The 72089-nt window shown below is 46.7% G+C and overlaps 1 protein-coding gene and 2 non-coding genes across 3 annotated transcripts; 2 read left to right on the top strand and 1 right to left on the bottom strand.

The window, feature by feature from the left end:
• Nucleotides 1-14053: 14053 nt before the first annotated feature.
• On the top strand, nt 14054-14164 carry LOC138460453 (U6 spliceosomal RNA). The gene has a single exon (XR_011263156.1). It is a non-coding gene; the product is annotated as a U6 spliceosomal RNA (small nuclear RNA).
• Nucleotides 14165-21005: 6841 nt separating this feature from the next.
• LOC138460448 (U6 spliceosomal RNA) lies at nt 21006-21112 on the top strand. Its single transcript, XR_011263153.1, has one exon. It is a non-coding gene; the product is annotated as a U6 spliceosomal RNA (small nuclear RNA).
• Nucleotides 21113-36772: 15660 nt separating this feature from the next.
• On the bottom strand, nt 36773-37527 carry SF3B5 (splicing factor 3b subunit 5). Its single transcript, XM_069606707.1, has one exon. The coding sequence runs from the start codon at nt 37430-37432 to the stop codon at nt 37172-37174; it is 261 nt and encodes an 86-aa protein (XP_069462808.1). The 5' UTR covers nt 37433-37527; the 3' UTR covers nt 36773-37171.
• Nucleotides 37528-72089: the final 34562 nt, after the last annotated feature.

The raw sequence follows: 72089 nt of genomic DNA on the forward strand, positions 1-72089 counted from the left end.
TGCACAACACACCCTCCCCAACCCCATTACACCAGCAGGAGCAGGGGGGAGACAGCAATGAGGGCCCAGGTGGAGGCAATGCAAATCTGAGGCCTACAAAGGACCCACCCATGCACAACACACCCTCCCCAACCCCATTACACCAGCAGGAGCAGGGAGGAGACAGCAATGAGGGCCCAGGTGGAGGCAATGCAAATCTGAGGCCTACAAAGGACCCACCCATGCACAACACACCCTCCCCAACACCATGCTGCCATTTTGAGCCGGGAGCCTTGATGTCGACTTCTACCTGCTGCACCTGGAGCTACAGAGGCCAGTCAACCAGGCCAGGGCCCTGGGAGTGCAAAGGGCAGTGGGGATGAGGAGACGGAGGAGGAGAGCAGCACCAGCAAGGCGGCCAGCCATCCCCAGGGTCAGGCCAACACCCTGGGCCCTAACTGATGGTCAGTTGGTGACAGAATATCGGCTGGACAGGGCAACCATCACCCAGTTGCTGGACGCAATCCAGGGTGACATATGCAGCCGCATAGCCACCAGCACGGCAGTACCTCCCCAAGTGAAGCTTGTGTCTGTGCTTCAATTTCTTGGTACTGGCAGCTACCAACATACCGTTGCCATGATGCATGGAATGGCCCAGTCCACATTCAGTGCCATGCTGGGACAGGTGCTTTATGCACTGTTGAATCATGTGAACGAACACATTGCATTGCCAGCCACACAGGCACAGGTGCACCAGCTTAAGGGTCAATTCTATGCCATTGCCCAAGTCCGAATGTAATAGCAGCCCTGGACTGCACACATGTGGCACTTGTACCACCCCAGGCACATGACGCTGCCTACAGGAACCAGAAACAGTACCATTCCCTCAACGTGCAGATGACATGTGGCCCTGACCTCACCTTCAGCCAATGCTGTGCCCGCTACCCAGGATCCACCCACGACTCCATGGTCCTACGCAACAGTACCCTGCCGGCGTACATGGAAAGGCACCGAGGCCAAAACACATGGCTACTGGGTGAGTACAAATGTAAACCACAAAGCATGTCAATCCACAACTGATGGTGCCTGTCACAGAATCAATCATTCCCAATAGTCAGCAGCATCACAGCAGCACACACATTCAAGCACCTTGCACGATGATCCTTGGACATGTCCAACACAGCAGAACACACCCATGCAGGATGTCAGACATGTGGTGGCACAGTGACATATGGAAGTCCCATCACAACAAAGCCTCCTGTGTGAGTAGCACCATGGCTCCCAACACTGACACAGTACAGATATCCCACCCAGGCCATCCGACAGTAGTGAAAGCCCAATCCATGAGCTGGCACATCCACGAATGCTCCACACATAAGTAGGCCGAGTAATGACAATGCACATCCCACAAACACTGTCCCCAAAATAGCCATGGAAATGCATGGATAACAGTACAGAATAGTGAAGAGCAGCAAATGCAACTGTAGCCAAATGGATTTGCAATGACACATGAGGCAGCCACTCCTGTCAAGCAGAAGTAGATGGAAGGGCCCCCTCTTCCTGCGACAAGTGAATGAGTACTGTTACATACAGAAACATAGGTGTACCAAGTGGAGAGTACCCCATTGATTCAATCGTGCCCGTAGGACAGCACACTCCACAATGTTATAGGCCAAATGACAAATATGGCAAAATCACACTGATGACAGGGCTCTGTACACCCACTCGACTTACCTTGCCCCCATACCGGATTTCTCTCCCCTGCAGGTGATTCGGGATATCCCCAGTACACGTGGCTCATGACCCCTGTGCGTCACCCACACACGGCGGCGGAGCGGGCATACAACCTTGGCCATGCCCGTACACGGATCTGCGTCGAGAGGGCATTTGGCCTGCTGAAGGCACGCTTCCGTTGCCTCGACCGCACGGGAGGTGCAATGATGTATGCACCAGAAAAAGTTGGGAAAATTGTACTGACATGTGCCATGCTGCACAACCTCTGTTGTCGCAGAAATGTGCCACTGCCCCCAGATGCTCATGTGCAGCCACCTGAGGATGGTGGTGAGGGCGATGAAGTGCCATAAGGTGTTGCACATGCACAAAGGGTTGGGCTGAGGGAAGGGAGGTTGGCCAGACAGGTATTGATTGATCGATTCTTTTAGACATTTAGACATGGGTAATAGGTAAATTGTACATATGTCACTTCAACATTAAATTGCATTTGTAACAATCACTACTGTCCATGCATTGTGATTTTTTTAACGTGATTTATTTTCCGTCCAACAATCCCCCCTCCCCCCAGTGAACACCCAACAATCCCCCCTGCCCCAGTGAACACCCAACAATCCCCCCAGCCCCCAGTAAACACCCAACAATCCCCCCTCCCCCAAGTGAACACCCAACAATCCCCCTTCCCCCAGTGAACGCCCGACAATCCCCCCTCCTCCCAGTGAACACCCAACAATCCCCCCTCCCCCCAGTGAACACCCAACAATCCCCCCTCCCCCGCAGTGAACACCGACAATCCCCCCTCCCCCCAGTGAACACCCAACAATCCCCCCTCCCCCCAGTGAACACCCAACAAACCCCCCTCCCCCCAGTGTACAACCCCAAACTGTACAGTTGCCTCATCAGGCCAACAACAATGATGCCATGCACCACTAGGATGGGCACGGGCGCACACCGGAGGGTCCCTCTCCCAGGACCCTCCGGTGTGCGTGCCCTCAGGTGGCGCAAGGACCGGCGCCTTGGAGATGGGTCTAGTGAACCCTCTGTGGGTGTGGTGGAAGTTGAGGGTATGGAAGCGCTGCCCATCATGTGCTGGCGCATGAGGTTATTGGCCTCGCGTTGCTGTTCTGCAAGTGCAGACACTGCCTCCGTGAATTCGCGGACTCGTTGCCCAAAGCCTGTCAGGGCAGCGGTGCATTGTTGCACAACTTGTCGTGTGCGGGCATTGTCCCGCGCAATGTTCCGGCACCCATGCCGGATGGAAGTGCTCACAGCCTTAATGTGCCGGCTCTGGACCTTTGCCATTGCTTCCACCTTGGCCTGTTTTGCCTCAATGACATCCAGCCGGCCCATGACTACTGCCCCTGTGACAAAGGCCTCTACTGGTGCGTCAGGTGGTGGACCGCGAATTGGGCGCTGTCAGGGGGGGGGCTGCATGGCGACATGCCACCATACTGGACTGGGCTGCCTGGCTCCGATCGATGACCCTCTGGGCTCCCATAGGACGGAGTGTCCACATCGGGCTGTGGTGTGCTGCAGCCACGCACAGGCACATGGGGCCTCCTTGCCTGCTGTCTGCCTAGGCTTCCATGGGGTATTGACACCCCTTCCCCATCACTACTGCTGTGGGAGTGTTGTGCGGTGGCATGATGCACACATGGAGGTGTTGCTCCCACGTTGGGCTCCCATTCCGGCCTCTCTCCCTCGGCATTGGGGCTCTGGATGTTGGGTTCTGGTGAGCTGACGGTCGCCTCCCTGTGGCCATGTGGCTGCCGCTGCTGTCTGGCGGGGCTGCGTCGGGGTGAGGTGGGTGTTCCCCCGTGTTGTCTCCCATGGGTGTGGCCTTTTTTGGGGGTGCTGGTGCTGGTGGAGGCACGGTGTTGTGGGTGCATTGTCTGTATGGCCTCATCGCCATCATCACCGGGCTGTTGGGATCGATGTGTGCCTGTGGAGTACATAGGGGGTCGTTTTAGTACAATGCTACTTACATTTGTGTGATGCAGGTCATGCCAACAAGTGTGAATGAAGACAGTAACAATGACGCATTCAACTTGCATTCTGTTCAGTCACCATGTGGTGCTTGTTGTGGATGTGCATGGAGGTACACTGCATGGGAACGCATGGTTGTGGTGGACTGCGCTCATGCTTTTGTGGTTGTGTTGATGCACAGTACCACTCTATGTAGCTGTCCTATGGCTATGGGAGTCTATCCCCTGCCCCGGTCATTCATGCACTGCACATACAGGGTCGTCTAGGCAGCACTACCGTTCTAGGGATGTGGCCCTCACTTACGGGTGTATGCAGAGCCTCAGACACATGTCTTCACTCTCATTCAGATGCATGTATTCGGGGATGGGACTCACCTGCCGTTGGATTGATGCCAGTCCCTGCCTCCACTTCACCAATGCCCTCAATGGTTCCAACGTTGATGACACCCGTCATTTTCTCCTCCCATGGTGTGAGGTCAGGGGGGGGTGGTGGCCCTCCTCCTGTACCCCTGCTTGCACTCCTGTGCTGGGACAGGATGCCTCGCACTCGCACGCGCTGGTCATTCAGCCGCTTGCGGCAGTCCTCCCCATCCCAGGGCACGCGCCCCACTGCACTGACCCTTTCTGCGACAGATCGCCATATTTGGCCTCGGCGCTGGGCGCTGGTTTTGCACTGCTGCAGCTCATGGTGGTGCGTCAGTGCCTCATCCACAAGCACCTCAAGCGCCTGGTCACTGAACTTGAGTTTTCGGACCCTGTCCAGTGCCGACTTGCCCCTAGTGCGCTCCTGACTCATTATTAGGCTTAAGATTGCGTGGATGGTTTCCAGTGGCTCTGATATCCGACGGATTGTGATTTCCAAGATGGCCGCCCTTTATTTCCCATTCCGGCGGTGACGCGTTTCCCGCGCGCTCATAGCGCGCGCTATGAGCGCGAAGTGGCGGTAGCGCACGGTGCGCCGACTTTAAGGGTTCGCGCTAATTGCGCTAACGCATTGGACCGGGGCGCGTGCACGATAACTCGTGATCTGGCGGATTATCCGCCGGGTGCCTTGGCATTAGCGCTAATTAGGTCCGGCGGATAATCCGCCACGTTTACCGCCCAAGTCGTGATGAGGCCCAATGTGTTGTAGTGCAGGAACACCTCAAATGTACGAAAGGCAGAGAGAAAGTGCGAGAGAGCTAAAAGGGGGCAGACAAAGAGACAGAGACAGATTTAAACAGAGAGAGAAAGAGAGAGAGAGTGAGAGGGGGCCCTTGGAAGAAATTATGGTATTTAGGGGCTATGTGTTTACATGAAACTACTTTTAGGCCTTTTCTCAAGTGCATAGAGGCTCTGTGCCTGGTGTCTCAGCCTGCACTGATGCTTTTGTTGAGGTGCTTGGAGCACGTGAGGCAGCATTCCTGAAGCACTCCCGACCAGGCTGCATGTCCCCAGGTTACTGAAATCCCACAGCCCTCCTCCCTGTGTCACAAACTTCTAGGGAACTGAGCTCTGCAGTTGTTCCCCTCAAGCAGAAAATTTTCCCTGATTTACTTTCTCAGAGTTGCTAGTTACTGCTTCTCACATCGACCACTATGTTTTCCCCAGACACTTACTATTGTGGACAAAGAGGGGCTAAGAGAGAAAGAAAAAGAGAGTAGAGGCGTGCCTATGCAAATAAGCTGCCAGGACCCTACCTGGGAGTTCATTTCTGTACACCAGCTCACCCCTGGCCAACGGCAGGTGATTTGGAGAACAGCCAGATCCGCCAAGGAAACACAGCAGAGGCTCAGCTATTGCTGGTTATCATTCTAGCCATGTCTCCCTATGTTACTGTCATGACTCCTGCCCCTCATGCCCCTAGCCCTCCGAGATGTCAGGCTCAAGCCAGTCCACGATCACCTACATGGCTCTCAAGGGCCTCTCCATCCCTCCAAAGACCCACTTGGAGTCAGACTTGGCGCTTGTGGCACCAGACTCACTCGCTCCCATAGGATAACATTGGGGATTGGACTTGTAGTGCATTGATGGGGACACGATGGATGCCCCCACATATTTCGGTTCCCAGAACTGCATGTGCAGTCTAGCCTTTTGGGTGTGGTTCAGCCCAGAGACACCTGGGATACCCAGAGACTATTTAAGCCACGCACAGGCTGAGAAACACACTTTGCATTTTCTGTACCTGCAGCATGACACTCACCGTGTTTGGATCGGTCTCCAGTAGGCATGCATCTTTCTTCTGCGCTCAGCTCCTGCAAGAACAAGAACACTGTTAGGAACAGCCTTACCTTGCGGAGCTTCTGCCCATCATCCATCGCTCCTTCTGTTCTGCTGGCATCTTCGGCGGTGTCATTCCCATCTCGACATGCCGCTTCCATCTGCAAAAGGGAAAAGAACAGAAAAGAGGCATTAGTAAGCATTCAGCAAATCTTCGCTTACTTTAAAGACTGTACGAGATTCAAACGCTTACCTGAATCCCAGCCGCTCCGGGGGAACTTTGTCTTCGGAACTTCTCATCCATCTGCAAGAGGGAAAAGACACACCAAGTTAGCATGGAAACATCTAGAGGCGCTGCATACCGCGTTTACTAAGTGCATTTTTTTCTTCATAACCGGCATCCACGGTGAAAGCGTCGCGGCACCTAAAAGACACAGAAAAGGAACTCAGTTCTACACAAATACGAAAGGTTCACTTCGAGCATCGCGCTCTCACTCACCTTCAGCATTACCCATCTCAGCAGCATGCCGCCATCCCCGGACGCCGGCCTTCATCTAAGGAAGGAAAGGAACGAAGGTTAGAGAACTGTTCAAAAGACTCATTATACTTACCGGTCGGACTCTTGCCAGTGAAGTAACTAGGCAGCAACAAGCCTGCATCAATCAACGAGCCCCTGCGCTGAAAGCAGGACGGAGAGCACACTACCCAAGAAAACAAGGTGAGCTGTGGACCAAAGGGAAGGGTTGGACCCCAGGAAAGAAAAGGGTTCAAGCATGCAGAGACAATAGGGAGTTAAACTCTACCAATCCTGTGTTTCAGGCCCAGTCTCCAGTTGAGTAGACTCCAGCTAAGGGTTCGAGGTCGTAAGAGGTCAGAACAGGCTGAGTGATGTCCCCGTGGATACCAGGTGAGCGTTACAGAACACAAAGCCTCACATCAAAATCCACCTGGGCGTTATGGAAACGTCAGAAACTGACCAGTTAGCCCACATGTTGGGGCAGCTACGTTCCGAGGTACATGCAGCCAGGCAGGCGACCAACACCCTGAGGAGAGAGCTGATAGTAGCCAAAGAATGCACTGATGATTTAAGCCGGCAACTTCTCCAGTCACAAGCAGGGCATGCACCATTGCCAGGAAGCGTGTCCCAAATGCCAGCACCATCAGCCAATCCCATTCAGATAACCCTTCCTGGGGCAGTTCCCTTGGCCCTGCTCGAACGATTTACGGGGGATCCCAAGAGGTTTGCAACGTTCATGAACCAGTGCCACCCGCAACTTTGTAGACCAGGGGCCTTTCCGAATGACTAATCACGGGTCGCTTTTGTGCTGTCCAACTTGAGCAGTAGTGCCGCGGACTGGTCTGTACCCTTTGTGGCGCAAGACAATCCTTTGCTGCATGACTTCAGGGGCTTTCAGCAGGAGATGGAAAAGCTATTCGCCTGTCGTACTCATGGGCAGGCATTAGACAACAAACTTCTGTCCCTACGCCAAGGGAATCAAGAACTATTAACATACATAGCCACGTTCAATAGACTTGTAGTTGAAGCAGAATGGCCAGTGGAGAAGAGAACCTCATTATTTCATCGAGGGTTGCGGGGGGGAGCTCAAGGATGTTCTCGCACAAGTAGTGAACCCCCCACAAAGACTGCTCAGAATTCATTGACCTTGTTGTTCAACTGGATCGTAGGTTGCAGGACCAAAGAGCAGATCGAACCAAACTGGACCTTGGCCCTATGTATGTGCGTTCAAAGGATAATGTTGCCCGAACAACGGAAGGCTCAGGATAACCAATGCAAATCGGGGGGGGGGGTCAGATCCCCCTTGACTAAAGTGGAAAGGGATAAAAGGAGACAGCAGCAGTTATGTCTGTACTGTGGAAGGTCAGGTCATTTCCTTAAAGAGTGCCCTGTGAAGCCACCGACGAGGACGGTAGGGGCCATGGACAAGGAAGATACCATCAAGGAATCGGAAAACTCCCCAGCCCGGCAAGTGTAGGGGTCCACTTGTTGAGCGAAGAAAGTGAACTACAGACCTCCCATTTTGCACTATCTGTGGTCTTGATCAACCACCAACAACCATCTTGGATGCACGCAGTAAGAGCGTACATAGACAGTGGAGCCGTTGGGAATTACATCGACCAGGATCTTGTGGCAAAAATGGGGCTTCCATTATGCCCTAAATCAACCACCGACATGTTACCACTGTTGATGGCACAGAAATAGCTTCTGGTCCAGTATCCCAATGCACTGCAGCTTTAACCCTTCTGTGCCCTGATGGACACCAAGAATCTATCGTTTTCGACCTCATTAAGGCGCCACAGTTCTGGTTGATTTTAGGAATGCCATGGTTTGTAGCTCACAATCCTCGAATCGATTGGCAACAAAAGAATTGACCTTTTCCGAGAATTGCACCCACACATGTTATCGCCAAGGGAAACCACTAATAGACACCAGAACCTCCACGCTTGCGACTTTGGCAATCGGCACCCTACCAAGTGAATACCAGGACTTTCCAGATGTCTTTCAGAAGGAACAGGCTAATACCCTGCCACCGCACAGACCATACGATTGCCAAATCGACCTGATACCCGGCGCACAAATCCCTTGTGGGTGAATCTATGCACTCACGGAACCAGAAAACAAGTACCTGGAGGCCTATCTTGACCAATACCTGGCCAACAGGTTCATCCATCCCTCGAAGTCTCCAGCAGCCAGTCCTCTATTCTTCATACCGAAGAAGGAGGGGGACTTGAGAACGTGCATCGACTATCGCGCACTGAACCAGATAACTGTAAAAAAACGCTACCCTCTGCCACTAATCCCTGAATTGCTTGATCAAGTCAAAGATGCCCAAATCTACACAAAACTAGACCTTAGGGGGACATATCACCTTGTTTGCGTAAAACAGGGTGACGAATGGAAAACTGCTTTACGCACCAAATATGGCTTGTACGAATATCAAGTGATGCCCTTTGGCCTTTGCAATGTGCCTGCTGCATTTCAATACTTCATGAACGATGTCCTACAGGAATTGATTGATGTCTGTGCTCTAGTGTACATTGACGATATCCTAGTATATTCTGCATCAAAGCAGGACCATGTTAAACACGTCCAATCCGTATTGGAGAAACTCTGTCAACATCAGCTCTACGCCAAGCTCGAAAAGTGCTCATTTCACGTCTCAGAGGTGGAATTCCTGGGCTTTATTCTCAGCCCAAATGGAATCCGAATGGATGTACACAAGGTAGATGCTATCCCGAACTGGCCATCCCCAAATTCATTCAAGGGGGTTCAAAGTATGTTGGGTTTTGCAAACTTCTACTGCTGGTTCATCCCAGGATTCTCGCAAATCGTGCATCCCATCACGTCATTGCTAAGGAAAAGCAACAAAAAATTCCAGTGTACAACAGAAGCCGAGGAGGCTTTCGCGGAACTCAAGGCAAGATTCACATCTGCCCCAATCTTACGCCACCCTCGCCCTGATCTCCCATACCTGGTGGAAACTGATGCATTGAGCATGGTTTAGGGAGCTGTCCTCTCACAAAAGGACCCCGAAACGGGCCAGTTACACCCAGTTGCCTTCTGGTCACGTAAATGTACACCCGCAAACTCAATTACGCTATCACAGACAAAGAACTCCTGGCTATTAAGTCAGCCTTTAAGGCATGGCGGCACTACCTTTTGGGTGCTAGACACACAATCACCATAATAACTGACCACTGGAAACCTCCAGTACCTAAAAACAGCAAAGGCTCAATCCTCACGACAACTACGTTAGGCTCTTTTTTTTGCTGAATATGACTACGCGATTGCATTTCGACCAGGGGTAAAAAACGGGAAGGCCGATGCCCTTTCCCGTATGGGGGTGGAAGAGCAAGGGTATCAGACCCCTGACACAATAGCAATCATCACGAGTGACAAGCTTCTAGGAATCACAGCAACCATAACTCAGAAAGAATTACATGAAGAAATCCAAAACCTGATGAGTCCGGAGCAATTACAAGCGTGGAGTGCAGAAGGAGAATATTACATGATAAAAGACCAGTTGCCCTACTTCAGGAATCATTTATTCTTACCAAACCAAGAACTACGAGAACAAATCATGTCCGGTTATCATGATTCCTTGATCATGGGCCACCCCGGAATCGCTAAAACCCTAGCCAAGGTAAAACAACATTATTGGTGGCCCACGTGGCGTAAAGACATTCTCCAATTCATCCTATCTTGTGGGGTGTGTGCTCAAAACAAGTCATCCAAGCAGAAACCGGCTGGGCTATTACAACCATTGGAAATCCCACCAGCACCCTGGCATACGTTGTCCCTCAATTTTATTACTGATTTACCACCCAGTCAAGGGTTTAACACTATTCTTGTGGTCATGGACCTATTTTCAAAAATGGCACATTTCATTCCTCTTAAGGGGCTCCCAAATGCTTCCACTCTGGCAAAGGTATTTCTTGAAGGCATCGTACGGCTCCATGGGTTTCCTTCAGTTTTGGTCTCAGACCGAGGTACTCAATTCGTATCTAGCTTCTGGAAAAAATGCTGATCTATGGCCCAGATCGACATCTGGCTATCCACCAGTCACCATCCCCAAACGGATGGTCAAACTGAGAGGACAAATCAAACGCTCAAGCAGTATCTGCGTTGCATGTTACACCAAACTGAAGGTAGCTGGTTCGACCTATTATGGATAGCTGAATATGCTTATAATAATTCCCTACACACCAGCACTGGGCAGACACCCTTTTATACCATGTATGGCAGGCATCCACATACTTCTGAGTTGGACGTTCCTACAACCTTGGAAATGCCAGCAATCAAATCCCTGCACACGACCATTTCTCAAACCTTTAAAAGGGCAGTTGAACACCTACTTCAAGCTAAGAATCGCCAAAAGAGGTTTGCTGATCAACACCGAGCAAAGGCCCCCAACTACCAAGTGGGAGACAAAGTCTGGCTGGCGTCTAAACACGTGTCCACTAAAGGAACCCGAACTTTCCGTCCAAGATACCTGGGTCCATTCACCTGCACCTCTGTGATAAATCCTGTGGCGGTCAAACTAGCTATTCCATCAAACATGCAGATTCATCCTGTGTTCCACGTGTCTCTCCTAAAACCTGTTCAACCTGGGACCTGGGTAACAATGCCACCGCAGCCAGTAGTAGTCACCGGGGAGCCAGAATTTGAAGTCAAGGACATCCTGGATTCAAAGTACGTCAGATCCAAATTATACTACTTAGTAGACTGGAAGGGGTATGGTCCACAAGACAGGACATGGGAGCCTTGTGAGTACATCCATGCACCTTGCTTGCTTAGACGATTTCATCAAAACCATCCAACCAAACCAGGACCAGACAGAAGAGCCACCTTGAGAGGGGCCTTGGGGGGGGAATGCTGTCATGATTCCTGCCCCTCAAGATGTCAGGCTGGAGCCAGGCCACGATCACCTACATGGCCCTCAAGGGCCTCTCCATCCCTCCAAAGACCCACTTGGAGTCAGACTTGGCACTTGTGGCACCAGACTCACTCACTCCCATAGGATAACATTGGGGATTGGACTTGTAGTGCATTGATGGGGACAAAATGGATGCCCCCACATATTTCGGTTCCCAGAACTGCATGTGCAGTCTAGCCTTTTGGGTGTGGTTCAGCCCAGAGACACCTGAGATACCCACAGACTATTTAAGCCACCCCCAGGCTGAGAAACACACTTTGCATTTTCTGCACCTGCAGCGTGACACTCACCGTGTTCGGATCGGTCTCCAGTAGGCCTGCATCTTTCTTCTGCGCTCAGCTCCTGCAAGAACAAGAACACTGTTAGGAACAGCCTTACCTTGCGGAGCTTCTGCCCATCATCCATCGCTCCTTCTGTTCTGTGGGCATCTTCGGCTGTGTCATTCCCATCCCGGCACGCCGCTTACATCTGCAAAAGGGAAAAGAACAGAAAAGAGGCATTAGTAAACATTCAGCAAATCTTCGCTTACTTTAAAGACTGTACGAGATTCAAACGCTTACCTGAATCCGAGCCGCTCCGGGTGAACTTTGTCTCCGAACTTCTCATCTATCTGCAAGAGGGAAAAGACACACCAATTTAGCGTGGAAACATCTAGAGGCGCCGCACACCGCGTTTACTAACTGCATTTTTTTCTTCATAACCGGCATCCACGCTGAAAATGTTGCGGCACCTAAAAGACACAGAAAAGGAACTCAGTTCTATACAAATACGAAAGGGTCGCATTGCGCATCGCACTCTCACTCACCTTCAGCGTGACCCATCTCAGCAGCACGCTGCCATCCCCGGACGCCGGCCTTCATCTAAGGAAGGAAAGGAACGAAGGTTAGAGAACTGTTCAAAAGACTCATTATACTTACCGGTCGGACTCTTGCCAGTGAAGTAACTAGGCAGCAATGAGCCTGCATCAATCAACGCGCCCCTGCAATGAAAGCAGGATGGAGAGCACACTATCCAAGAAAACAAGGTGAGCTGTGGAGCAAAGGGAAGGGTTGGACCCTAGGGAAGAAAGGGGTTCAAGCACGCAGAGACAATAGGGAGTTAAACTCTACCATTCCTGTGTTTCAGGCCCAGTCTCCAGTCGAGTAGACTCCAGGGAAGGGTTTGAGGTCGTAGGAAGCCAGAACAGGCTGAGTGACGTCCCCGTGGATACCAGGTGAGCGTTATAGTTACAGAGGTCCATAAATATTCCACCCTCAATGCTCATAGAGAGATCCTCGGCCGATCTTAGCCATGAGGGGAGAGGTGTTCGGGTCAGATATGCATGCTTGCATTTCATTATCTATGAAGGTTACAGGGTGGCAGAAGTGGTGGTGTGTTTCAAAATGGTAGCATTCCACTCTTTGACAGATTTTTTTTGCTGTGCTAAATCTCTAGTGAAATGTATACTTTGCTATTCAGAAACTGCCTGAACTAATTATTTTTCTGTGCCGTGTAGAAATGACATTTACACACTGAGGCCCTGATTAATGGAATTTTTTGCGTGTAACACAGGGATTTGAGTCCCATTCTTCCCGTAAATCCCCATTCGTCAAACAGGGATTTGTGGGCAGAATGGCACTAAAATCCCCATTTTACACGCAAATAATTCCATGAATCAGGGCCTGAGCTTCAACAAACTGCTTGCTCTGTTAAAGCGCATACATGCAGGAATTAAAGATGCTACTTTTGTCTGGAAATCAGTGAAGGTCCTGCTGATATTGTATTAGGCTGTCAGCTAGTCTTGCTTTGACATAGAACGTCTCCTGCTCACGAATGTTTAAAGCATACTGTGTGTCTCACCGTTATAACGAAACCACTATTGAAAGTGCAGAGGGACATAGGAATGGATCTTTTAAGAAGTGTAACAACAGTCCTGCATAAATGCTGAAACAGATAAGAGTTGGACCTACAATAAACTGACCTGCAGTCAGAGGTGCTATCCCTTGACCCAATGACCCCTTACCTTTTGTGTAATCCTTTTCCTCTCAGAAGGGTTGCCCAAAGAGCCTTTCTTAAAGAGGTGTTCTTATAAATAATGCTTGCCCCGCTTTTATGTAGCCTCACATCCCATCAATGTTAAAGTCACATGATCACTGACCAATCCGTGCTGTAAGTGATTTCAAAGTCCTATTCCAACGAAAATAGATCTGAGCCGAAGGTTGAGCAATCTTAAAATTAGCAGCAAAATTAACATGGAAAACAGCTTCAGAATCACTTAACGGATGGTTCAACATCTGTTGCTTGCATGGGACCGTCGGGCAGCCTCTGGTGGTGACGCCTTAAGCAACTGCCTGTCCTTGCCTTGTCCTTGATCCAGCCATGAGCCCACATAGACTCACAGGTACAAAGTTGTTTGCAGGTCTATCTGGCTATTGTGATGCTCTCAGGCATGCATCACCCAGCCATTGTGATGGGGTCCATCAACTTGCATCCAACCTGGCACATAAATCGCTGTACCTTTAAATATTATTGGCATTAAATCAAACCCTTTAGGTCCAGAGCAATACATCAGCGAAGTTGGCTGGATCATTGTTATTTTCCTCTTAATTTCATGCTACCCGATACATAAATGTTGTTTGGTTAAACGTTTACAATACCAGAAGACCTTATTTCAAAGGGCAGAAAGTCCAGAGGTACAAAGCGATGGGTTGGTTGACTCTAGCTGTGCACTTGCTTTGGTAACACATGTACTAATATTGAAATGATACTGGGGAAATTAAAATGGCCCGTGTACAAAAGGATGAGAGGCACTTTCGTGAAGCATTCACGATTTTTGACACATGACAGAAACATTCTTAATTTGCAAGTCTTTTTTTAATGAAGATTCAAACGATATGTTCATACATATTACATAACAAAACAATACAATTCACGCCAAATTCAACAGTAACGTCTCAGGAGCCTTTTACTTGTGTGTCCTATAGACTGAATGAACAGCCCCCATCGCGCTCAATTTCATTACTTGTACTTTATAAGTGGCACTCTTCTATTCTTTTTTAGCCCATTGTACCAATCGTAGCATTATCCCTTCCACCCCCCAGCACTTGGCACTGCAGTGTAAACTGCTTTTTGCAAACATTGCTCTGCACTACAGCTTTACTTGCTTTTAGGTCTTAATCTTTAAGTGGGGCTGAGCAGTGTATTGTGGGCTTGGCTGCTTTCAGATGGGTAATTTCTTTACTGATTCCAATACCTTTTGAACAGTCTCATTGTTAAATACCATTGTCACAATGTGTTGTAGTGCAAGAACACATAAAATGTACAGAAGACAGAGAGAAAGTGTGAGAGAGCAAAAGGGTAGCAGGCAAACAGACAGAGACGGATATAAAGAGAGAGAAAGAGAGAGTGAGGGAGAGGGGGCCCTACCAAGAAAGTATTTTATTTTGGGGCTATGTGTTTACATGAAGCAGTTTTTAGGCCTTTTCTCAAGTACAAAGGGACTCTGTGCCTGGTGTCTCAGCCTGCACTGATGCTTTTGTTGAGGTTCTTGGATCATGTGAGGCAGCAACTCTGAAGCACTCTCAACCAGGCTGTATGTCCCCAAGTTACCACAATCCCACAGACCTCCTCCCTGTGTCACAACATTCTAGGGTACTGAGCTTTGCAGTTGTTCCCCACAAGCAGAAAATATTCCCAGATTTACTTTCTCAGAGTTGCTAGTTACTGCTTCTCACATCGACCACTATGTTTTTCCCAGACACTTACTACTGTGGATAAAGGGGTGCTAAGAGAGAAAGAGAGAGAGATAGGAGGTGCGTGCCTATGCAAATAATCCACCAGGACACTACCTGGGAGTTCATTTCTGCACACCAGCTGACCCTTGGTCAACTGCAGGTGAGCTGGAGAACAGCTAGATCCGCCAAGGCCACACAGCGGAGGCTGAGCTATTGCCTGGTTATCATTCTAGCCATGTCTCCCTAATTTACAGAGGTCCATAGAAATTCCACCCTCAGCGCTCATAAAAAGGTCCTTGGCCGATTGTGGCTGATGAGGGGGGAGAATTAGTCGTCAGATATGCACTCTTGCATTTCATTATCTATGAAGGTTACAGGGTGGCAGGTGTGGTTGTGTGTTTCAAAGTGGTAGCATCCCACTGATTTACAGATTTCTTTTCCTGTCCTAAATCTCCAGAGAAAGGTATACCTTTTCTATGAAGAAACTACCTGCACAAACGATTTTTCTGTGCCGTGTAGAAATTATATTTACTCACTGAGGCCCTGATTCATGGTATTTTTGCATGTAAAACAGGGATTTGGGTCCATTCTGCCTGCAAATCCCCATTCGTCAAACAGGGATTTGCAGGTAGAATGTTTTACACGCAAACAATTCCATGAATCAGGGCCTGAGCATAAATAAACTGGTGCTCTGTTAAAGTGCATACATGCAGGAATTAAAGATTCTGCTTTTGTCTGGGAATGAGTGAGGGTCTTGCTGATAATGTATTAGGCTGTCAGCTAGTCTTGCTTTGACATAGAACGTCTCCTGTCCATGAATGGTTAAAGTATACTTTGTGTCCCACCATTACAATAAAACCTCTATCTAAAGTGCAGAGGGATTAAGGAATGGTGTCATAATCTGTGCTGGGGCCTGATTATGGGTTATGTGTTGTTATGATGGTGTGGTGATGTCACTGACATTCTATGTGGAGTGTTGGTGGAGGTTTGTAGTGCTGGGTTCTACTGGTGTCAGTTGGACCTAATGTGCTGGGCTGGATGGATGTCCCAGTGCTTTCTCTACTTAAGAACTGGAGAATAAACCTACATGTAAACTACTTACCTTCCGTGGTTCATTGTTCAATGAAGGAGGCTTAGTTTACCACACTGGCGACGAGGATGGGATCTGTGCTGCTGGGAAGGGGCAGCAGTTGAGAAGTGCTGCCTTCCAGGGAGACATCCATCTGAATTCAAGGAGCTGCAGGCCGGGCGGTGCAGTGAAGGTCCATGTTTGGGGTCCTGTTCTGGTGGAGCACATGGTTGGAGGTACATATGGTGGAATGGCCAGGCGGCGCCATTGAGACCGTTTGGTTGGGCGGTGAGCAGGGGCTGAGGTGGCTCACTGCCTGGAGTGGCGGGCTGTGTTGCTGGCCCTGGTGGAGCAGTCCGAGTGTCCAGCGGAGGGGCCGGAGGGGGCTGCGGTGGCTCCGTTGGTGGTTGAGGGCTGCGTATTGGCTCTCACATCCTGGAGAAGATTACTGCGAGGTGGAGCGGGGTATCCAGTGGGTCGGGGGCCCTGAGGATCCATTTGGAGCACAACGTGTGTGTGGTCCATGAAGGAGGAGGAAACTGAGTTGGCCTATTCCCTGGCTGGAGTGTGCTGAACGGCGGACCAGCTGTTTGCAGGAGGTCCTCGCTGGTCCTACAGGCAGTAGTTTCGACACGTGGGGAGAAGCATTCCGTAGGTCTGGGTGGCTTCAGTACGCCAGGCAGACGATTTCACCGGAGACCTTGGCAGCTTGGAGCGGGGAGCTGCGAGGTGCGATGAGGTATTTGTGGGGATTGTACTGCTGTTCCGCAGCAGTGTTATGGCCGGAGATGAGTTGGCTGGCAGCTGGGCGGCCCAGAAACAGCTGGTCAGGGACATGTCACGGCGGTTGGAGTTCGGGATCACTGTGTTGTCATTTCAGTGCCTGCAGGTAAAATGATGACGTCGGTGGGCGGAGAACAGGCGTTACAGTGGGCCCAGCTGGAGCACAACGTTCCTTTGGAACACAATGTGGGACGCGGCGGTGGTGTTCGATTGGATTGCATGGTCTCACTGGTTTCCGGAGCCAGGTCAGAGCAGTTGTGGAAAGCCATGAAATCAGAGGAGGGTTTCTTGAACTATGCACGGTTGGTGGAGTTTGGAGGAATTTGTTCAATTAACTGTGCAGCTGGTCCTGAAGACGGCAGATGCAGGAACAAGGTCCATATTTCTGCACTACATCAGCGAGAGTTGGACCCAGATTCTTGGGGACACACTCAAGATGAAGATTGCATTGAATAGGAAGACTAATCACAGGTAGGCGTTGGGTGAGGCCGGTCATGCTGTTATTGCCGTTGTGTTTATGTCGTGGCCTCTGGGTTTAGTACAGGCATTGGTTTGGGTTCCAGGTAAATGTTAGTTGTTCAAGGCCTGTTAAGATGTATGCACTACTGTTGTTTTTATGTCGGTGGCCTGCTGTTTAGGAATTTCCCATTGATTTTAGGATTGGACCTGTGGGGTCCATGGATATTTCAATGTACTGTTATTTATTTTTTTTTTTTTACAAAGTTTGTCATTTGCGGGATGTGTTGAATTGGGCATGTGGGTGTGGGGATGGCACAGCGACATTAGCGCCATTTCATATTTACTGGCCTTGCATTTCTTGTTTTGCATTTCATGACATGTTGGGGTTGGTGCAGGGACTTTGGTGCCATGAACTCTATTTGGATTGGTTACTGTGGGGTTTATATGTTGTCTTGTGGTGTTTTGTTCGTTGTTGTTCGTAGGGGCATGTCCCCTGGCTATGTATGGGTGCTGTCAGTGATAGCTATTTTTAGGCAGTGGGGTGCTCCCTGGAGGTTTTAAGAGGCAGTGAGGTGCTGCCTGGTGGTTTTAAGAGGCAGGGAGGAGCTGCCTGGGATTTTAAAAGGGCAGTGAGGTGCTGTCTAGTAATTTAAGTGACAGTCAGTGGGGTTTTTAAAGGGGTAGTGAGGTTCTGCCTGGGATTTTAAAGGCGCTGTCTAGGGTGTGGTTAAAGGGCAGTGAGGTGCTTCTGTGTGGTGGTTAAGGGGCAGTGATGTGCTGTTGTCTATGTTGTGGTTAAGGGGCAGTGAAGTGCTGTTTATGGTGCGGTGAAGGGGCAGTGAGTTGCTGTCTATGTTTTGGTTAAGGGGCAGTGAGGTGCTGTTCAGGGGCGTTCAAGGGGCAGTGAGGTGCTGTCTGTGTTGTGGTTAAGGGGCAGTGAGGTGCTGTCTATGGTATAGGATGGGCAGTGAGGTGCTGTCTATGTGGTAATAAGATAAGGTGCTGCCTGGGATTTTAAAGGAGGTGCTTCTATGGTTTAGTGTGGGCAGTGAGGTGCTGTCTATGTAGTAATAAGGTAAGGTGCTGCCTGTGATTTTAAAGGGTAGTGAGGAGCTTCCTGGTGGTTCTAAGGGGCAGTGAGATGCAGTCTGGGATTTTTAAAGGGGTAGTGAGGTGCTGCCTGGGATTTTAAAGGGGTAGTGAGATGCTGCCTGGGGTTTTAAGGGGCAGTGAGGTGCTGTCTAGAGAGTTGTTTCGGTACAGTGAGGTGCTGTGAGTTGTAGGTTGTGCCAGGGAGGTGACGTTGCATATAGGCAGAGTCATTTTGGGGAAGTGAGGTGCTGCCTGGGGTTTTTGTTTAGGTTGTTTTAGGTGCTATTTATTGTTTCAGGTGGTGCAGTAGGTGATGTTCAGTTGTGTCAAGGGCAGTGTGGCGCTGTCTATTTGGGTCCTAGGCAAATCTGAGACATGTGGTGGGTCTTTTGGGATGTCACTATTGTCTTGGGTATCTCTAAAACATTTTTAAGGTTTTCCCGTATTTGCGCTTAGTTGTTGTTGGTGTGTTTTATGAGTGGTCTTTCATGGTGGATGGTGGTGTAGTGGAGAGGTGGCATTGTTCATAGTAAGGTATATGTATTGTGGGTGTATATAGGACTGTTGGTTACAGTCGGTCGTGTGTTGTTCGTTACAGCAGGTTAGGGGTTGGTGGACAGCTGAAGTGGTGACTGTCAGTTATAGTCGGTCGGGAGTTATTTTGGGGTAGTGAGATGCAGTGAGGTGCTGCTGCCTAGTTGTTTTAGGAAGGGCAGTTAGGTGCTGTGTGTTGTTTCAGGAGGGGCAGTGAGGTGCTGTGGTTTCAGGAGGTGCAGTGAGGTGATGTTCAGTTCTTGTCTTTCTCTCATGGTGTTGTTTTGATTTCCTTGGTTTTAGTGAGGTGCTGTTGTGGTTTCATGAGGGGCAGTGAGGTGCTGTTGTTGATTTAAGGGCAGTGAGGTGCTGTCTAGGGTCTGGTTAAGGGGTAGTTAGTGCTGTCTATTTTGGGGTTAAGGGGCAGTGAGGTGCTTCTATGTTGTGGTTAGGGGCAGTGAAGTGCTGTCTATGTTTTGGTTAAGGGGCAGCAGGTGCTGTCTAGGTAAGGTATGGGGATAGTGTGGTGATGTGATGCCTGGGGGTAGGATCAGAGTTTTGGTTTGGAGTTTTGAGTTGGACATAGACATGGTGGCTACATGTATGTGTGGGGCTTAGAAGTAGAGTGGGTCAGTTTGGTTGTGGTGTGTGGGGTATTCACTGGGGAAGGATTATTTTTGGTTCCTTCCATTTGTGTTGTGCTTCAGCGGGTTTACAGCTGAGTGGGTGTTCAGGCTTTGGGGAGGGCCTGTGGTTTGGGGTTTAGTTGTTTGTTTTCCATTTAAGATTTTGGCTAGATGTTGCGGTGTAGCGAATTGGCTCAGTTGGGAGTTGTTTCTGAGCTGGTATGAGTTATGTATTTCTGTGTGACAATTGGGGTGTTCCTTCGTTTTTGTGGTTGGTGAGCAGTTTGTAATTAAAGTTTGGTGTTCTAGTGGTTTGTCAGTGGTAAGGAGGGAGATGTGTCATAATCTGTGCTGGGGCATGATTATGGGTTATGTGTTGTTATGATGGTGTGGTGATGTCACTGACATTCTATGTGGAGTGTTGGTGGAGGTTTGTAGTGCTGGTGTCAGTTGGACCCAATGTGCTGGGCTGGATGGATGTCCCAGTGCTTTCACTACTTAAGAACTGGAGAATAAACCTACATGTAAACTACTTACCTTCCGTGGTTCATTGTTCTATGAAGGAGGCTTAGTTTACCACAAATGGCTCTTTTAAGAAGTGCAACAAAAGTCCTGGATAAATGCTGAAACAGATAAGTTGGACCTACAAAAAAACTGACTTGCCGACAGAGGTGCTATCCTTTGACCCAATGACCCCCTTACCTTTTGTGCAATAATTTTCCTCTCAATAGGGTTGTCCAAAGAGCCTTTCTTAAATAGGTGTTCTTATAAAAAATGCTTGCCCTGCTTTAAAGTAGCACACGGGATGCTGATCGGTGATGTAAGGGATTTCAAAGTCCTATTCCAAGGAAACTAGACCTGAGCCGAAGGTTGAGCAATCCTAAAATCAGCAGCAAAATTAACATTGAAATCAGCCTCACAATCACTTAAAGGATGGTACAACATCTGTTGCTTGCAGGGGGAAATCACGCAGCTTCTGGTGGTGACGCCTTGAGCAACCGCCTGTCCTTGCCTTGTCCTTGATCCAGCCATGTGCCCACATAGACTCACAGGTACAGAGTTTTTGTCAGTTCTATGGGGCTATTGTGATGCTCTCAGGCATGCATCACCCAGCCATTGTGATGGGGTCCATCAACTTGCATCCAACCTGGAGCATTTTTCTCTGTACCTTCTAATGTTGTTGCCATTAAATCAAACCCTTTCAGACCTGATCAATACATCAGCAAAGTTGGCTGGATCATTGTTATTTTCCTCTTAATTTCATGCCACCACAATACATACATTTGTTCGGTAAAATGTTTAGCATACCAAATGACCTTATGTCAAAGGGCAGAAAGTCCAGAGGTCCTAAGTGATGGGTATGTTAACTCTAGCTTTGGGCTTGCTTCGGCAAGACATGAACTAATATTGGAATGATACTGGGAACATTTAAATGGCCCCTATACAAAAGGTTGACCGGCACATTCGTGAAGCATTCACAATTTTTGACACATGACAGGACAGCAACTTTCTTAATTTGCAAATCTTTATTTTTTAATACATTTCTTTAATGAAGATTCAAATGATATGTTCATACATATTACTTGACAAAACAATACAATTGTGAAGGGGTAGATCCAACGGTGCCCAGTGTGAGGGCACATGTATGAGCTATGTGAGTGCACATGTGTTTCTATAAGGTAGTGAGTGGAGCATTATATAGTGGGGTGGGGGTTGTTTTAGGGCCCTGCGGGGTAGAGGGGAAGAGGTTTTTATAATTATAATTGTTCTTTTATAACAACTGGTTTCTAAGCTACGTGATCGGGATTGAAACCTGTGTGGCGTTGTTATATGTTAGATATATTTTCTGGAGGAGTTACACCTAAGCTTGGGGTGTTTTATTATTGTGATATATAATGGTATATTATTGTGGTATATTATTATTGTAGTGATGCATTGGTGGCTTTCCTATTAATAGTGGGAACACTCCCCTCAGAAAATATCCTAACACATGTATTTTTTTCCAGGGTTTCTACAGTAACTGTACTTAATACACTTGGCTTGGCCAGTAAATTTACCATTCAGCAACTTATCTACGATGCTGAAAAATGCCCTGAGGGCAGATCTGCTCAGTTATAAACATGCACAATGAAATACTGCACACTCACTCACTTTCTATCTATAGAATTCACATCAAACCATCCCCATAAAAGTATTCACTGTTGCACACTTGTCTGTGCATGCAGATTAAATAGAATAACCAGAGGTCACAAAATGCATCGGGACATGAAGTAATTTTTATATTGTTTCTTTATCATGACAGATGAACACATTTGTTAGTGCAAACATGAGAAAAGAAATGATTACAAACGGCACATCTCAAGAATAGAATGAACTGTAATCAGTCCTGTTAACCCAAACTTGGAGTACATGTTTTGGCAGGAATTACGGTTTCTGAATATCCAACTATAAAAAACAGAACCTGGTAAATTCAGAATCGCTTTCACTTTTGACATTGAAACATTGCACATGGAATGAGTCCTCCCTGACTGACTAACATACAGGCACTTCCAGCACCACCTCACTTAAAAACCATAATTACCTAGAAATTGATGAGATTCTTGGCACTGCTGGCTGTGGAAAATCCCTCTCTCTTGGCTTGTCACGGATAAGGAAGGTTGCGCTTTCAGCACTGGCTCAGCCCAGTTCCCGGCAGAGGATCCCTGCTTCCCAAGTCACTCCTACACATCTGCCTGCAAGTCTCTCAGAAAGCTTCTGAACATCTGACCTACACACCCTCTCCCAGCTCCTTTTATAAAACCTCCCACTGCCACTCAAAACAAATCCTTCCCCTTTGACTAGATCAAGTCATCCAAGTATTTTTCCTTTTTAGAATGCCAATCCTGCTCACTACAAATGTATCAGCTTCTCCTTCCTGCACACACAATGAGATTGTTCTTTAACAGCATAACTTCATATTTCGCAGCTGGCCACAATCCACTGCTATGCTGCATGTTAAATAAATCTCATTGAATGAAGCCACGTGCATTTCAAATTTTGATTCAGAACATTTATTCCCAAGTAAACTAATTTGCACTCCATGTTAAGGATATAGAAGTCAGTTTGTTAAATGGGATTCATTAAGTTAGTATGTTAATGTATATTAATTATTAGACTTGGTGCAATTTCAGTCAAATGGAACATTATCCTGAAATTAACTGATTTTAACATGTGCTCACTGCAATGATGTATGCATTTCAATTTGGTGCACGCGCTGGCTATTTATGATGTTTATATTTCTACATGAACCTCCTACCACTACGTATGTATGAACCCCTATACCTCACATACTTATCCCTACAGTTGTCTTGCTTCCAAGATAAAGGTGTTGTCCCTGAGCTATCCTTCCTCCCTATATGAGCAATGTGTGCACTATAGAGCACCCATGTTCTTGTAGGCCACAGTTGGTGAAAGTATTCTCCTAGCCAGCCCATTTTAAAAGGCTGCAGGCTTCATGTCTGCTGTGTTTTATTTTTGCTATCTATGCAGCGAAGGTCCGGATAACACATGGTGCCAAATGAATGTTGAAAGGGGAGGATTTTCTTAGAAAAATACAATCCAGCTGGAGCCTTTTCATGCGATTCTTCAAAGTCCACATTGCTAGGCACCTTTAAGCCCAAGTAAGATTAGGAGGCCAAAGTGAATCAAATACAGTAAATTCACTTTCCAGCACAATTCTTTCAGGTGTTTTCCAAGCTAAGTGGGCAGCATGTTGTGGGAGAGAAGTAGGGGAGTTAGTGTGATGGCCTTGCTTATGCGGCAGGTGATTGGTCAGACTCAGTGATGCATTCTTGCCTTGTGCCATCTCCAAGCACAGGGTCCAATTAGCATGCTGCTATTACTTATTTGTGTGTTGAACTGTGCCAGCAAATTATAGCTATGTATTTTTTCTGCTGGTCAGCATAGGTGACTAAGGGGGTGGGATATTTTGATATCATGAAATGGGTATTAGAGGGTTTTCTTCTAGGAAATGGTGTATTCAACAGAATTACCCCAATGTATGGGGCACTATAGGGGCTTGATAATGTTTCACCAATCGGCTTGTTCAGCCCTGTCCCAAAATGTAATTCATGTTTTGTTGTATAAATAGTATATCAGCAGTGGGCCGGGCTGAGACCCCCTTCACCCAGTTCAGTCACAGTGCAACGCTTACCTGGACTCCTTGGGAGCGTAATGCCTTCTTCGCCAGAGGATCTGTTACTTGGGCACTTTTAGGATTCCTTCTCTGTGTAAATGACAATAACAACAATAGAACTACTATAATATTTATTTTGTGAGAAATTATTGTATAACTGTGTACTTTTGGTAATCCCTCCCTTCTCACTTGTATTTATGTTTTGTGGAGATCTCCATCCTGTTATTCTACAGGGGTGTGTTGGAATGAAGAAACTTTAAACTTGGAAGGCTGAGGTGTTCAAACGTCTCTTGTCTTTATAATGGCTTTGCTTCTCTAGAATTGTCTTGGGTAAGTATTTGGAGAAAATATTATAGTTTGTTAGATTTTGAATAGTCCCTACATTGGAGAGATCTCTCTTTCTAATATTTTCCCTTAATCTTGCAGGTTCTCGGAATTCAGAAAGGTTAATGGCTGCGGAATGACTTCAATGGTACTTGGAATGAAGAAACGTTTAACAAACGTAAGTTCGTCTATACAGAGTAATTGCAGCCTTCAGGGAAGAGAGCGGTAATAACTAAGCGGTGAAAACTTGAAGAAACTTCAGGTACGTAACTTATTTAAACTTCTTCTTTCTCATTTCTATTAAGTTCATTCGTTAATGAAATATCTTATTTTGTTGCAGGTTTTCAAAAAGCTGAAGAAGAAATACCTTCGGAAGATGCAGAGTCTGCTGAGGAAACTTCTGAATGAAGGTACTGCGGCCGCGAACGAAGACCGCTGCTTAAGATGCTGCAGCTGTGAGAGAACTTCTGACTGAAGATGCTGCGGCTACTTGCAAATACAGCTGACTGTAGAAAAGCTTTGGAGATACTTCGGTTCGGTAAGTCTTTTCAGTAACTATGGAATTATGTTGTTTGTTTTTTCTGTGAAAACGAATGTCTCTGTTTTTCTCCTTTGACAGGTTCTGTGAGGAGAGACGCCGGTAGTGTTACCTGCTGTCAGCAGAGCAGATGCGAAGCGAGCACTCCAGTGGAGGCGGGGCTTAAGTAGCTCCATCTGCAAAAGGTATAGAGTGTGCTGTACGTTATCAATGGACCTGGCGGCGGCCATGTTTAGTGTATGAAACCACTGCAATCATTATGAGAGCTTATGGGAGCACATGCTATAAATGGTACAAATGCCTTTTGTGCTAAGCTTGAACCCACTTTTGACCTGCTCATTAATGCGATATCCCCTGGTTCTCCTCCATTACTGGGATCATGACAGTTTCTCCCCCCCCCAAAACCCCTCCCAAGGATGAACTCTCTGGTCCTGGCTTAGTAGGTTGGTTTTGATGAAACTTCTGAAGTAATTTGGGGGAATGAATGTTTGAGCTAGGTTCCCAAGTCCTGTCCTGGACCAAACCCTTTCCAATCTAAAAAGTAGAATAATTTCCTTTTGACAATCTTGGAATCTAAGATTTCTTTTACTAAGAATTCTGGTTCACCTTCTATGATTCAGTGTTTTGGTGGTGGTTTTAATCTGGTCCCTGGATGCACTGGCTTTATCAAAAAAACATGGACTATCAGATAAATTTGCATGTGGGATGGCAAGTTCAATCTTACCGGTACTGGATTGACAATGGTTTCCCCAAGGAATGGGCCCAGAAACCTAGGTTGGAATTTACAAGGGCCTTTAAGTGTAATGTGTTTGGAATACAACCATACCTTGTCTCCCACTTTACAATCTGGAGATTTTCTTCGACGTCTATCTGCAAATTTCTTTTGTCTTTCCTTTGCTGTAGTCAAATGTCGTAGAACCTCTTCTTATACTCTGGCAATGTTATCATGAAGACTCTGTACTGCTAGCATCTCTAAGGATTCTGTTGGATCGAAGGTGGAGGTCCGAGGATGTGTACCGTTAAGTATGTAGAAAGGAGTATAACCTGTGGAAGTACGTTCGGAGTTATTATAAGCATACTCTGAAACCCGAAGGACATCCACCCAGGAACAATCTATCTGGTGCAGAAGACATTGAAGGTATTGTTCAAGAGTCTGATTGGTTCTATCTGTTTGACCGTCAGTTTGTGGATGGTGACTGGTAGAAAAATGCATTTCAAAAATAGCCAACTCATAACATTTTCTCCAGAATTGGGATACAAATTGACTCCATCTATCAGAGATCACTGTAGATGGAAATCCATGAAGACGTACAATTTGTTCCAGGAATAGCTTTGCTAAGACTGAGGAAGTAGGAAGCCCTGTAAGGGCAATGAAATGTGCCATTTTGGAATCCCCCAGTGCAGGGATTGTGTTATAACCCGAACAAGAGGGCAGCTCCGTAATAAGGTCCATAGAAATGGTATGCTATGGTGCTGGTGGGACAGGTAACGGTTGAAGTAGTCCTGCTGGTCTCTGCTTGGGATTTTTTTTAATCACAAATACCACAAGCTGGAATGAAATCGAAGATATTCTTTTGCCATGTTGGCTCCATGGTCATCTGCCATAACTTTATTTTGTAACTCCTGATTGGATAGGGAAAGCCTACTCTGGAAATAAAGTAAACCTTCTAGAAGGCAAAATATAGGTCCCCTTGACTCCCAAGCCTCTAATTCTGAAGTGGTCATGTTAAGTAGAATGTGTGCCTTCAAGTCTTCTTCTGATGATCCAGTGACTCCCATCATCTTCTCTTCTGGAATTATATTTACAGGATCTGTTGTACTTTGGATCTCTTCTCTGTCTCCAATCCTTGATAAGACATCCGCTTTGCCATTACACACCCATGGACGATAAGTGATAACAAAATTGTATTCCACGAAAGAGAATGACCAACTGAGTTGTCAGGATGACTGAGCCTTTGTATTGCATAAATATTGCAGGTTTCAATGATCTGTGAAACTTGTGACAGTATGATGGGCCCCTAACAAATGGTGTCTCCATTCTTTGAAAGCATGTTTTATTGCTAGCAATTCCTTATCTGTGATGCTGTAATTTAATTTGGCTGTTGAAAACTTCTTGGACCAGAAGGTCACTGGACGCAGTTGTCTGGTTTCAGTATCTTTCTGTGATAATACAGCTCCCATTGCAACACTGGACGCATCAGTTTCCACTACAAATGGTAGTTCGGGTTGTGGGTGTCTTCAAATGGGAGCAGTGGTACATTTTTCTTTTAATGTCTGGAAAGCCTCGTCTGCTTCCTTGCTCCAGGAGAATGTCTTTGTGCTTTCGCAGTAACGAAGTTATTGGGTGTACCAGTTATGAAATTTCTGCAACAAAGCATCTGTAAAATTGTGCAAATCCAAAAAACTTTGCACTCCTTTCACTGACGTAGGGGAAGGCCAATTTAGAACCGTGTCAACTTTTCAGTTATCCATTTGGATTCCCATAGGTGACAGAACAAATCCCAGAAATTCCACTGAGGTCGCATGAAAGGAGCATTTCTCTAGTTTGACAAAGAGCTTGTGTTGCCACAGGTAGTTTCTGGAGTACTGCTCTTACCTGGGTTATGTGTTCTTGGACCGAGTTTGAATAAATGAGAATGTCGTCAAGGTAGACTACAGTGCAGACATCTAGCAATTTGCATAAAACATCTTTCATAAAATTCTGGAAAGCTGCTGGGTGTTGCATAAACCAAAGGGCATGACTTGGTACTCGTACAATCCGTATTTTGTGCATAAAGCAGTCTTCCATTCATCTCCTTCTTTGCTTCTCACTAAGTGGTAAGCTCCTCTAAGGTCTAGTTTAGTTAAAATATTGGCATCCTTAAATTGATCCATTAACACTGGAATGAGTGGAAGGGGGTACCGGTTCTTGACTGTGATCTGGTTGAGGGCACGGTAGTCTATGCAAGTACGAAGGTCCCCTTTTTTCTTGGGCTAGAAAAACAGAGGAGACGCCATGGGGGACTTAGAGAGCCGAATAAAACCATTGGCAAGGTAATTATCCAAATAAGTCTTCAAATGAATATTTTCTTGTTCAGTTAGGGCATAAATTCTGCTGCATGGGGTTTTTGAACCAGGGATCAAATCAATGTGACAATCATATGGCCGATGAGGAGGAAATACGTTAGACTGTTCTTCTTCAAATACTTCTTGAAAATCTTGATACTCCGGTGGAGGGTTCCTATTAACCCAAAGGTGGGGTTTTCTCTTAAAAATCACTGGAACTTCTTTTTCAAAGGTTCCACCTTTAACCTAGCACGAATACCTGCATTCCTCGGTAAAAACTAAGGTTTTGGCACACCAATCAATCTGTGGACTACGTTTCTCTAGCCATGGAATTCCTAAAATCACTTTAAACTGTGGAGCACTAATTAGGTCAAACAAGATATTTTCTCGATGTCCCTCCTGGCAAAGCAAGGTGCAAACTTCAGTACACTTTGTCAATGGTCTGGATATTAGTTGAGTACTATATACTGCAGTGACATTTTCTATCACAGCCTTAGGGTACATACCAATAGCCATCTTGCCTGCTAGTTCATAATCCATAGTTCCCAATCGCACCACTGTCCACATATGCTTCCAGAGCATATTTCTTGGAAGGTTGAAGGTCACTACTTAAGATGACTGGAATGACGAAATGAGAGATATGAATGTCCTTCTTCTGGCAAGACAAGTCGACCTCTACACTTGTCGGGCGTTGGAGTTTTACAGCTGTTCATTTTCTGTGATTTTCCTGTCCACCTTGTCTACTGCTCCCACTGGTTTCCATGGTGGTTTAACTGGACAGTTTTGCAAATGATGACCCGCTGAACCACAATAGAGACATACATTCTGCTGTCTTCTTTTGTCTCTTTCTTCCTTAGATATGGGACCCCGAACACCTCCTAACTTTCAGTCATTGAAAGAGTTCCAGAATCATTTGAACGAACATAGAGGGATCTAGTCTATGATCTGGGCCAATCAGAGCACTGGTTCTGCAATCGGTGATCCAGCTGTATTGTCAGGTCTATGAATTCAGCACAACCTGTCGGAGGAGTCGCTACTTGTGTTAAAATATCTTTGAGTTATGCTCTTAATCCTCGATAAAAGAGTGTGGTTCTCTTCTGCTCAGGCCAATTGGTCTCTGCCACTAATTGATTAAAGGAGGCTATATAAGCCAACAATTCTTGGTTACCTTGGCGTAAAGAGAGCAGCTCATTATCTAAGGCCTGTCCCTGAGCAGGATGAGCAAAGAGTTTCTCTGACTCCTGCCAAAAACCAGGAAAATTCCTCAGTAATGGATCATCTCGATTAACTAAGGGTATGGACCAGTCCACAGCCTGTCCACCCAGATATGACAACACAAATGCCACCTTGGCCTGATCTGAAAGAAAGATCCCGGGTCTACATAGAAAGTGTAAATTACATTGGTTCATAAAAACTGCAAAACGCCTTCGGTCCCCTGTAAAGCTCTCTGGGGCTGCTAGTGGAATGTTCCCGGGTAAAACTACTTGTAGAGGAGGACTGGGAGTGGACATTTGACCCTGTGAAAGCCCACTAGGATGTGGTGCTTGTCCTGCTTGGGACTGTAGTAATTGGTGACCCAATTCATCAGTGCGCTCTCTGTTAACCACCAACTCTCTCTTAAGAGAGTTGGTTTTCGACCTAGCTGCATGGACTTCTACCCTTAACTCTCCCAAAAGCTGGGATAAATTGTCAATTCCTGTGTCCTCAGTTATGCTCAGGTGGAGTATTTTAAGTACTGGCTTTGTGTTCTGCAACACTTGCCTGGACTCATCACAAGTGTAATGCCTTCCTAGCCAGGGGATCTGTTACTTGGGCACATTTAGGATTCCTTTTCTGTGTAAACGACAATAACAATAGAACTACTATAATATATATTTTCAGAGAAATTACTGTATAACTGTACTTTTGGTAATCCCTCCCTTCTCACCTGTATTTATGTTTTGTGGACCTCTCCATCCTGTTATTGTACAGCAGCGTGTTGGAATGAAGAAACTTTAAACTTGGATGGCTGAGGTGTTCAATAGTCTCTTGTTTTTATAATTGCTTTGCTTTTCTAGAATTATCTTGGGTAAGTATTTGGAGAAAATATTATAGTTTGTTAGATTTTGAATAGTCCCTACGTTGGAGAGGTCTCTCTTTCTAATATTTTCCCTTAATCTTGCAGGTTCTTGGAATTCAGAAAGATTAATGGCTGCGGAATGACTGACGTTACTCAGAATGAAGAAACGTTTAACAAATGTAAGTTCGTCTATATGGAGTAATTGCAGCCTTCAAGGAAGAGCGCGGTAATAACTAAGCGGTGAAAACTTGAAGAAAATTCAGGTACATAACTTATTTAAACTTCTTTCTTATTTCTATTAAGTTCGTTCGTTAATGAAATACCTAATTAGGTTGCAGGTTTTCGGAAAGCTGAAGAAGAAATACCTTCGGAAGATTCAGAGTCTGCTGAGGAAACTTCTGAATGAAGGTACTGCGACCGCGAATGAAGACTGCTGCTGCGTAAGATGCGGATGTGAGAGAACTTCTGACAGAAGATGCTGCGGCAACGACCAAATACAGCTGACTGAAGAAACGCTTTGGAGATACTTCAGTTCGGTAAAACTAATGTCTCTGTTTTTCTCCTTTGACAAGTTCTGCGAGGAGAGATGCTGGTAGCATTACCCGCTGTCAGCGGAGCAGTCGCGAAGCAAGCGCTCCAGCGGGGCTTACGTAGCTCATTCTGAAATAGGTATAGAGTGTGCTTTAAGTTATCAATGGACCTGGCGGCGGCCATGTTTAGTGTATGAAACCACTGTAAGCACTATGGGAGCACATGCTATGAATGGTACAAATGCCTTTTGTGCCAGGCTTGTACTCACTTTTGACCTGCTGAATGATATGATGTCCCTTGCATGCCTGAATGGGAACTGTGCTCATTTACAGGGATCATGACACACAGGTGTCTGAATGTATTCTCCCAGCTTTTGGGGGTTAATAAAGCTGTGTTGTTCTCATACTTTATTTGTATTACTTATCAAAGAAGCCCCTCTAAACATTTGGTGGAGAATGCAGGCAAACCAGTCTTCCTGGACAGCGGATGGGGGCTGCCCTGCCGCACACCTTAGGGGCACGAGGGAGACCTGCCAGGATCAGATGGTGCACGCACTGAAGGGTTTTGCATTTGCCTGCTTTATCAAAGAGCTGCCTGATGTTGTGGCTTTTCCATGGCCCAGAGCGTGATGCAGGCATTTCACTGGCGGGAAGTCAGCATCCAGGAGACTCTGGGTTAATAAATCATGTGAGTATATCTATGCATGAAAATACCTATGGGGGGTTATTGTTGTGTTGTTGTTTAAGTCGAAAAAGAGCATTGAAGAGAGAGTAACAGAAACTTTCAAATGTAGTTGGGGAAGGCTGCGCAGCACGGTGTAAAGCCCAGCCTTCTTCGGGGGCAGTAAGAGAAGATAAATAGGAAATACCCCTTATGAGGGGAAGATAGCGGTGTAGAACAGATTTTATTTGATTGTTGTTGATAGATGATTGTGTATTGTTGGTGCGAGTTAGGAGGAACTTTGTGTTGATGTTGTAAGGAATTGTGAGGGGGAGAGAGAAGGAAAGGTACAGTGAGTGTGTTGAAATGGTGATTGTAAAAAGGGAGTATGAGGAGGTAAATGCCCTCATCCCGAGGCAAGGGGATAGAGGAAGGGTGTAGACCAATTATAAATAAGTGTGATTTTGTTATTGATGCTGTATAATATAGACAGTTGTGAGATTGTTTTGGATGTGTGCATGTGAAGAGATTGGGAGGGTGTGAATTGAGGGAGGAGTATGGAAGGGATGGGGGGGGGTCAGTATTATGGAGATGCCCCCGACACAAAACTGTTATACGATTATAAAAAGTAATGTTTAGTGGGTCTAAAAGAAGTGATGGCAAGACAATGTTTTATTGTTTGTTTTATGTGATACTTAAGTTAGCAACAAAACAAAATATTAAACAACTGTTTTGTGTTTTGCATTTTGTAATGTTATATTGTGATATATATTTTTGAATAAAAAGGGTGTGGTGCAGATGCCCCATCCCACCCCCCTGATTCACACCAAGATGCTGCATCTTCCCTCCAGATCCACACCCAGCTGCCCCCATGCCTCCCTCCAGATCTACAGCCAGATGTCCCACCCCGCCCTCCAGGACCACACTCAGGTGCCCCCAACCCTCCCTTCAATAGCTACACCCAGGTGCTCCTGTCAATAACCACATCCAGATACTCCATCCCTCCCTCCAGATCCACACACAAAGATGCTGCATCTCTCCCTCCAGATCCACACCCAGGTTCCCCAGCCCTACCTTCTAAATTCACATGCAGGTGCCCCAATCCCTCCGCCAAGATCCACACCCACATGCAACATCCCTCATTCCTGAACCACATCAAGATGCCCCATCCCTCCCTCCAGTTCACACCCAGAAGTCCATCCATCCCTTTCAGACCCACGCCCCATCCCTTCCTCCAAATCCACACCCAGGTTCCCCCACCCCTCTGTTCAATATCCAAACGCAGGTGCCCCAATTCCTCCCTCCAGATCCACCACCACATGCACCATCGCTCATTCCAGATCCACACCCAGATACCCTATCCCTCCCCTAGATCCACACCAAGGTGCCCCATCCCTCCCTTCAGTCCACACCCCTCTCTCCAAATCCCTCCCTTCAATATTCACACCAAGGTGCCCCCCATTCCTACCACCAGATCGACACCCAGATGCCCCATCATGCCCTCCAAATACAGACCAAGGTGCCTTCCTGCATTCTGTCTTTTCCACCACTTAGCAAGCCCCGCCCACCTGGTGCCTTCCTGCTTGCCGCTCTTTTTCACCACTTAGCAAGCCCCACCCACCTGGTGCCTTCCTGAGTGCCGCTCTTTTTCACCACTTAGCAAGCCACGTCCACCTGGTGCCTTCCTGCTTGCCGCTCTGTTTCCCTACTTAAGGAGCCCTCCAGCTTCTTTTCCTTTGCAGATGGGGAACAGGTGCAAGTGGATCTAGGTCACCTGGCCTAAGCCCTGCCCACCTGGTACCTTCCTGCCTGCTGCTCTTTTACACCACTTAGCAAGCCCCGACCACCTGGTGCCTTCCTTCTCCATTACTGTCTTGTGGCCAATGCTGGATTTGACTTTTATGGACTTCTTTCATTCACGGTGCGTCACTCTTTCTCAACTCTCATGCTGGACTTCCTTTGCATCTTGTACTCATGGTGGCCCTAAATCATGCCGTTCCCATCTTCATCTTGTAGCCTGCTTTGCAACATTATGTGTTACTACTGATTTCTGCAATTTATTCGCTCTCCACTCTTGCTTCTCCACTCTACTGCTTACTCTCTTTTCTCTCCTCCTTTCCCTTCTCCCATCTCCTCCCCTTACTTTCTTCTATGCACTTACTCTATCAGAATTGTCCCTGGACCTAATATGATAGCAACCTCATCTGTTTCCTCCACCCTCCCATTACTGTTTTTTTCCTCCCCACCACCCCTCCAGCACTATCTGAAATGTCGTCCTAGTATGATAGTCGCTTGTTTTGTTCCTCCCCTCCCTTTCTGCACCCCTCTCCCTCACCTTTTGTTTTTCTCCGGCTCTACCAGAAATGTCATCAAGCCTAGTACGGTAGTCGCCTGTCTGTTTCCATTTCCTTCTGACTCTCCCCCTCCCTTAGCTCTTGCACTATCTGAAATGTCACCAGGCCGAGTACGATAGTTAATTTCACATCCTTACTGTTCATGGCCTGTAAGAATGTGGTTGTATTTTCCTTTGTTCCCTCCCTTGCCTTGAAGTGCTTTGAAACACATTGTGTATAGGCGCCATATAAACAATCATATATCATGCACGAGTGGCACGGCTAGTATTTTTTGCTGGAATATCTAATAATATGCTGTCCTGGTCTTCCTTGCATGCAGGCTCAGAAACCTCATCAAGAGAGGTAACATGCACAGCCCGATTATCCATTGTGCCCAGTTGGCTTAAAGCAATGCGCTTCACTCGGCATGCTGCTATGGGGCTGCCGGCACAGCACTGAGGCTATCGAAGAGATCCAATGTCAAGAAGATAAAATCAAAAATCCACACTTTTCATGCGAAAATCAATGACGTCGGTGCTTATAGTGTGTATCCAGCAAGACCAGTGAATCAAATGGGGAAAAAAGTACTCGCAAATAGAAAGTCAAATGGGGAGCGGCTCAGCAGAGATATGCGAGATGGGGACAGTCCAATGGAGCAGCCCGCAGAACTGAAAAAGTGTGCAGGCTTTGAAGATGCCACTCCACCAATTATAACAGAAACAGTAGAAGACTCCACCGGCACCCAGTTTCTCAAAACTGCACACAGTCGCACACCTTGGGGCTTTTAAATGTGTTCATGATGGAAACTGGAGGGGGCAAGTCAGGAAACCCAAATTAATATCCAGAAAAATAATCAATTCTAGGCCTTTACCCCCCACCCCCCAAGACAAAATAAAAACTGTTTTATTGTCATTGTGTTCTTTGTCAATGTCTAGTGATACTGGACTTGTGGCGAGTAAAAATTGTGTGGGATGGCAAATTGACTTATGACTAGATAGTAGCATGCAAATTGAATTTTTGCTCCCTGAAATGCCGGACTACCTCACCAATAAACAGCAATGCTTTCAAAACATGGCTTTACAACTTCAACTAAGATTAAACAGGAGGCAACACAACAGCCTTGAGAAGCCCACACAGTTTACCATTGAAGAATAGAATCTTGCACCCACAGAGCACTGCACACACGGGAAGCGGAACTACCTCAGTTACAAAACACCCCCTCCACCAAAGGACACGGAGATCAAGCAGTGACATACTTCTAGAAATACCTCAAGTACTACCTCCTCTATCCTCATAGCAAAACTATAGAACTCAATCACCAAAAAATATAGACAATAGACTAGCATCCGACATTCCAGAAACAGTCAAAATCTTGGCTATTCACTGTACCAGCACAGAGGTCTAACCACAACCCTAAGATAGGAAACAGACCACCACAACAATGTCAACATTGCCAGCATAGACACATCAAAATAAGCAAAACATCCTTTAAGGATCATCAGACCAAACATTCAAAATAACACTACACTGGGTTATCTTCCACCTCTCGAGCCATCATGCACTCTGCCGAGAATGTGGGACTCTAACATGGAACAAAGAGAAATTAAATCAAAAACAAACTTACAAAACAATGTAAAAAATACACCAACAAAAACTTGCTAAGGGCATCTGCTCAAGAACGCATTGACTAATCACTTTTCAAACACCTCACCCAACACATGCTCACCAAATGTGGTTAAAATAAAAAAACCCTGACCCATCGCTACTTAATCGAAACTCTACACCTATCCAAAAACTGCTAAAACACATCCACAACACACAGATACACCAGGGGCGGGGACACCCAAATCTATCTAGACTCTTTTACACAGAATCCCCTTTCTCCTGGCTCTACCAGCACCAACAGTTCTAACTCCCTCAACCCCTCTTCCCCCGCAAAGCTTTTCAGAATCATGACCACGCCAGGAGACCATGAAAATGTTAGCATTGCACAGCACAAACTGTAAGATTTACATTATATGAAGGTTTGTATTTGTCCTACTGCGTTGTCATCTTCATAAAACAGAATTCTTAAAAGCCAAATATTAGCACACTCTGCCAACTAGACTGGAGAAGACACATGGTTTCAGACATGATCTCAATTCCTGGACACACAACTTCAAGCGTGTTAACATGGGTATAAAATTTGATCTCACTGTTTTAGCGACAGTTTTGATGAAAAAAAACTTTAAATCCTGCTTGTGCACTGAAAAGAGGATCAACACAAATGTATGCTGATATTTTTCCAGTATAATTTATAAACAATAAGTAATATTTAGTTTTATCCAGATGGTTTCGGCATCTCTAATTTATGTCCAAGTTGAAATTGCTGTGTTCTTTTTTGGGATTCCTCCATATTTGAACATATTCGTTTGGTACAAGCGTGTATGCATGTACCCCCATTTTTAACAAAGGGTAAGAAAGGGACATAATTCATAGTGCTTATAGATGATCGGAGCGGTGCACCCACCAGATATTTTGATTTTCAAAATGTAGGCAACAGTGTTTCCATCTCCACTTATTATAAGCCACTTTGGCTTATTTTTGCCCAAAGTCGGTTTTAATATTTTCAGGTCACTTGTTGTGGTTTTTGTCTGCATTTTACCCTGATTGTGCTCTTATTGTTTCCGCTTGTCTGCCAGTTCCTGTCTGATTTAGCTCCATTCATTCATACACAAAAAATAGAAGAAAAAAAAATGCATATTAAAAGGCAAAAATCCCCTCCTACCAATCAAGTTAAGCACACACTGCAAGGCTTGGGCTGATTATCTGCAGCCTCTTAACGACTTGCAAGTACTGCTTTCTTTTATCACCACCATTCCCTTTGTAGGTTTGTGTGGAGGCCTTTGGCATCGATGGGCTCTTTCTGTATGAAAGATTACCTAGCAAAGTGGTAAACACTGACAGGGCATTTAAGGCAACACTTTAAAAGTTTAGTCAAGATGGAAACAAGATTTGGCAATGCCAACAGTTTAGGTTCTTGTGTAGGTTGGCAGACCAGGTTAAGACATTTGTATTACATTAGGAACATTAACAGCTCAAATTAAGTCATTAACTCCCAGAAGATTACTTTGAAAAAACAAAAACGCATGCACTTCGAGTGCAGAGTTTGATAGCAAGGCTTTATTAAAGAGAGCTCAAATAGTTCCCATAGAAGGTGGTTTGGGCAGGAACTGGATGGGGTATTAAAATGGCAACTTTTGAGACCCATTTACATTGTTTTAGAGGTGCGCTTGTCTCTTCAGCTTATTTGGTTGGGAGTCAACTTGTTTTGAAGGGGCTTAACGAAGTATGGAAGAGGAGCCTGACGGGTCACTTACAGGGTAAGAATGCCGTGCGGGTAAGTGAATAGGGAGCAAATAGCAAACGAATATGGATCAATACAACAGTAACATAATATTCGTTACTGCACAAACAACCAGAGAGACGTAAGACGGCCACCATAGTGTAAAACGTATTTAATTGTAAACTGAAAACGTTCGGGTCGAGCAGGTTTAGATTTTCCAGATCAAAAGCATTTGGTCAAAGAAGATATACCACCGTCCATAAAATGTCAAATCACTTTCAAGGATGAGTTTTGAAGCGCTGGTTAGGTCAGCATACAAGGAGAGGTTGGGCGGCACAACAGGTCTCTCCAAGTAGAGGGCTTACAGAGCATGGCCCACACTAGGTCGTTTATTTTGTTACAGGCGCCAAGTCCATGTTGATCTCAATCCGCGGGCAATCATGCTCTCTCCGGTCACGCCTCTGTATAAATTAACTCTTCAAGTTGGTACCCGAAGGTTAGCACCCCTCTACGGATGTTCTTGCTGCTCCCCTCTAGAACACGGGGCACCCCGGTTCTAGGCTTCCTCCGGCTTGTCGGTGGGGGGGCCGCAAGGCTGCAGCATTTTCTCCATGAGGTTGAAGCGCACGCGAGCCTTGCTCTCGTTCTCGGCCACAGCGAAGTAGTTGAGCAGATCGAAATGGCCCATGTAGGAACAGTAGGAATCCCGGTGCTGGTTGACCAGCCACTCCCACTTGGTGGTATCGGCGTGACCAGTACCGATATACTTGGACTGCAGATGTTCCAGCTGGCTATGGATGGTGTATCGGTCTGTCATGGCGAAAAGTAACCGTTCAGCAAACAACTTGAAACTGACCAGTCTTTCTCACCGTGCCACAACCGGAACTAGATGGAAGGAACTCCTCTTTAACAACCCCAGCAATCAAGCATATCCGGGGGATTTTAGCTACCCAGTGCGAATGGTGAGCATGCTCAGTGAAGAGACACGTCGAATGAGAGGAATAGTAAGATCATCGTTGAACATCAGAACATTGGAAACCAAATTCACGCTATTTTTATATAACACTTCAAAATATTATTAGTTTTACAAACTAAACAAAACGCGGATGCCATTTTTTAATCATAATGCGTGCTGCTTTTGTTTACAGACGGTGAAATAATAATACTTTAATATGTTGGTCACAAATCTATTACCAAAAACTCTTGAGAACATTGTTATCAAATCGTTGATTTTGAAAAAAATGCCCGAATTCATACAAATATCGTGTAACGAGTAGGGTAATGTTGCTATTTAAAAATGGCCGCGAAGTCGAACAGAGACATAGTATAATCTTTGCCTTGCCTAGTACGGCACTGCCACTCCTCCACCCTGCATACCCAAAAAATAACGCGATAAAGCCTAATTTCCTCAATTCCACATGTTGTAAAGTGAGCAGACGTGTTGCTAGAAGATAGCAGTGGATTTGTCGCCATCTCTTTATAATTCAAAGTAAAGCATGCAAATCATCTCAACAAAATGGGAAATGTTTTTGTTTAGTTCAAACAATGTTCATTCATTTTGAACAATTGACAAACGAATCAATAGAAGACGTTCAGAAATGCAGTACCGAACCACAGTGTTGTAATGGTAGGATTGCATATGTGTAATCTTCATTATTCATAGGAAACTCTTCCTCGTCCCTGTACTTAATTTGAGGCTTGTCTTCCCGCCAAAAACTGTAATCCCAGGCCCGGTTGAAGGTGTGTGGACGCGCATTTCAACTTGATGGTTGGGGGCCCCCTGCCGAAAGTGAAAAACAGTTTATGGCACCTGTCAGGTGTACACATTACAATAGCAACAAATATAATCTTAATAGCCGCCAATTATCATGAGACGGCCAGCCAGCAGGGAACTTAAACACTAAATGCCCACTAAAGAGCTCTAAACACTTCTTTGTAAGCAAGTGGCTGATGTGAAGGAACTAATTGTTAGAAGGCACACTTTGTAATGCAAGAACTTTAAAGCGCTCATTGAAAATAGCACCATAAAATGTTTTGCTGAGTTACAAGACTGCTGACTGGCAACATGCATACTTGCCAACCCTACAGATTTAGGCAGAAGGCTACTGCCTTTGAAGCAGCCCTACCTCCTACAGATTTCAGTGACAGATCCTACTGCTTTTTACAGTTGCAAGTAATTTATGTGATTTTAAGGCAGTCTCCAGGACACAGCATGCAACACATTAATTAGTCTGTCTATACAGTGGACTGATAGGTGATTACTTTGATTGCACTCAGACCAATCCACTGACCCGACAGCTGCGTGACTCTGTCCTGAACTCTTGCCGGTACAACACTTAGGTGAACCAGCAGTGAAAGCAAGTGGCAGAGTGTAACACCATCACACAGCATCTGCCGACAATTTGGTGTTAGCATTCAGAATTTTAGATTTTTAACATTTCAACATCTTTCCATGTTTTTCAGTTTGTATATTTTGTATTTTCCTGTGACGTCATTGTTATGGGAATTATTATTTTTCTAACTTGAAAAATCCTACATCTTTTTGATCACAGAATGTTGGCAAGCATGCACATGGGGTCAGCTGCTGCTCCGCCTGAGGCTTGCGGCCCCTTTCATTTGAAAAGGTTGAAAGGCCTTTATGCAGTGCCTGTCTATTCCCCAAGCTTTTGTCTACGCGCAATCCCTCCCTGTGCATTATAACCACCCAACCTACCCGCAGACTCGAGTTTCAATTTTCTCCCCGAGCCACAGGACCCTTCCTCCACTAGGGAGGGCGAGGAAGGATTTCCGTGCTGGGACGAGGAAGAGTAGGCCAGCACACATGCAAACATTCTGACCTACCTGAGAGGGAGATTTTGTGGAAGAAATCGGGAGACATAATTTTCCCCATAGGAATGCATTGGCACTGGAATCATTTTAGGTGGGATTGTAAAGACTGGAGGGGATGTATCTTTACTCCTGCCCTCTATATGGCAGAGTAGAAGCACAGAGCACCCCAGCCAAGATGCTCTATTTGGTAAATGTGGACGAGCAACCAAGGCTTAAGCTCTCAGGAGCTGATGCAGGCTTGTTCTTAAGTACAGTGTAGTTCCCAAGCACCCGCAAAGGAATGTCCACACGCTATGTTAGTGAAAACACAGTTCTTTATATAAATAAGGTTTTGATTATGTACACACACAGTAACATACTTTGTTCTCAGGCAATTCTAAAATGATAAATATATACAGTCTCTATGTGGTACCCCAATAACTCTTTGATTCCATTAAAATGCATTGACTTTAGATAGTCCAAATGGCATACAAATCAATTAATAATGTGAACCAACAATAGTCTTAGGAGGAAAACAAGTTGGTTTAACAATTGGCAGAATACTGGGCCCCTACCACTAGGCACAGTTCTGTATGAGGATCCCCCCACCTGGGCAACCTGTAAAATAAAGTATATTTCCTTCTATAAAAGTTCTACCACCACAATGTACCTGGTTTAGCAGAGTTCAACGTCAGGTCATTGACGGATCCTTCTTGAGTGACTCGCTTTAAGGCAGGAGCCATGGATCGTCAAGATCCCTCGAAGAAAAGATGAACAAAGGCGTCAAGGCAGCAGCTTCGGTCCTGGTGGTGCACGTCGACGATCGGTCGTGGGCGGCCTCCGAAAATTAGGCATTCGGTGCACCTCAACGACGATAGTTCGTAGCCGCAAAGAGTCAATGAAGAACTTTGGCCCAGCAAGGGCGTCAGGTCATCAGCGACTTTGTGGTCTTTGGGTGGTGGAAAACCCACTGGTGTATTCTCCTCGGTTTGTCAGCGACCTTGACTTTCTGAAGCGGGATAAAGCGTTCTTCAGTGATGAGTGAGGGAGTCCTTGTTTCAAAGTGTTCTTAGGCAATGGAGCATTGCGGCTCCAGTCGTCGGTGGAACAGCGTCAAGCTGTCCCCGCTTCTGGGCAACACGGCTTTGATGGGCCTCCAGCGATTACGGCGAACCGCTGAACCATGGTCGATGACAGTGGACAGAATGTCTGGGCGCTTCTCTTCAGTTTCATCGGCGGTTCCCGCCTCCGGTCGACAGTCTTTCGAAGGCTGCCTTCCAGGGAGCCTGGGTGAAGGTCAGCTGGTGCACAATGTTCCCTCATAGCTCGGGAAGAGGTCTCCTAGCCATGTCCTTTTTTTATATCAGTCCTCGACGGCACACCAGCTTTCAGATTGCATCGAAAGTAACAGCAGTCAACCTTCTGCTTCTGGCTCGGCTTTGAGATCAAGCATCAAGTTTCAACTTCAGCTTCTGAACAATTTCCATCAGTGAGAGGTCCCCAGATATACTGTTTGGTCTTTCATTCACTCTGCTGGGTCACATTCAGCTAACCAATCATTAAGAAGGGCATTCATGCAGGCAGACAGCCAATCAGGCTCACAATGCATTCTCCTCCCTCCAGACACTCACAACAAGGAATGTGTACTGGGACAAGTACCCAGCCATTCAGCACTCCACACTGTATTCATACCAGTTTTGGGCAGGGCTGTTTCAGTATTTGCGTCACATTCCAGAAACCAGACACCCATAACATGAAGTGCATATTGGTCACACAATACATTCACCCAGGTCCCACCCCAAAGATGTACCCACAACATACAGTCACTGGGAAGGCTCCAGCCACCAGTCTGGCCTGGACTTCCCCACAATACCATTCATGGAACTTCCACCAAACAGCCAGTCGGGGGAAGGGACAGAGACAGGGATTCCCAGGACTTTGAGAAAACAAGGAAACGGGCAATAGAAAGCAAGAGGCCACAGCGGCCATCTTGTCTCCTATCAGGAATCAACTGATTCCAATGGCAGGGCCTGGGTATCCCAAAATGGACGATACTCAGAGCACCTGTCAAATTCAGCATGGAACTGCCACCAGCCCATACCCTGCTCTGGGGGCCACACACAGGTGCCCAGGGGCATAGTAGACCCATCAAATCTGGGGGGAACAGGAGACACCTTGGGAATTTGCTTTTTTTTGTCAAATAACTAGATAAGTAAGAATACCACCTGTCACACAGACATTAAGGTACACATTCAGGAGATCAAAATCAGGAGGCCAAATGTATGATACAAAAACGAACCGATGGTGCAATAGGATACCTACACACCTCCGACCATTAAACAGGAACACACGCTGCCACAACGTGCAGACCACTCACACAAGCGTTCACTTCATGCTTTCGAATTGTGGACCGGCTAGCTTTTCTTGGGTGGAGATATAATCTGTAATACGGAAGGAAGCAGACATACAACACGCAGTTTGCCCCTCCAAAATTACAAAGATGGAAGTGCCTGATTGTGCATTGAGTGGTTGTGATTGGTTCTCTCCCGCCTACTACAGCCGTGTCAAAAACCCCCCATGAGGAAACAAGGCAAAAAAGAGGCACTGCATCAAAAACAGATATCTAAACACGAAACATAAAACACGCTCATTAGCTCACCATTCCATTCCCCAAGGGTACACACTGGATGGAGGGCTGCTGTAAGAGGATTCAATCCAACACTACAGCTAAGTCAATGCCTAGTCTGGGATACTGAATGGAAACCCTTATTGATATATCTTTATGTCCAGTTCATGAGTTCTGGATGACTACCCCTATATAACACCCCTCTCTTAGAATCCCCCTGACCCCACTGAGCCAAGAGGTAGTTCTGTTTTGCAAGTTTAAAAGGTTTATTTGAGAAATAAAACAAAATATAGATACCACGCTTTTATAATAAATTAATAATCGATATTGCCCTTATAAATATAATGTTAATCAACAATGGGTAATCTGACACTAGCACACTTCTTTATAATCAATGAGGAGTTAGTATAGGATGGATAAAGTAGCAAACATACTTGTATGATTTCAAGGGAAAAGCAATGAGGAATAAAATGCAGTACAGAAATACTTGATATGATTTTAGCAAAAGATAAGATAATCACTTTTTCTCTGGCAATTCACCCCCCTCCCCTATGCAATGTAAGAAATGGAAGGGGATGGAAAGAGGAGCACACAGTTGTCAGGAATGCAATCAAAGACAATACGAAATTCAATTCCCACCCCAGCAAGCTTAGAGAAAACAGGTATGAGTTTTAAAACACAGGCCCAAGTGCTTTGAATGTGGTGGCAATGAAGTGAGAAATATGCTGAAAATGCTTTTAATTCCCTTTAGGAGGTTCAGGGTGAGTGAGAGCTACTTGGGATGAGCTCAGGCTCACTTTAGCAATGATTCAGGGATGGTTATTACCAGGTTGCAAACAGATTTTAACAAAAGAAAGAATGGAGCTGCTATCTTGACAAGTGGAGAAATTGAGCCAAAATCGCAAATCGCGGTAAATTTCGCGAGTGCGTGTCTCGCGATTGCGGAAAAAGTATAAGGAGTTGGAAGTCGGTTCAAGGTTCATTGGAAAGCCAAGATTCTAAGCTTTTTCGTTCCTAGCCCAAATGGTTCCAGAGATACGGACGATTAAATAAAGGTAGTTTTTCGGATTTAAAGTAAACTCAAATGACAGGTGACAGCTTGCAGCTGCAGAATTGACAGGTGACAGTTGTGCAGCTTTACAAATGACAGATGACACGATTTCTAGGAGGCTGTTCTACTTAGGTTAAAATAGTTTGGATTAGATTATTTTAACTAAGAGATTGGTTCTGCACAGTTCTGCTAGGTACTCACAATATAAATTTGAAATAGGCCTCGCCACGGATCTGGTCAGGTTTTGGACTGGACTCCGGTTCTGGTCTCGGCACTTCACAGTGATCTGGGTCAGCTCTCTGGTTCTGCTCACAGCGGTCTGGGTCACTCTGGATCTCTGGTCTGGTCTCTGGCAATTGCTCTTGGCTAAAGAATTCAAACAGCTCGCCCGGCTGTGTAATAGTTCGCAAATGATTTTAAGGTTGCTGAGGCCTGCTGAGAAGAGTTCTCAGTTTGTGGGTTTAGGCCCTTGCTTTAAGTTCTGAAGTAAAGTTCTGTAGTCTCTGTTTAGCTTGGAAGTCTAAGTGTTGGATCTCTGGATGTGAAGTCGTCGGTCAGCATGCTCCGCAGCAAATGGAATTGAATGTCTCTACCTGTCCCAGCAGTCTCTTTTTATGTGTTTTGAAAATGGGTGTGTGCCTGGGCCTAGCTAAGCCTGCCCCTCTCTACTTGTCATTGGCCCAATTCTCCCCTCTCCCATGATTGGGGGAAGGAAATGGATTGTCAGCATGATGCAGTCTGTTTATGGGTCAGAGGATCCTCCCCTGGTCAGTTTGCCCACAAATCTATATTTGATTCAAATACATCCTTCCCAGATATACAATTTGTTGAAATTACATGTGCACATTATATATTCCTTATGGTCCATACTTGTCCGCCTCTGATCTTCCTGGGGGCTTGCATTAAAAAATGACAACATTTTGAGCTTTTTAACTGGTTTTGCAATATCAGACATTTACCCAAAATTACACACATGTGCGCAAGGAGTATGGACATTAATTGATGAAGTGTCAGATTTTTAACATGCAGACATTTGGAGTGAGACCCTATTTTCCGCTAACAACCCCCCAGCATACACCACAGGGTCCTAACGCCTCTCAAAATGTTCACAGAAAAATCACAAAAATAAGGATATTCCTTATATAATTCTGACAAGTCCGCACTATGAGTTATCCATGTCTCCATGCCAGTCTCCAGGTTTTCTTTCTCCTAGGACGACAAAGGAAAAGTGGAAATACCTATTCGTAGACATTTTTCCATCACTACTAATGGTGTGGCAGACATATACATTTTATCGTTTAACATACCTAACATTTTACTTTTGAGACACACGTTATCATTCAAAGACAGTGGCTTACGAGAGTATAATATTTTAGAGACTATATGTGGGATATTTTAGGGTTGGAACTGAATTAATCTGGAGCGGTCTCCTCTGGTATTGCAGAGGACTCCTCCAGTTGCTGCAAAGTGTGCCTGGGATGGCAACACTTTAGCTGGTTAATATGGACCCACTTGTCTTCCCCTTCCGCCAGACTGCCTTTGGGGATGCAGATCTTGTAGGTCACAGGGGAGATCTTGTCTATAATTTCAAACGCTCCCTTCCATGTAGGCAAGAATTTTCGCTGTTTTGGCCTGGTTCCTTTGGAAATTGTATAGATAGACCCGATCACCCACCTTATATTCCTTTCGGGTAGTTTTTAAATCATAGAGGGTCTTTATGCTCTCGGCTGATCTTTCTAGGCTCCGCTGAGCATAGGCAAAAGCATGCTGAAGGTTTTTCCTTAAATTCTCCACATACTCATGAGTTGTGGAGGCATTTATCAACGTTTGCTCTTGGGTTCTGCAGAGCAAATGCTGGGGAAGCACCATCTTGCGTCCAGTCATCAACTCAAATGGTGACATTTTAGTTGCAGATGAAGGGGTAGATCTGATGGCCATTAGGACCAGAGGTAGTCGGATATCCCAACTTGGCCCAGAATCTGCCACAAACTTTTTTAAGATGCTCACAATGGTTCGGTTGTATCTTTCTACTGCCCCAGAAGAAGCGGGCCGGTAAGCAATATGTAGCTTTCTTTTGACCCCCAGTATCTCCCACATCTTTGTCATTACTTCACTGGTGAAGTGGCTACCTCTGTCTGACTCAATCCTTTGAGGTAGACCAAAACGGGAAAAGACGTGGTTAATCATCAGGGCAGCTGCTGTTTCTGCCTTGCAGTTTGGGGCTTGGAGACATTCCACCCACTTGGTAAACAAGCATGTAACGGTCAACATGTACTTGTTTCCTCTAGACGAGCGAATCACAGGGCCTACAAAGTCGATTTGCAAATCTGACCATGGCAGTGTCATCCCCCTATTTTGGAGAGGCGTACGGTGTGTGAGGGATGATGGCTGAAATTGTGCACACACAATACACCCCTTCAAGTATTGGTCGAGGTCCTGCCTCATGTGTGGCCAGTATGCAACCTCTCTTAAGATTTCCAGTGTTGTGTGAAACCCCCTATGACCGGCGGTGGCCGCATCATGGGCGTGACTTAACATCAGGCTTCGGAATCAGGTAGGAACCACCCACTGATCATGGCCAGCTTGGGATTTCCTTACCAACAAACCGTCTTGGATTCGGAACATTTTTGGGCATTTAATCAACACTCTAAGGTCCTCTTTCCCAATGTAATCGGTATCCGTCAAGGGAAAGTTTTCAAGGTCCTCAATGTGTTGGTAAAACTTACCAATTATTGGATCCCCCTTCTGAGCTGTAATTAAATCAGCATCAGGGGTCTCCTTACTCCATTGTGCAATTGAAAGATCATTGTGAGCATTTGTCTGGGACCTAGTGATAGCGGTGACCTGGATTTCCCCCAACAGGGACTCTATTTCGATTAGATCCCCTTGGATGGCCCTGGTTTTGGCCAGCTGATCAGCTAAGTCATTTCCAGTTTTGTCTGGTCCCTCTACTTTGGAATGACCCTTGATCTTCTTCCAGTAGATGGTCATCCCATTCGATGTGACCAGATCATCACTATTTTGGATTGGGGGGGCGTGGCCTGGAGCTCATGGCGAGTGGAAGCTGAGTCGCCGTGCTCCGGCCGAGGCGCCGTTTCCAGATCCTTTTGCCTACTTAAAATCGCACCTGAGATAGAAAGAATCGGCTCCGAGAAGAGTGGAACCGATCCCGGACACGCTGCAGGGGTCTTCCCCTGGATCCGGGCCCCCGAGCCCAAGGATTCGTTCCGATAACGGTCCCCCCCCCTTGGCGGGACCCAAGATGGCGGCCATCTTACGAAACTAATGTCGCAGGAGAACTTGCAGCCAAACCGACCTATCAACCTCTGCTGCGACTGCATCGGGGATGAGGAGCCTCTACCTCTATCCGGCCCTGCTGAGCTGAACTAACCAGACCCCCTGGCCGGGGAAACCAAACCGGGGCTCAGACCCACACCACCAGCCGTCGACAACAGACGACGGTGGCGGTGGGGAGAGCGCCGGGCATGAGCGTGAACGACCTGATAAATATCCCACTGTACACCCTCTTGAAAACTTGAGCCTGGACCACCCTGCTTCCGACAAATAACCCCGGCGCCTGTCTCCACACGATCGAGTGGCGCCAAAATGGCGTCCAGGAACAAGACAAAGGCAAGCACCATGGACTCCTACGTGTCCGCTAAAGCGAAGACTCCCCTGCAGCCAAGCGCTTCCACTCCTGAATCCCCCCGAGCGCAACCAACTGGTTCCCCAGAAAACCAAGCACAAGTACTGGAGGCGATTGAATCACTGCGTGCGTTCATAGACATGAGAATTGGGGAGTTCAAATCTGAGCTGCAGCTTGTGCGCCAGGACGCCCGCAACTTGACGGAAAGGGTGACCTCCGCCGAATCCACCATTAAAGAGACGTCGGGAGACACAACGGAGCTGAAGGCCAAGGTGACGGACCTAGAACGGAAGGTACTCACACTTGAAGCCAGGGCCGAAGAGGCCGAGGGCCGAGCCAGACGCGCCAACATCCGAATACTGGGGGTACCGGAGGGAAGCGAGGGCCCGGATCCGACGGCCTATGTGGAATCCCTGATACAACAGGAGGTGGGCGCAGGAAAGCTGACGCAGGGATTCTCGATCGAAAGGGCGCACAGATCGCTGCAGAAGAAACCCCCGCCGGGCTCGCGCCCTCGCCCTATAATTGCTAAAGTTCTGAACTTCCGAGATAGGGAGATTATCCTCCGACACTCCAGAGAGGAGGGCCCTATCGAACGCAACGACTCTAAGATCACGATCTACCCTGATTACACCCCGAAAGTTCAACGGGAGAGGAATTCATTCGTGCCGATCAAGGCTCGGCTCAGACAACTAGACCTAAAATATATGTTGCTCTACCCCTCCAGACTAAAAGTGATCCACAAGGGCAGGGCGATCTTCTTGGAATCCCCGGCAGCGGCGACCATGTGGCTAGAGGACAACAATCTGGCAGCGGACAATGACTCTCAACTTTCCGCGAATTGATGAACCCCCTCGCCCGATGCGAAGATGTCATATACACAACTCGGACGTTGGGCACTCGACCTAAGAAGAAGGTAACATCACTCAACAGTTTGCAAAGATGAAACGGCCCTCGCTCGGCCCCCGCCAGGCACAGGGCCCCACCCCCCACGAACAGAACAGGTCAGGCCAGTTGCCTGCCCGACCTTCCTCGTGCCCGATACCCGGATGGGTCCAGACGGTACGAGAGCGCCTGAGCACCCGCAAGACTTTGTCGTTGCTGGGCGCACCAGTTTTAGTTTTGTTATTTGTTTTTGTTCATACCACAGCCCTCAGACCACTAATGAAGCAGAAAAATGGGACCGGAGGCTCTTGGGGGCGGCGGACGGGACGTCGCCAGACCCTGAGGGGGATAATGTACCGCCCGGAGGCGGGGGAGGCGTGGAAGACGAGGCTGAAACGATAACTCCATGGCGTTTCAAATCAAGGTGATGACGTGGAATGTGAGGGGCATGGGCACGTACATGAGGAGGAATCGGATCCACTCCTATCTGCGTAGGAAAAAGATATCAATAGCAATGCTCCAAGAAACCCACCTCACGGACGAAGCAACGGCCAAACTCTCCGATAAGTGGGGAGGTACTGGGAAAGGGGCGCCTTATTCCAAATTCGCCAGAGGAGTGTTCACGTGGGTGAGCCCAACCGTCCCCTTCCACCTGTTGGGCCACGAAGCCGATAAGGAGGGCAGATATCTAATAATATGGGGCACCATCGATTCCATACCGGTGTGCCTGGTGAACTCATATTTCCCGCAACAAGGAATACCCTCACACCTCGCAATGCTCACTGCCAAAATCATTCCCAGGAGAGAGAGCGCTTTCATATGGGGTGGCGACTTCAATTCGGTCAGGAACGGCGCTCTGGACAGGTCGGACCCCCCCCGTTCCCCGAACAACCTCGCGTCTAACGCGCTGAACACGGCAATAGAACAGCTCGACCTGGTGGATATTTGGAGGGAACAACATCGCATCGAGAGGAGCTACTCCTATTACTCGGCCCCCCACAAGGTCCACACGAGGATAGACTATCTGTTCATTGATCGTGCGCTGGCTCAGCAGGTGGACGACACACTTTACCTAGGTAGAACCATATCTGATCACTCACCGCTGATCATGCAATGGACCCCTAGAGGACCCAGGCCACCAATCCCGCTATGGAGAATGCCACCCGCAGCACTCACGGACCACGCATTCAGGGAAGAACTGGGTACCAAACTTGAAGATTATCTCGACATTAATACAGGTTCAGTGTCGCGCTGGACCACACTTTGGGAGGCCATGAAGGTTGTCACAAGAGGCGAAGTTATATCAGGTGCCGGAGGTATTCGCAAGCAACTGAAACTGAAACTGGAGAAATTGGAAGACAGGATCACCCACCTTGAATCCGAACTCAATAATGCACCCGATGCCGAAACAGAGCTGAAGGACATCCGGGAGGAGTGCCTATTGGCATGGAACAGACTGTCCAAATTCGACTACGCGACCTACATAGCCAGAACTCACAAAGAAGCGGATAAGCCTGGTAGAATGCTTGCCTGGCTGTGTGGGCGCGAGTTTCCAAGACACCTCCCAACCGAAATAACGGATGAAAGGGGGACGACTCATCGGACGCAACGAGATATCAACCAAGCTTTTGCGGCCTTCTACTCCAGGTTGTACGCCCATGACGCCAAAATACCAGTGGACGACATCAGGACCACACTGGCCGAGATTGAGCTCCCAAGTCTGACGGAGGCCCAGAGAGAGTCATTGGATGCAGAGATCACCGCTGAGGACGTGACGTATGCGATTCAGTCGCTGACCACTTGTAAAACCCCCGGGAGCGATGGACTCCCGCCCGAATTCTACAAAGCCTACGCCGCGACCCTTGCCCCGACACTCCACAGGGTCTATATGGAGGCATTTGAAACTGGGACCTTACCTGACTCCATGAAAGAGACAATTATTATCCCTATACTTAAACCTAACAAACCCGCCAACAACTGCGAGTCATATCGCCCGATTGCCATGCTGAACTACGACTGCAAAATTCTGACCACAATTTTAGCTAAGAGGCTGGCAAGGGTGATTGGAACCTTGATCCATGAAGACCAGAATGGTTTTGTGCCAGGTCGCAACACCACTGCGAACCTGAGGAGGCTCCAACATATCATGGCGGAGACCCACGACCGAGATGAAGACCTCGCTATACTCTCTCTGGACGCCATAAAGGCTTTTGATTCCATCTTTTGGGAGTGGTTGATTGAAGTACTAAAGGAATTCGGCTTTGGAGCGAGCTTCGTGAGGTGGATCGAGGTACTGTACAACACCCCGACAGCGAGGGTGAAGACTGGAACGACGATGTCTCAGGCCTGGCCGATACAGCGCGGCACCCGACAAGGATGCCCACTATCCCCAATGTTATATATACTGGGCCTGGAGCCAGTGGCTGCCTACTTCAGGGCACAACATTTTGACGCGGGCATCGGGCTGGGCAGGGACTATGCCATAATATCCATGTATGCGGACGATGTCCTCCTGTACTTGAATAACCCCCGGCTCAACGCACACGTCGCGCTCGATATCCTCGACAACTACTCCCGATACTCCGGAATAACATTCAGCAAACTGAAGTCTTGTGCGTTTCCGCTGGCGAGACTTAGGGGCCTGGCTGAGTCAGACCTCCCAGACGTCGGGATACGATGGCAACTAGAGCACTTCAAATACCTGGGAATTGACGTGTGCCATACCCCAGCTCTCACACATGACCATAACACAGAAAAAGCTGTTAGGACCCTTCGCAAATCCATGAACTTTTGGTCGAAGCTACCACTGGCGGTAATGGGCAGAGCCGCAATAGTCAAAATGATAATTCTCCCCCGCCTCTTGTACCACTTCACGAACGTATGCTTTTACATCAGGCCGCCTTTCTTCAAAAAATTGGACTCTCTCATCAAGGACTTCATATGGGGGTCCTCCAGACACAAGATCTCCCTCCCCACACTTACGCTCCCGCACAAAGAAGGTGGGATACAACTACCGGACCTACAAAGGTACTTTCTGGCCGCACAGCTCAGTCACACAACGAAATGGCTTTCTGATGAACTTTCGTCGGAAACGAAGCTCCTCCGTAACCCGACTTCCAGGCTGTTCCCCAGGGAGACGCTTTGGAACCCGATGAAACAAGCTTCAGGAGTCCCCATGATTGTCACCTTGGGCCGGCAGGTGTGGGCTAGAACCGGCTTTCTCCGACACCTGGAGCACCCCTACAATCCCAGTGCCCCCATCCTGGCTGACGTGTGCAAGACCCACGCAGACTTAGCGACAGCGAGACAATGGGAGAGAGCTGGAATCTACACATGGGGGGATCTGTTCGAAGACGGTGTGTTCAGAGAACTCGAATCCCTACAAGCCAATGAACGCATTTCAAACTCCCAGTTCTTGTGGTACCACCGCCTCAAGCGAACGGCAAAGGCACAATGGCCCGTCTGGCCGGAGGAACCCCCACCGGACCCCCTTCTTCAGGAGATGTACGACCTAGCAGATGGCTGGAGACCGGTCTCCCGCTTATACGCCAAGCTGAACGACAGACCCAACCCAAAAAGCGCGCCCCTGAGACAAAAATGGGAATCCGACCTGGGGGTCCCGCTCACCGACGGCGAATGGGAGCGAATACTTCTATACCCCAAGGAGGTGTCGAGGAATACCAGATTTAAACAAGTCCAGTTAAATGTCCTATACCGGACATACATGACTCCGCTAAGAGTTGCCACCTTCAACAATCGTGCACTTCCGCACTGCCCCTGGTGCGGTAACGACAAGGCGGACTTGATCCATATGTTTTGGACCTGCACCAAAACTGCGTACTTCTGGTCCATGGTGGAACGCACATGCACTGAGGCGGGGCTCACAAGATACGAGTGGAACCCAAAGGAATGCCTGCTGGGAGCCCATCCCAGACCCAGCAAACACAAGCATCAGGTCAAACTAATGGACCTTGCTTGCATCCTTGCGAAGAGGTCCGTAGCGATGGCATGGAAATCCCCAAGGGGCCCTAGACACGGACGTTGGCTCAAAGACCTGGAAAAGTGGACGGAGGCGGAGACTAGGGCCTGGCAGGATGGTATCCGCTCGAATGATGACGACTCCAATGAAGCTCTGGACTCATGGAAGGCCCTGGTGCGTGACATTCAATTTGCCTCCGACCACAAACCCCCCTGAATTTTCGCTCCTAACAGAATACCGCCTGTGACTGGTTTCCAAGAATGGCCAACACCATACCCAGCCCCCCACGACCACGGACTTGCTGCACACCGACCCCCCCCCTCCGCTCCCCACCACGGACGATACATTGCTCTATGAAGGCTGTGGAAGTTAAGTAGTTAATTAGTTAATTTGTTTTAAGTTGGTTGTTAAGTCACTGTTTGTTGTTTGTTTCGCACTTTTACAAATGCCAATAAAATGTTTTAAAAAAAAAAATCACTATTTTGGATTAACTTCCCATGTTTCAGGGGTTTGTTATTAGCGCATAACATGCCTCTGGTTTTCCAGTTGACCAGGTGCTCCACGAACCCGTTCCGTACATAATCCGAATCTGTGATTATGACCAGTTCGTGGAGTTGATGCTGGACAGCAGTGAGGATGGCCTGATGCACAGCCATCAATTCTGCCACCTGACTACTTCGGGGACCAATTTTGTATCCAGCGGAGGGTTCTGGGAACTCCTTCACCCATGCATTGCCTACGCTGGCCACCAGTTCTTTCTCCCCGTGGTTGTCAACATGGTAAGAGCATCCATCCACATAGAAAGTGGGCATTCCCTCACACGTGTCTTCTTCAAAGACTTTGTGTGGGGAATTAAGGTATGCCTCCATGTTGTCCTTGGTTTTTAGACTTTCGCCCTCGAGACAGTTTTCTCTGGCACAATCATGCAAGTCAGCTAGAACTTGCGCGAGGGGACTCTTCTTGTTTTGGCCATATCTGACCTCCACAGGAAAGCCTTGCATTGACAGAATCCAGGAAGTAATTCGGGAATTACTCACATTTTCGGCCCGGATTCTGTCACTTTGGAGATATTGCAGAGGCTGGTGTGGAGTCTCCACTATGATGTGTTCCCCCTGGATAAACGGGCGGTAATTCTTCAATGCCCGCACCGTTGCCAGGAGTGCCTTCTCACAATCGTTGAATTTTTCCTCCACAGAGGATAAAGTTTTGCTCGCATAGGAGATTACTTTATTGACCTTGTCATGCTTTTGGAATAATACTGCCGTCAAGCACGTATTAGTGAACCCCGTCTCCAGGAAGAACTCCTTGTTTCTGACAGGGTAAGCTAGGCAAGGCGCTTGTGAGAGGCTTCTTTTGAGTTGTCTTACCGCCTCGGATTGTTCTGGACCCCATTCCCACTTGACCCCCCCTTCAAGAGATGAATCAGGGGTCTAGTGATCTCTGCGTAGCCTTCAATGAACTTTCTGCTGTAATTAGTCAGTCCAAGGAGGCTCCTTAGTTCCCGCAGAGTTGTGGGGTCTTTCAGTTTCTGGAGTGCTTCCACTTTCTTTTCTTGGGGACAGAGACCCTGAGGAGTAATCTCATGCCCCAAGAAATTAACACGGGTTCTACACCACTGTGCTTTCTGAAAGGAAAGTTTTGCTCCCGCGGCCCTCAACTGTGTCAGAACATAACGGATCTCCGCTATGTGTTCCTCCACAGATGAACTTTTGATGAGGACATCATCTACATAAGTCAGGTTACCCCTTGCACCCAGGTCGGGCATGGCCTTATGTAGGAAAATGTTGAATTCATTGCCGGAGTTGAGGTATCCGAAGGGAGTCCGGGTCCAGGTGTACTGCTGGCCCCAAAGGTAAAAGCCAGTTTGTATTGGTCCTCCCTACTGACAGGCACGGTCCAGTATCCATTGGTCAGGTCTATTGCAGTGAATACTTGTGACCCTTGAATCTGGGCCAGCCCTTGGTCAATGTAGGGCAGAGGCCATCGGGAAGTATGGACCCGTTTGTTGAGCTCCCTAAGGTCAGCGCAGAGTCTCCACTGGCCGGTTGGCTTCAATATTCCCAGCACCGGATTATTGAAAGTGCTGTGGACTGGACGGATTATTCCCCGGGACTCAAGGTTCTTAATTATTTCAGTAAGGGACTCCATGTATGCAAGAGGCAAGCGATATTGCTTCACAAACACTGGAGTCATTCCAGGGTCCGTGGGAATTGTTGTGGTGTGGATGTCGGTGCGACCACAGTCATATGAGTCTACCGCAAAGAGCTCTTTGAAATCCAAGAAAACTTGTTTCAACTTTTGCTTCTGTTCCAGAGTCACATAGGCATCAGCTAGGTTGACTCTCTCTTCCACCATCTGCCTGAGCCTGGAAAGACTTCTGGTTTGGCTATCTCAGCGGCCTCCTCCAGCTGGGTGGAGAAGTCCCTGGTCGGAGTGTTGATTTGGACTGGAGGCTTCAGGTGGGAAAGGCAGCCCTCATGGACCTGGAAAATCACCTCATCCCTCCTGAAGTCACAAGTCACATCTTCCTTACCATAAGGGCAAGAAGAGTACACCAGGAAGTTCCCCCCATGCCGGGTGAAAATCCTGTCTGGTTTTGTATTGTCCTCACTGTCACTGTCAAAACAGTCCTTGGGGATTGGTCCTAACAGTTCATTTCCTAAATCAATGGAGAAATGTCGGTCATCAACCGCCATTCCAATAGTGGTGCCTGCGGCTAGAGTAATACTCTGTAAGTCGCTGTTATCCACCTCTATTGGAATGGTGTCATGTTCTATGTTGACTACTGGTGTTGGGTTTACCCCTAACTCTTGCTGTGGGAGAGAAGCATTTAGATGAATATAAGCATCAGGGTTTTGCAATTTCTGTCCTCTTTTAACTTTCACTTTCAGGGAGAATTTTCGGGTCCTTTCTGGGATGGTGACTTCCTCTTTGATCTGAATTTCAACTGCATAAGGTAGCAATTGAGCTGACCTAAATGCTTTTTCTGAATCATCAAAGCCCATGGGATTATCCGCTAATCGGGACCAAGCTTTGAAGTTTATTAGGTCCAAACTAATGGCAAAGCGATGGAGAATGTCACTGCCTAAGTAAAAGACGGCAGTGACGTCTCGCACGACCCAACAATTATGGACTATGCTCTTGTTGCCAATGGAGATTTTGAGCATACACCTGCTTGGCAGGAGATGTTTGGAATTAGGTGCTTCCAGGTCCATTTCCCATTTGTCTATCAGTTTGAATGTGGGAATGGCTGGATCTTTTGGGAGTTGGCGGAACATGGCTTCGCTGATGAAGCTCTTACCGTGGTTCACACACACTCGAGCGAGAACAGAGTCCGTCCCATCATTTAACTGTACAGGGATGAACAACTTCTCTCCAATTTGCTGAATATCAGCCAGGCTCTGAGCTGATTTCACATCTTTCTGGACTATAGGAGTGGGAGTTTCTGATTGTGGATTGGTGAAGAATTTCAGAGTGTTTCCTTCCAGTGTAGAATACCACCTTAAACTGGAAGGAAGGTTGATTTTCAGAAATAGAGAGGACCCCCCATCACCAGTCTGTTGTCCTACTGCTATTACTGTCACGTCTGGAGTTTGGTTGTTCTGGAAGTGAAATTCTACTTAGTCAGATTTTTGTTCAACCATGTGGCAGGTGCCGTTTAAACTAACATGGTTGACACTCTGTTTTAATTTTATGGGTCGGCTAGTCTGGGTCCAGAGGACCTTGTTTACACAATCTATTAGGGGTGACAACCTTCTCAGGAGGTCATTCCCTTGTAAATTAGGGGTGCCCTCTGGAGTCACTACTATGACCGGGTGTTTCACCTTGTGTCGCCCAATTTTAATGTCCAAGTCTGCAGTCCCCTCAACGGGAATTTCCTTCCCGTCAAAGTTCTGCAGTTGTCCAGGAAGGGAGGTGAGAGGAATTCGGTAATTCTCCCCCCTTCCTGCATTTAGTTCCTCAAAGGCCCTTTTGGACAGAAGGCTAGCTTGGGATCCAGTGTCCACCAGTGCCAAAATTGTACCCTGCCCCTGTACTTGTACCGGGGCATAGTATCTTCCCTCCTTCTCCTCAAGGGGGCACAGATAATGCACATTTTTGGACAACTGGTGGGCTAACTTTCTGGTTTTGGACATTGCTAGCGAAGAGATTTGGGCAGAATTCTGTGGAGAGCCTTGGGAATCTGAAAGAAAAAGTTGGCAACTGGAGATCAGAGCCATTGTGGGTTCCCTTGGTTCCGGTTCTGGGCCACCCCCCCTTTTTGGAGGCAGTCACCAGGATGGGTTTGAACCAGGGGATTTCGGTATTGTTGGTTCTGGGATGAGATGATGGGCGGCGGTAGCTCAGTCTCCACATCTCCCCAGTCTGAATTGACATCCCTTGGGACCCATTTTTCCTTGGGAGGAGTTCCCCCATCTCTGAAGGAGAAGATCCTTTTCCCAGGATCTTCTGAGGATCCCTCTCCCTCAAATTGGAAGACCTGTACCTCCTCCACAAAGTGGGTCTGTTTGGGTCCTTTGTTTCTCCTACCTCCTCTCTGCTCCTTGGGTGGCAGACTTTCAGGGGTAGGAGATTTTTTTTCCAGTTCCTGGTTTTCCAGGGGCTGTTTACAAGGTGGGAAGGAAGCTTCCTCCAAGCCTTTATACACACCTTCCCCTTGTGCCTCCTCCCTGGGAACCGGTGGGTTATCGGGGTGCTGCCCCCGTCATTGTTCTGGAGCACCAGGTCCAGAGTTTGGGGCATTCTGCGGTGGCAAACTCATCTGAGGATTCTGTTGAGCCCTCAGTATGTGACCCAGCTCCCGTGCCATATTTTGGACCTGGCGCTCAAGTTGTGAAACCCACTCAGGCTGATACGGGGCTCTATTTTCTCCACTGGGCTGATCCCGGGAAGGGTAGCTATCCCTTCTCTGGTAATACCCCGGATTGGGAAGATTTTGGTACGCCTCCACCCTTGGCCTCCCCTGTCCCGGATTAGGTTGTCTGGGCTCAGGGAATTGGGGAAAGAAGGATGGATGATTTTGGGGCTGGAAATTGGGTGGATACCTGGGGAAAAAGTTCTGCCCAGGATTTGGTGAATTTCTGCCCTCCTGGGGGAAGTTGGGAGGGAAGTTCCCTGGGTTAGGTGGTTGGCTGGACCCCCCCCCCCTTGGGCTGGAGGAGTCCACACATAACCCAGGATTGGTCGGTTTCCCTTATAGCGGGGACTTACATAGTCAGGGGAGCGGGAGACCCCATTTGTGGGACTACCTCCTCGACTCCCTGTCTCTGACTGGCCCGAGGGCCTTCTGGCCTGTGAATTATTTGGTGCAGGCAGGTTTTTAGGCCCCCATCTCCAAATCTAAAATGGGGGCAACCTTTACCTCTGCCACCTTGGCAGCAGCAGGGGTGCTGTTGGTTTTGGGGTTTTTCGGCGCATTATTTTTATTTTCGATGGGCTTCTGCACCTCATAGATCCGGGTAGCCTGTTCAATGACCCAGTCTAAAGATCTTTTCTTATGAAAATCTCCCACGAGCTGGGTCATTATGTATTTGGGTAAGGCATGGAAAAACGTATTGATAAATTCTCTGCTATCCGTGCGCACCCTTCTGGTGGTCTGCGCAAAAGCACGCTTTAATTCTTGCACAAACTCTTGTGGGGCCTGATCCTCCCCACATTGCAAATTGTAGGCTGCGTTGCGAGCCTCTTGAGGATTTCTGTGAGCAGAAAAATGTTTCAAGATGGCCGCCTTATAGGTGGACCATCTTAAAAGATTTTGGTCCTTCAGCCCAGCAAAGAAACTGGAGTATTCTCGGGAGAATGTCCATTTGACATACTGGATGCAGCTACTGCTGTCCTTCAAATGGAAAGTCTCCATCATTTGCTCATAGAGCTCCAGGTGTTCCCAAACTGAATACTTGGCGTTCTTATGATGAGGAGTGATGACACTTCTTATTGCCTTTATTTGTTTCAATGGGTCCTTAAGCAAGGCCCTTTTTGCCTTATTGGGCTTTTTGGTTCGGGTAACCCTGGTCCATTCATCCTCCGACTCAGAAGCGCTGCTCCCAGAGGTGCCCGTCTGATCTTCCAGGTTTTCCCGGATTCTGCGAGCCTGGGAATAGCTGGCAGAATGTGGGGAGCTGGTCTCCTGTGTCCTGTGACACTCAGAGGAGTCTTCAGATCCCTCCTTGCTACCAGGATTTGCTGGGTATCCCCCCCTTGACCTAAATGGGCAGAGGTTTTCAGGATGCCTTTAATGGGCCTACTCTCCTGGGGTTCCCCACTAAATTGCACTGTGCTTGGGTGCCCATACCCGGATACCCGCCCATCCATTCCTGGGAGGTACTGGCCTATGAGCCCCATACTTCTAGCTGGATAGTAATTCTGCCATCCCCGTGGCCCTGGGCTCATGTACGCGAGGGGACATGGGGGAGGCAGAGTCCAGGGACTGAGAGAGATGAAGGCCTCCGGTACTAGGGCTCCCGAGGTTATGTTCTGGTACTTCCCTTTCCCAGCGAACCTCGTCTCTATCAGCCCCTGTTCCCTGTTGCAATGCAAGAGCCTGCACCTTCAGTTCCTCAGTTAAGGCCTTACTAGACTCTATCAGTCTCTCCTGCATGGCTACCTGTTTCTGGAGCCTATCATTGTGCTGACAGAGAGCCTAATTTTCTCTCTGTGCCTCCTGGTTGGTCCTGGAGTACTGGGCCAGTCTTTGCTGCAGGAGGGTTACCTCTTGAGTCCCTTCCCTACTGGCCTGTTCCTTTCTTGCCAGAGCCTCCTCCACCCTCCTGGTGTGCTCTAACAAGTTCTGGTTTTCTTTTTGGAGGTCACCCAGTCCCTGGAGGGCCAGGTGATTTTCTTCCATTTTTCTTTTTAAATGGCAGACTTCCTGGCCTAAGGTGTCCCTTTCCTGACCAAGAGCCTGAATTTGTGACGCCAGGTCGTCCATCTGCCTTTGAAAGGCAACAGCTTTCTGGCGCCCTTCATCAAACTCTGCCTGGGTATCCAGGTCTTTCAGAATCAGTTTGTTGCTCTCTGCCTTCACTCTATCTAGATGACTTTGCAGGGTGGCTACCTGCTCTGTGCATGCCCTGTTAAAGTCTAGTTGTTGCTACAGCTTTTTCTGGCTCTGCAGGAGGGAGTCCAAACCTTCTTGGTACTCCTTCTGCAAGGCCAGAAATCTGGTATCTTGGTCAGACTTTTCCTGTTGCAGGATACACATGTCCTCTTTGATTTTAATGATATACTGCCTACTATCATTTTCTGACTCCTGGCTCCTCTGCAGCCTCTGCTCAGAAGAGACCAGGTCAGATTGGGCCTTTTCTAATGCCAGCTGTTGCCTATTTGCCAGATCTTGGCCTTCAGCACATTTGTCCTGCATGGCTCCCATATATAGATACAAATATGCTGCTATCCTGGCAATCTTATTATGTTCATCTTTGGCTTTAGGGGCCATATATAGTTCACTCAGGGCCACATGTAGGGGACCCTGATCTCCCCATATAGCTGACCCTGTTTCAGTGACCTGTTGCGCAATTGCCTGCAACCAGACCGTTTGATTCTGATGAGTCCACTCACCTCTCACAAATAGCTTATGTAAGAAGTGCTCTCTGGCTATTTTGATGTCTACCAGTGTCGTCATGCTGGAATTTGAGTTCCTTCCTGACTTACAGAAGTTTGTATTTTATTTTTGCAAAACAGACTGTTTCCTTAGAGCGTTCCTTTGAGGAGTGCTTTACAGCGTAACACAGCGTGGTGATCCGACCGGATATGTGTATCTGGTCAGCTGGCACACTGTATTAATCTGCACAAATGGTAAATCTAACCCAGAATATCCCGGCTCCAGCCCCCACTTTGTAAGAGGCTTCAATCCAACACTACAGCTAAGTCAATGCCTAGTCTGGGATACTGAATGGAAACCTTTATTGATATATCTTTATGTCCAGTTCATGAGTTCTGGATGACTACCCCTATATAACACCACTCTCTTAGAATCCCCCTGAACCCACTGAGCCAGGAAGTAGTTCTGTTTTGCAAGTTTAAAAGGTTTATTTGAGAAATAAAACAAAATATAGATACCACGCTTTTATAATAAATTAATAATCGATATCGCCCTTATAAATATAATGTTAATCAACAATGGGTAATCTGACACTAGCACACTTCTTTATAATCAATGAGGAGTTAGTATAGGATGGACAAAGTAGCAAAAATACTTGTATGATTTCAAGGGAAAAGCAATGAGGAATAAAATACAGTACAGAAATACTTGATATGATTTTAGCAAAAGATAAGATAATCACTTTTTCTCTGGCAATTCACCTCCTCCCCTATGCAATGTAAGAAATGGAAGGAGATGGAAAGAGGAGCACACAGTTCTCAGGAATGCAATCAAAGACAATACAAAATTCAATTCCCACCCCAGCAAGCTTAGAGAAAACAGGTATGAGTTTTAAAACACAGGCCCAAGTGCTTTGAATGTGGTGGCAATGAAGTGAGAAATATGCTGAAAATGCTTTTAATTCCCTTTAGGAGGTTCAGGGTGACTGAGAGATACTTGGGATGAGCTCAGGCTCACTTTAGCAATGATTCAGGGATGGTTATTACCAGGTTGCAAACAGATTTTAACAAAAGAAAGAATGGAGCTGCTATTTTGACAAGTGGAGAAATTGAGCCAAAATCGCAAATAGCGGTAAATTTCGCGAGTGCGTGTCTCACGATTGCGGAAAAAGTATAAGGAGTTGGAAGTCAGTTCTAGGTTCGTTGGAAAGCCTAGATTCTAAGCGTTTTCGTTCCTAGCCCAAATGGTTCCAGAGATACGGACGATTAAATAAAGGTAGTTTTTCGGATTTAAAGTAAACTCAAATGACAGGTGACAGCTTGCAGCTGCAGAATTGACAGGTGACAGTTGTGCAGCTTTACAAATGACAGATGACACGATTTCTAGGAGGCTGTTCTACTTAGGTTAAAATAGTTTGGATTAGATTATTTTAACTAAGAGATTGGTTCTGCACAGTTCTGCTAGGTACTCACAATATAAATTTGAAATAGTCCTCGCCACGGATCTGGTCAGGTTTTGGACTGGACTCCGGTTCTGGTCTCGGCATTTCACAGTGATCTGGGTCAGCTCTCTGGTTCTGCTCACAGCGGTCTGGGTCACTCTGGATCTCTGGTCTGGTCTCTGGCAATTGTTCTTGGCAAAAGAATTCAAACTGCTCGCCCGGCTGTGGAATAGTTCGCAAATGATTTTAAGGTTGCTGAGGCCTGCTGAGAAGAGTTCTCAGTTTGTGGGTTTAGGCCCTTGCTTTAAGTTCTGAAGTAAAGTTCTGTAGTCTCTGTTTAGCTTGGAAGTCTAAGTGTTGGATCTCTGGATGTGAAGTCGTCAGTCAGCATGCTCCGCAGCAAATGGAATTGAATGTCTCTACCTGTCCCAGCAGTCTCTTTTTATCGGTTTTGAAAATGGGTATGTGCCTGGGCCTAGCTAAGCCTGCCCCTCTCAACTTGTCATTGGCCCAATTCTACCCCTCTCCCATGATTGGGGGAAGGAAATGGATTGTCAGCATGAAGCAGTCTGTTTATGGGTCAGAGGATCCACTCCTGGTCAGTTTGCCCACAAATCTATATTTGATTCAAATACATCCTTCCCAGATATACAATTTGTTGAAATTACATGTGCACATTATATATTCCTTATGGTCCATGCTTGTCTGCCTCTGATCTTCCTGGGGGCTTGCATTCAAAAATGACAACATTTTGAGCTTTTTAACTGGTTTTGCAATATCGGACATTTACCCAAAATTACACACATGTGCGCAAGGAGTATGGACATTAATTGATGAAGTGTCAGATTTTTAACATGCAGACATTTGGAGTGAGACCCTATTTTCCGCTAGCAACCCCCCAGAATATACCACAGGGTCCTAACGCCTCTCAAAATGTTCACAGAAAAATCACAAAAATAATGATATTCTTTATATAATTCTGACAAGTCCGCACTATGAGTTATCTATCTTTTTAAAATTATGCCCTGGTCAAAAAGGGGTGTGGCTTCCCACATCACAGGGTGGAATAACTGGTTTATCCACTTCCCCCAAGCTCAGCTGCTAGCAGAGGCACTGCCCCTCCCAGTTTCCCCTAAGAGGAAGCCACTTTTACGACGCCCCAATATAACATTTGCCGGAGTCCAGGACAGGCCTTTGTTCAACTCCCTGTAGTCCCCAGCTGCTCCACCCCTAATCTAATCAGAGAGGTGACAACTCCTTTTGGCCAGGGGCAGCAGGATGCAGCTAGGCCTGGGAAGAGTGGCTGAACAGGTTTCTCCTGTCGGGGGTAGTTGTCAGGCAGAATCCAGTTTCACTAAGCCAGGTTTCAGCTAAATGTCACTTTTTGTTCCCAGTTTTCTACATTCAAATCAAACTGACAATTTGTACCTATACATTAAATAATTACTTCCTTCAAGTCATTTCAGAATATGGTTTTACATTCTTCCACCTCTTAGCAAGTCTTTCCTTGGTGGTTCTGTTTCATTTGTGCAGTTTTACACACAAGTCTGGTGGTTTTAAAACGCCGGCTTTCTGATAGTGGTGAGTACTGGTAATGCAACCATTTTTGGGATTAAGAAAATGAATTCCCCACAGTTCTGAGTTGCTTTTTTGGCAATCAGCATTGCCATTCCCAATGGTTTCAGGCTACTGTGTGTGTAGCCCACTGGTGGTTTTAGGCAGTGCCCTCCTGTGCTCACAACATAGGCAAAAATGGGTGGCAGCCTATTCTTCATGTTTTCCCTGTGCACTCTCTGGGGAGTTCTGGCCATCATGATGTTTTCCATGCCAGTACTGCACAGTTTTATTGTAGGGCTTGGATGCATGGGTAAAAACATCCCACACTGCCATATGTTCAGCTCATGCAGAATCCTAGTAATCCTGGGGCCGAATTACAGAAACCTTGCAGCAGCCAAAGTGCAGTCTTCCCAAGATATGTGCGCAAGTGCTAAGAGTGCCCTAGTGCAAACAACCTATCATTTCAATTCCCTACTTTTTACACCTGGGTAATGTGTGTCCACTGCTTACTAGTGTGACTAGGGATCGTATCAGCAGTAAGGTAAATTTGCACTGGCGTAACATGTACTGAAAGGTTTTTTTGCACTAGGGCAATGTTTGCCCAAATGCCAATGCCACCCAAAATGGCACTTGCACAAGTGCAAAAATTCAGTAATCAGGGACGCAGAATGGACTGTCCACGCCTCTTAGCGCTTTGATACCTGGTACCCCAATGGGCTTTCCAGTACTGGCATGGAACCAGAAACTTGCTTCAGTCAAGGAAAGAACAAGCTGCACGTGTGTGGTGATTATAGGGAGCATGTACCGCCATGCCTCTGCCCGACTCGTGCAACTGCACTGCCTGCAAAATAACAAGGGAGTCTGATGGCGTGGGCTGAAGGGAAGCATCGGTGTAAGGAAAAGGGGATTTGGGATGCCCCTCATCGTTTGAGCGTCGTCCTGCTACGTAGCCAGCATGACAAACATCACAGCATTGCAACTGCTGGAGCACAAGTGTATGCAACGTCAATCGTTTTGGTTCTTGTGCAGGCATGGGATAGGCATTTGGCAGACCAGGTTGTTTGACAAAAGACCAGGATTTGCACATGTTCAACATAGCAGTGACATAATGGCACTAAGATGACAACAGCCGGAAAATGCTACAAGCACCTGGGTATATGTTAACAATGCCTGGCAAATGGTTATACAATATCTAAACAAATGCCAAAGCTATTGGCTCTGCCGATGCTTGCTTTCTTTGCATTCTGGGACTTGCAGTGCTGTTTTTCACTTTCTCAAATATGTAACTGGCTCCGTATGTCTGATACATGCATACAAACATGTCCCATATCGTGCAGAAGGTGCAGATCCAGTCCTCTTTTTCCCCATGAATTCTGGGACTTGTAGTGCCGCTTTTCCCATTTTCGAATAAGGTTCTGGCTCAAGAGGTCACACACATGCATACAAACATCACCACTGTATTCAGGAGAAACCCGCCCGGTCGTGTTTATTTTTAATTTTCTTTCTGGGACTTGTAGTTTTAAATTTCCCATTATTAATACATGACTGCAAGTACCATAAGGCAAAGCAAACAAATGAACGGGATCCCCCATCTCCCTAATGGGATGAGGAGGGTTGGCATGCACACGTCATATGCAGTCTTTATGCAGCTATTTTGGAAATTATGGTACTCCTTTTTAATTTCTATTTCAGTTTGGCAAAACGTTAAAAAAGGTGTATTCTTTTCTGACAATCCCTCATCCCCATTCGCTTTGCCCCCTTCCTCCTCCTTTCTCAGCAGAAATAGCTTTATATTTTAAACACTGCGCTCATGCCCCGTGAATGCCGCAATTGTACCCCCCACGGGCAATTTGTGTGCACAAAGTGGCTACAGTAATGGACTGTGCTGTCATCTAAAATATTAACATGTAATTAAACTGCGTGAGCATTTATTTCGTGGTGGAGATCCTCCCATCCTCCAGCCCCCTGCTATTCATTAGCCAGACTCCTGTCACAGCCTGGTGTAATTGGGGCGATGGGAGCATTTCTGCCCTGCGGTGGGGGATAGAGGTGAGCGTGAGCCCTGCGGTACCTCTCTGCACTTGCTGCACTCCAGAGACGCACATGCTGCACTCCAGAGACACACACACACATGAGGGAACTGGGGGGGATAAATGCCACTGTATCCCCCACACTTAAAATTGTGGGGGGATTTGTACTCCTATGCCCCCATGTCCTACGACCATGCCTGAGGTGCCCAAAACATACACTAGGGGTATAGGGTTGTACCCCCACCCATGGGTGCCATAAAGGTATCCCAAGGGTCTGTTCACCAAACCAAAAAGAGGAAGAGCTGCACTGCCAGGAGTCCCACATGAACTCCTGTGCAGAAAATAACACAGAACACACATGATAAAAGGAGTACAGGACAAGGACATGGAGTCCCTGTCCCTCCAATGCATTTCCAGCATCAGAGGGAGAATGTGAAAAATAGCAATATTTTTCACTGAAAAGTCATGAGTGTCCCACCTAAATCGGGAGGGTTCCATGTATGGGCCAGTAGTAAAGAAGATTACAGGTAAGTGATCCTACCATTACCTCTGCAGCCCTCTCCCTCATCCCAGTACATGCCAAACGTCCCGATTTGCGCAAGAGACTGCCATTTTTCAATGAAAAATATTGGTATTTTTTACCCCTCCTAACATGATTCTAACCCCAATGCAATCCAGTCGGAGAATTCAGTCCTCCCATTTTCTATGACAAATTCTCCCTCTGAGATGCTCCAGAATGTTGGCATATATTCAGTACTTACATTTGAGATATATACACTAAGCACAGGAAGGCTTCCAGTGACAAATCGAAGAAATCAAAGAAATACAGATTGCTTGTACTGAACCCATCACCATACTTTATTGAAGCACAAGGAAACAAACATGAAGCGCTGAGTCCCTCAGTGCTTTCCCGAATTTAGCAGCCCAACCCCAAAAGAAGTGGCATGTGGATGGTGTACATTCAGGCTGTAACGTTTGATAAAGTTGTTAGGGAGGCTCAGGTGGCCGCCTCGTAGATCTGGAGAGACACCCCCTGTGCACTGGCCCAAGAAGCAGCCATACCCCTAGTTGACCGACTCGGCAACAGCCCCGGGGGATGTAATGCTCTCAGGTCATATGCCATGGTTGCCTCCTTAATCGACCTGCTAATTGTCATGTGGACCCAGAAGACCCTAAAGTGACCATCAGGTTATGAGATTTCCGAAAGGGCTCTGTACGATTCAGATACCCCAGGCCCGCGGCCTCAGATCTAGACAGTTTCATTCCTGCTCAGCCTGGGATGCTGGGTTTGGGAAGAAGGTAGCGCATGAAAATGGCCCAAAAAATGCTGAATGCGTGTTTACCCACATTCGGCATGGACAAAAAAATCTAATCCCATAATGCCAAACAAGGGGAGAAGAGGTTACTGAGGTGTCCTGTAAGTGATTTCAATCCAGCACTCCAACTAAGGCAATGCCTATTATGGGATGCTCAATTGGAACCCTTATTTATATATTTTTATGTCAAAAGTTCTTTTATTTCTGGATGATGTATCCTTATATAACGCCCCTCTCTTTGAATTCCCCCGGTCCCACTGAACCAAGAAATAGGTTGTTTTGCAAATTGAAAGATTTATTTGAAGAATTGAACAATATATATATCACACTTTTATAAATATGGATAATATCTGAATATCACACTTATGAATATTTATGCAATGATCAGCAATGGGTAATATTACAATATCAACAATCTCTTTAATCAATTGGGAGTAGGAATAGGAAGAATAATGTAGCAGAGAATACTTTGTGACAAAGACAATATAATCACTCTTTCCCCCTGTTGTTACTCACTCCCCCCACTATGCAATATGAAGAGAGGGAATGAGGGCACATAGGTATCAGGAATAACAATCAACAATTGCAGTTTCAATCCCACTTCCCCCCAGCAAGCTTACACATACAGGGCTGATATTAAACAGGTCAATTGCTTTTATATGTGGTTGAATTGAATGGGAAAAATGCTAAAAATTATTTCAATTCGCTAAATGGGATTCAGAACTAGTGAGAGTGGCTTTGGATTGATTCAGGTCAACACTAGCAATGATTGTAAAATGATTAGCAGATGGAAAACGAAATCCAGAAGTTGAAAGCAAAAAATATCTGTTTTTTACATGGGGTGAAATTGAGCCACATGCAAATTCGCTGCAACTTTTCTGCGTGTGGGAAACGCGATTATGGAACAACTCTAAGGAATTGGAATGTCTTTTGGGTTTGTGTGAAAGCTGAGGATGTTAGCTTCAGAATGACATCTAAATATTGTTTCTAAGATGTACGATTCAAAAGTTACAGACGTTTTAGTCAAGGTAGATTTTTCTTAAAAGAGTAAAGATTTCAAAATGAAAGATGTGCTACTGAAGATTTGGAAAAAGATTTCTTAACACTAAACAGTATATGGAGACGCAAACTACACGACAGCCCAGCCACCTATCCAGGTGCCTCCGGATGGTTTCTGTCTGCACGAGACGATTGCCTTTCTCCAGTAAATATATATTAGCGCCAAGATGATTATCACTACAATTACAAGGATTATGTGGAGGAGAGAAGAATTTAGGATATACAAAAGAGATTCAGTAATGCCGTTATGGATAGGTTGTAATGGTTGGATTGGGTTACTTAATACTAAGAGGTTGGTTATGGACAGTTCTACATTAAATACTTACAACTATGGCTTTGGAATGGAATGGGCCCGTCAAAGATCTGGTCAAGGGTTTGGATTTCACTCACCACCGGGCAGGCTTCAGGGCACCTGGACTCTGCTCTCAGCAAGGCACTCTGGTCTGCGCAGCCTCTGGACTGGGTCTGACGGGTTCTGGGTTACAGCTCTGCTGGATTGATCTGGATCTTGGGTTCTAGCATGGTTCTTGGCCAGTAGCAGCAACAGCTCAGCCAGGCTGTTGGATCAGTTAGGTTAGGCCCTGTGGAAGTTAGGGGTTAATCAGGTTTGCAAGATTTTTAAAGGCCGGCTGAAAAGGGTTCAGCTTTTTGGATTAGGCCTCTTCAGGGTTCTAGATTCTGGTTCTAGAGTCTGGATCTGGAGTCTGGTTCTGGAGTCTGGATCTTCCTGCAGGGTGCTTCGCCAGTGGATCAGTTGATGAGTGCGAAAGTGTGGGTCTGTGGGTCCTCAACAGTCCCTATTTATCCATTTTCCAAAGTTGGTGGGGAGGCTGATTGTCTTTGCCCAACCCTCTTAGGATCTGATAGGTCAGAGAATTTCCCCTCTCCTGATTTGAGGAAGGAACAGTGTGTCATCATGTGTCATCATGTGTCATTTGTATGGCTTAGGGAGAAAACCTCCCCTTTGTCTCTGTACAGTATTTCTTATTTTTCATAAAAACATATTTACAATATGCACAACTTGTTCATAAGAGATATTTACATGATAGATTGACGAAGGTACGTTTCTGTCAAAGTCTCAGGTTCCTACGAGCTTTGGTTCACAAATGACAGGTTTTCGCACTTTTGGGCGGTTACACATTTTCGGATCTGTACAATTTTTTACCCGTACATGCACATACCATCTGGGCATATTCCTGTAATTTTTCATGTTCCTAGCATAATCACCAGAGCTAGAATATGAACATTTCCAGGATTCAGTCTCTGAATGTCGCACATATTCCAGATTAGTTTTAAACTGTGAGCAAATTTTTCATTTTAATAATCTCTAAGTTCCATATTTTTGTCAGTTCCGTAGAATTTGTTATAAGTCTTTTCCTTAACCATATATTTACTCCAGTTTCAATCCACATTTTCAGTCTGGCCCACCTCCAAGATCTTGGCTGAGTCAGAGAGTGACATGGCTTGTCTTCGTGCCAGAGCAGTTGTTGTCAGTCACACCCGAATTAGCATTTCCATTCAGCTCAAGGACTCCATTGTATCCACTCAGAGCAACATGCAAGAGTGCCCCTCCCAGTTCCTTTCACACGAGCCTGCCAGTTTCTTAACAGTGAGAAGTGGGAATATTCCTTTGTTGGGTAAAAGGGTGTGGAATGTCTTTGAAGCTCAATGTGAGAAACTTTAACTTTTAAACACAATGTCTGAAATTGTTTTGTCCGAAAATATAACTCACATTTTTAACAAATACATCAACCAATTTCATACTTGTAGCCTTTTTAAAATATAGTTTTGAATTGTATCCACCTCTTAGGCTTCTGATAGCAAGTCTTTCTTTGGCATAGTTTCTGTTCAATGTACAACTTTAAACATGACAGGTTTTAAAATCGCCAGCTTCTGACAGAGGTAACGGTATTACACCCATTTTTGACAGATTTCTTTCCAGCAACCACCTTCAAAAGTGGACTTTGTTCTGATAACATATACTTCTGCTGACATTATATTTATGTGGATTCTTGAAGTAGAATGATGTTCACCACCCAACAAGGAGGTTGGATCTTGTTGGGTGGTTTGTGAGCATTGATTTTTGCAAATTTTATAGCCAGGGAAAAACAGATTTTTAAAACAGCTCTGTGTTTCTTTTGCAATGATTTTGCTTTGCGGGCAGCCAATGAGGGGTTTTGGCAGTGGTCTCCTGTGTTACCACTGACATAGGCAAAAGTGGATGGCGGCCTATTTTTCAGATTTTTACTGCGCACTTTCTGGTGATTTTTAGCAAGCTGCATGCTTTCTGGCAGCCATTCTGATGTTTCTGCTGCAAGCAATCCACAGTAATGTTGCAGGGCCTGGACTAGTGGGTTGAAACATCCCACAAGCCCCCCCTCTTGCGATTGGCGTTGATCAGCCATCAATGGGAATTCACGAGACTGGGATGTCAGTTTCATCTCTTCTGATTCCACAACTGGCAAAGTTCATCATCTTTTCCTCCATTAGGGGTGGATCGATCGGTTCTCCTCGCCAGTCCTGATGGGATTATTGAGCGATACTCCGGGCCCCTCGGATCTTTGCTCCCGGTCCCCGGGTAGTCCTCCTTGGTTAGTCTCCATGGTCTCCAATCAACTATAGGTTATCCTAGGATGACAAAGCAAAAAGCATATTTGTAGACATTTCCCCACCACTATTAATGTAGTGGGGCGGACGCATATATTTTGATAATCAAGACACATTTGTATTATTATATTTTTTAGACTATATACAGAATATTTTAGAGTTGGAATTTTATGGAGCTGGAGATGCCCCCTCTGGGGTTCCAGAAGACTCCTCCAGTTGCTGCAGAGTGTGCATAGGATTGCAACACTTTAGTTGATTAATATGAACCCACTTATCTTCCCCCTCTGCCAAACTGCCTTTGGGAATGCGGATTTTGTAGGCGACTGGTGAGATTTTGTCTATAATTTCAAAAGGACCCCTCCAGGTAGGCAAACATTTTCGCTGTTTGGCCTGGTTCCTTTGGAAATTGTATAAGTAGACCCGGTCTCCTACATTGTATTCCTTTCTGGTAGTCTTTAAGTCATAGTGGGTCTTCATGCTGTCTGCTGATCTTTCTAGATTTCGCTGAGCATAGACAAAAGCATGTTGAAGGTGTTTTCTTAGATTTTCAACATGCTCATGAGTTTTGGAGGCATTGATCAATGTCTGCTCTTGGGTCCTATAGAGCAGATGCTGGGGAAGCAGCATCCTGCTTCCAGTCATCAGCTTAAACTGTGACATTTTGATTGCAGATGAAGGGGTAGATCTGATGACCATTAGGACAAGAGGTAATTGAATATCCCAACTTGGCCCAGATTCTGCCACAAATGTTTTTCATATGCTCACAATTGTTCTATTATATCTCTCTTCTGCACCACTATAGGCTAGCCGGTAAGCAATATGTAGCTTCCTTTTGACCCCAAGTATTTCCCATATCTTTGTCATTAATTCGCTGGTGAAATGGCTACCTCTGTCTGACTCGATCCTTTGGGGTAGTCCAAAACACGAAAAGATGTGGTTGATCATCAGGGCAGCTGCTGTTTCTGCCTTGCAGTTTGGGGCCGGGAGACATTCCACCCATTTAGTAAGCAAGCATGTCATGGTCCACATGTACTTGTTTCCCCTAGAGGAGTGAATCACAGGCCCGATAAAGTCGACTTGCAAATCTGACCATGGCAGTGTCATCCCCCTCTTTTAGAGAGGCGCATGGCGTGTGAGGGATGTTGACTGAAATTGTGCACACACAAGACACCCCTTCAAGTATTGGTCGAGGTCCTGCCCCATGTGTGGCCAGTATGCAACCTCTATTAAGATTTCAAGTGTTGTATGAAACCCTGTATGACCGGCTGTGGCCGCATCATGGGCGTGACTTAACATCAGGCTTCGGAATGAGGTAGGAACCACCCACTGATCATGGCCAGTTTACCAACAAACCGTCTTGGATTCAGAACATTTTTGGGCATTTCATCAACACTCTGAGGTCCTCTTTCCCAATGTAATCGGTATCCGTCAGGGGAAAGTTCTCAGGGTCCTCAATGTGGTAATGCAACCATTTTTGGGATTAAGAAAATGAATTCCCCACAGTTCTGAGTTGCTTTTTTGGCAATCAGCATTGCCATTCCCAATGGTTTCAGGCTACTGTGTGTGTAGCCCACTGGTGGTTTTAGGCAGTGCCCTCCTGTGCTCACAACATAGGCAAAAATGGGTGGCAGCCTATTCTTCATGTTTTCCCTGTGCACTCTCTGGGGAGTTCTGGCCATCATGATGTTTTCCATGCCAGTACTGCACAGTTTTATTGTAGGGCTTGGATGCATGGGTAAAAACATCCCACACTGCCATATGTTCAGCTCATGCAGAATCCTAGAAATCCTGGGGCCGAATTACAGAAACCTTGCAGCAGCCAAAGTACAGTCTTCCCAAGATATGTGCGCAAGTGCTAAGAGTGCCCTAGTGCAAACAACCTATCATTTCAATGCCCTACTTTTTACACCTGGGTAATGTGTGTCCACTGCTTACTAGTGTGACTAGGGATCGTATCAGCAGTAAGGTAAATTTGCACTGGCGTAACATGTACTGAAAGGTTTTTTTGCACTAGGGCAATGTTTGCCCAAATGCCAATGCCACGCAAAATGGCACTTGCACAAGTGCAAAGATTCCGTAATCAGGGACGCAGAATGGACTGTCCACGCCTCTTAGTGCTTTGATACCTGGTGCCCCAATCGGCTTTCCAGAAACTTGCTTCAGTCAAGGAAAGAACAAGCTGCACGTGTGTGGTGATTATAGGGAGCAAGTACCGCCATGTCTCTGCCCGACTTGCGCAACTGCACTGCCTGCAAAATAACAAGGGAGTCTGACGGTGTGGGCTGAAGGGAAGCAGCGGTGTAAGGAAAAGGGGGTTTTGGGATGCCCCTCATCGTTTGAGCGTCGTCCTGCTACGTAGCCGGCATGACAAACATCACAGCATTGTAACTGCTGGAGCACAAGTGTATGCAACGTCAATCGTTTTGGTTCTTGTGCAGGCATGGGATAGGCATTTGGGAGACCAGGTTGTTTGACAGATAACCAGGATTTGCACATGTTCAACATAGCAGTGACATAATGGCACTAAGATGACAACAGCCGGAAAATGCTACAAGCACCTGGGTATATGTTAACAATGCCTGGCAAATGGTTATACAATATCTAAACAAATGCCAAAGCTATTGGCTCTGCCGATGCTTGCTTTCTTTGCATTCTGGGACTTGCAGTGCTGTTTTTCACTTTCTCAAATATGTAACTGGCTCCGTATGTCTGATACATGCATACAAACATGTCCCATATCGTGCAGAAGGTGCAGTTTTCCCCATGAATTCTGGGACTTGTAGTGCCGCTTTTCCCATTTTCGAATAAGGTACTGGCTCAAGAGGTCACACACATGCATACAAACATCACCACTGTATTCAGGAGAAACCCGCCCGGTCGTGTTTATTTTTTATTTTCTTTCTGGGATTTGTAGTTTTAAATTTCCCAT

The sequence above is a fragment of the Ambystoma mexicanum genome, chromosome 4p, assembly GCF_040938575.1.
Source record: "Ambystoma mexicanum isolate Mex_15411 chromosome 4p, UKY_AmexF1_1, whole genome shotgun sequence".
NCBI lineage: Eukaryota > Metazoa > Chordata > Amphibia > Caudata > Ambystomatidae > Ambystoma > Ambystoma mexicanum.

What these genes read in the sequence shown, in the direction of transcription:
- SF3B5 (XM_069606707.1), bottom strand. Translation starts at nt 37,432, where the DNA reads ATGACAGACCGATACACCATCCATAGCCAGCTGGAACATCTGCAGTCC.